The 72,089-nt window shown below is 37.5% G+C and overlaps 1 protein-coding gene across 2 annotated transcripts; it reads left to right on the top strand.

Annotated features, from left to right (window-relative positions):
* The first annotated feature begins 18,933 nt into the window (after positions 1-18,933).
* Positions 18,934-71,845, top strand: TMEM144 (transmembrane protein 144). Of its 2 annotated transcripts, none has more exons than XM_064383788.1 (12): positions 18,934-18,951; positions 29,929-30,097; positions 31,559-31,681; positions 33,698-33,797; positions 35,290-35,370; positions 46,637-46,718; positions 49,178-49,245; positions 51,853-51,971; positions 54,304-54,423; positions 55,540-55,637; positions 60,886-60,939; positions 69,943-71,845. In XM_064383788.1, the coding sequence occupies exons 2-12, from the start codon at positions 29,989-29,991 to the stop codon at positions 70,024-70,026; spliced, it is 1,038 nt and encodes a 345-aa protein (XP_064239858.1). In that variant the 5' UTR covers positions 18,934-18,951; positions 29,929-29,988; the 3' UTR covers positions 70,027-71,845. The 2 variants fall into 2 exon arrangements, with proteins under 2 accessions (XP_064239858.1, XP_012303900.1); XM_012448477.3 differs by lacking the exon at positions 18,934-18,951 and adding an exon at positions 27,749-27,912.
* The last annotated feature ends 244 nt before the right edge of the window (positions 71,846-72,089 follow it).

Genomic DNA, 72,089 nt, shown 5'->3' with positions numbered 1-72,089 from the left:
CCATCTATATTCTGAAAATTGAAAATTATAAAACACGCTAAAAATAACAAAAGCAAATGACCAACATGAAGGGAAAAGGTGGGAAATTTAGAAATAAAAACAAAAAAGACCCAGGCTCCAACCTTCAGGAACTGGAGGAGGTAGGCGTGCAGCTGCTGTCATCAGAGCCTGAGCCTAAGCCTGACGCATCAGGTTACGTCACTTCCTGTGCCTGCGTGTGCACCTCAGCTGTGTCCCCGAATTTTGGGCTCTGTGCTACCGAAGTCTCTGGCTCTTGCAGTTCACGAGCCACCGCCTCTATCCAAAGGCTTTTTCGCTGTACTGTCTGCTCAAGCCGCCTTCTCCCTGCTTGCCCACCGAGCATGGCCAAGGTGGTTGGCTGCCAGTGGCCATCTTCATAAAGGCAACTGAGTTTTATACCGGAAGTTCTTTGGCTGGCACGCCCACAGTTCTATGAAATAAACTTACTTAAAGCCCTATGAAGTATGAAAGCTTTCCCCTGCTCTTTGACTTGCTCTTTAAACAAATTTTGTTTTTATCGTACAATAGAAGAGAGAAAAGGCTGGCTTGCGATCCCATTATTAACCAAGGGGGGCATTGCAGTTCTAACCAGGAAATGAGCTATGCTTAGAAGACTCAGACTTTTTAGAAAATCATTTCTCCACTTAAAAAAAATGAAGGAGGGAAAGAAATTTCACAACATAGTGATGAACAATCACCATGTCTATAGTATCCATATGACTATTTAAAAATAAATCATTTGTCCTAAGACCTATATGGCAAGTCGGTAGATAAGAGGTGTTTGCAAAGTGCTACTTATTAGTATGCTAATTTGTATGAATTAATCCTAATGACTAATGAGGGTTGACTAGTCTTGCTTGAAATTGTGCCTGTGAAAGTTATAGCAGTCTTATTTAAAGTGTATTACGGTGTTCACTCACTTAATTTAATCTTCAAACATTGTACTATGCGACAACTATAAAATATTAATGATATTGTTACCAAAACAAGAAAAAAATTATTATTTTATTATGTCAAAAGTTTAAATAAGATGTTCTACTGCCATTGTTCTAACTGTCCAGTGTATTAGCGCTTCTTTGATGTGCTTAGGAGGTGGATCCATGAATTCCTTAAACTTTCTGCCAGAATTTAAAAGTGTCTAATTAAATGATGAACAATAAGTAGAGTGAGGCAACTTTCCAGTGATGCTGTCATTTTTTCTGCTATGCCTTTAGCTTGATGATTACAACACCATTCTGTTCAAAAACAAATGTCATTAGTTCTTATCTATTCCCAAAATTGGAAATTTATTTTAGTAAATATTTCAAAGAAATATGAAGCCATAACAAAAGCTATCATTATTTTTGCTCTGAAGTGCAAAGAAGATAGAGAGATTTAGAACTGTTAGTCATTTAATGGTGTTTAATGATATTTATTTTCAGTATATTTAATATGGGTCATATTTTTTACCTCCTCTAAAGAGGAATAATGTTTATCGATTAAAGGTGAAAAATAATGATTTAGATACCAATTCTTTTTCAAGATCTTTGACTATATTATGCATTATACAATGGATTTCATTCTTCATGAGATTTTTTAGTTTCCCTAAAAATAGAGGTAACGACTTAGAGAGAGTTCTACAGGAGACTCAGACTTTAAAATACTTAGATTAATCGATAAAAGAAAGTAAAGCAAAAGATGAGGAGTGGGAGAATGTCAACAGAAAATTAGAAGCTATAAAAAATCAGGTGGTGCTGGGCGCAGTGGCTCACGCCTGTAATCACAGCACTTTAGGAGGCCGAAGTAGGATGAGGTCAGGAATTCGAGACCAGCCTGACCAACATGGTGAAACCCGGTCTCTACTAAAAATACAAAAATTAGCCAGGCATGGTGCCCGTAATCCCAGCTACTCAGAAGGCTGAGGCAGGAGAATTGCTTGAACCTGGGAGGCGGAGGTTGCAGTGAGCCGAGATCCCACCACTGCACTCCAACCTGGGTGACAGAGTAAGACTCTGTCTCAAAAAAAAAAATTATGTCGATATTCTTAGTCTGAAATTTTTTAGAAATCTGAAATTAAAAACTATTTATTTGATTTTAAAAGCAAATAGAACAAAGGAGAACACAAAGTTTGTGAAGTCAAAAACAAGTCCCTAGGAAATATTAAATATAAAAGCCAAGTATTAGAAAAATAAACAGAAAAAAATCAAGTATTTAAGACTTGTATTGGACACAGTTAAAAAACCAAACATGGGTGTAACTGAATGTCCCAAAGAAAAGAGAAAGACATTGTGGCAGAAATAATATTTTAAATGACAATGATAGAATTTTCGAACTCAAAAGCATATCAGTCCAAATATTAAGTAAAATCATTGAACTCAATACAAGATATGTATGATAAGATTATCAATAAACACCGCATAGTTCACTTATTAAAAAAAACGAAATACATGCAATTGAAAAGAGAATTTGTAAACTAAAAGGTAGGTCAGAAGAAAATACCCAAACTGACACACAGACAGTTAAGGGGATGGAGAATAAAGAAAGGGCATGAGAGATTTATCAGACACAATAAAAAGATTTACTCAATGTACCAAAAGAAAGGAGAAGAAAATGGGACTAAAACAATATTTGAAGAGAAAATAGCCAACAATTTTTCAGATTTAAGAAATGCTACAAACCTCCAGAGGGAGAAACACATTTCCATTTTATAAGGAAGCAATATAAAGTTTAGATAATTGAGTTTTCATCATATATTTGTGGAATACTAGAAATGGAAGAGGTCTGAGAGATAAACTAAATATAATCCATTCATTTTATAAAAGTAGCAGCTTGAGGGGTCTACCAATAAATAACTTGAGAGTAAAACAGAATAAGAACTCTTAAATTCAAATTAAGTGATATTTTCACTATACAAGACTTCCTCTCCTATTTAATTTTCTTAAATCAACATTATCAGAAGATATAGATATAGTCTATCATTTTAAATATAGATTTTCCTAAACTACTTTTTAAATCTTTCTTGTTGACTTTCATAATGTCAGGAATATTGATAGTGAAAAAAAGTAATATTATGTCAGTCACTATTGAAGATCACGTTAGAGGCAGATCAGGGACTAAATTTCAGGTCTCTGAACTTTCAAGAACAGAGTGTTTTTCACATCCAGGTTTGTTTTTTATGTTTGTGTTTGAGCACTGCAACCTCAACCAAAAACCACTGTTCGTTCACCTTCATTTTTAGCCTTAGCGATTATTTGTTATGTGATCCATACACTTTCTAATCTAATTCTCTATATTATGTGAAAGCGAGGTGGAGGAGTACAGAAACACAGGTGGAGAAAGGAAATATGATTTGTTGTTAGCAGACATCTACCTTTTGTCTACCTTTTTTTCCTCATTTCTTATAGTGATAGACCCCTCCACTCTCATGGATGTAAGAATGGATACATGGCTAAGCTATGGCAAAAACAGTACATCTCCCTGTTAGGACAGCAATTGGTCCAGGGTTGAGAACTTTACTCAAGCTTGGAATATTAACCTTCTTCCAAGACTTTTAAATTGAGAACATCTACTCTCTAGTCATGAAGTGATGAGTTTATGATCCCAGGAACTGGGATAGTGCATAGCATTTCAGCCAGCTTGAGAAAATGAAGCCACTGTTTAGAAAGAAGCACAGGAGGAGAAGGAAGAGAATAATATAGATTAGAGCCTCTAGTTCTATGTTTCATCTTCCCTGTCCTTACCATAATTAATTTGCCAATGAATTTACCCTTTTGCCTAACAAGCTCAAATTGAGTTTCAATCACTTTCATTTCAAAGATTTTTGATTGATGCAGAGATTTGTATAGATGGTCCCCAAGTTTTGGCTCAACTTATAATTTTTCAGCTTTACAATGATGTGAAAGCTACATGCATTCAGTAGAAACCATACTTTGAATTTTTATGGATATGAGGTATGGATATGAGGCTATGGATATGAGGTAATAATCTCCTGTGATGCTGGGTAGCAGTAGTGAGCCACAGCTCCAAGTCATTTGATCATGAGGACTGGAAATGATACTGCACTGTATCGTATGCTATATTCAATAAATTACATGATATATTCAACACTTTATATTATATAATAGTCTTAGTATTAGATGATTTTGCCCAACCGTAGGCTAATGTAAGTGTTCTGAGCACATTTTAAATGGGGTGGGCTAAGCTATGATATTTGGTAGTCTAGGATACTATGAATATATAATGGATTTATCAGAAAGGTAAGTCTAGGAGTAGCTATACTTAGAATTGAAATCTTATCAATTACAGACTTTAAAACATGGAATTTGCTGAAACAAGATGGGATGGGGACAATGCATATCACTCCATCCCTATCTGGGAGTACGATATGCCTACTATGTAGTGTAGTAGTTTGAATGGCACTTCCAAAAATTCATATCCACCTGAAACCTCAGAATATGGCCTTAATTGGAAACGGGCCCTTTGTGATATAATTAAGTTGAGGTCATACTGAATTACACTGGGTACTAAATCGAATGACTGGTGTCCTTATCAGAAGAGGAAGGGCACACAGAGACACAAGGAAGAGGCATAAGAAGACGGAGGCAGAGACTGGAGTGATGCAGCTACAATCCAAGGAAGCCAAGGATTGCGAGAGCCACCAGAAGCTAAGAGGAGGCAAGGAGTATTACAGACTGCAGGAAGACAGGAAGATGCTGGAGAGAAATATGCTTTAGTTATAACCGACTCATCTGAAGAAGACTGAGAATAGCTGACTCATCAAACAGATGACAGATGTAGGTTTTGTGGATCTGACAATTACACAGTTTGGAGAGCCCTTTTAACTAAAAGAATACAAATTTAGATATTAAAGTAAATATTTACTTAGAAAACACACAAAAATAAGTTACAACATTTTAAAAGTTGATAAATACCACAAGCATCACGATTTCAAAAATTTAATAAATTACTCTTGTTATTAGTGTCATCATTAACTGCCTGATACAGCTTTATAATATTTATTCTACATTTTTTTGGCTGAATATTCTTCGAGAAGTTCTTTAAGGAGCAATGATTTTTTTAATACTTTCTCTAGGGAGGATAGAAAAATAACCTAGTCTTTAATATCATTTATTGAAATTTATTTTTCATTATTTAAATTTAGAAAATGTTTTTCCATTTCACATCTAGTTATTGAATTTTGCTGCTTCTAAATATCTCCAGTTTCTTGCTTACATGGCGTTTTGTCTGGGAACAAGCCCTCAGAGAATCCCAACCCTTTGATTTAGCCGAGTATGCCTGCCCCCACCATTTTAACACACACACACACACACAGACACACACACACACACAATTTCTGCAGCACCTGGTCTAACTTGTCCAGATTACACTTATTTCTTTTCACTCCTTCAAGTCTGGGATTTGTGATGTTAAATAGCTATGAAGCCTAATTCTTAGTTTCCAGGCAGAGATGAGAGCAAGGAGTAATTCAAGTTCTTCTCATTGGGGTTAAAGATAAGGTCCAGATACTTGATTAGGTTAACCAGTGGTTGTTCCTGGAGGCCAGGAGAATGTAGACATAGTGCTGATAGCCTGCTCTCAATCCATCTATAGTGTAAAAACACCACCAGGCCTAAGACTATGACCTTTAAGCTGGGGCAGCCCATTTGCTAATGTGCAGCCATGGCTGCTACTTCTTCCCCAAACGGATGGTATAAATAACAAGCACATGAGCTTAAGTTTCTTTAGCTTCATGATACATCCACCTCTGCATAGAGCTTGGCTTAGGATAGGCCCATTTGCCATTGATTGGCAATCCTAGATAGTTGAACAATCAGTAACTATGCTGATAGTAAAGCTGAATTTTCTACCTTCACAATATACGATGCTTCATGATCTTCTCTGCTCTTCTTTTTCCAAGATTAACTTCATTGTTACCTCTTCTTTCTCCCTCTGATTTATTCTCTCCCTGTACATCCAGTAATTATCACTGCTTATTTGCAATATTTCACTTATATCATGGCCTTGACATTTATTAGTTGCATGGTTGTTTTTTTTTTTATTTTCAGGTCACAAAAAAAAAAACACACAAAAACCCAACTCAAGCTTCCACAAAAAGAAATTTGGTGGGTTATTATCTCTGGAACATATAGAGGTAGGCATCATGCAGTTCAGTCAGGTCTGGCTGTGTTTCTCTGTGATTCTCCTGGCATTATCCTTGTCCAAGGGTTGGTTTCATCCTCAGGCTGATTTTCCCCCTAATCACAAGGTAGCTGCCTGAAGCAGCAGACCCTATATGCTCTCTCTTTCATGATTAAGTAAAAAAGATTATAAGCATCCCACAGCCACTCAACATTTCTGAGCTCTGTGCAGAAGTCACTCTTAATAAAAGAGTGTCATACAGGTTTATGCCTTGGTTGCATGCTCACTGCAGAACCAATAACTATACTAAATGATTTTGAATTGTCCCTGGACTTGGCTATGGAATCAATCCCACACAAATATTTAATCTCCTGGCTGCTACACAGTGGGGAATGCTTAGATGTTGGGGATGCAAACAAAATGTCCATTATAATCACAGTGTATTCACTTTTTATAAAACTGTGAGATCCTAGAAGATAAAACCATGAGATCCTGGAAGATAGAGACACTATTGATTCACCTCTGAATCTTAAGGTCTTAACCTATGGCTGGCATACAGTCAATATTAACAGCCAACTGAAAGAATGAACAAACAAAATAATGATTGATTCTCCTCAAAACTGTATTTGTCAGCAACCATTTCTGTAATTCTTAAAGAATATCACAATTGTAATAATACCATTCTCCATGGTTACAATTTTTATTAATTGCTTCTGGGTCTCTCATTTCATTTCAATACATTGCTGATTATTTTTAGAGCTGCCATTAACACAGATTTCAATCGCTGTCCTGTTTTCCCCTTGAGCAGTGAAGTGGTTGCCATGGAAACAGAATCCAGTGCCTCTTTCTAAAGCTTCACATCAATGCAATTTGATGAGAGGAACTAACACACTACCTCGTACCTGTATTTTATAAGTCTGAAGATCTATTGCCTGTGAAAGATGCAAGTCATTACTGGGATAAAGCATCCTTGATGAAGCATGGATTTGACAACTTGTCCAAAAAGATGTATCAGAGCTCTCATCTGGAAATAATGCCCTAATCAGTGTAGGAGAAAGGTTTTAATGCTTGAATTGACTAAAAATGTGAAGTCACAAGGTAGATTTTATTTAAAGGTGGGAGGAGGATTAATTCTAATTGGCACCACCCATACAGCACAAAGTCACAGACTAGTAGCTTTTCTCAGAGTCCCATATGGTGATTATGTGGGAAGAAGCCCGGTTTCCCTCAACTCCACCCTATACAAAAACTGGTTATGAAGTCTAATCCAGGTAGAATGGGGGTAGGGAGAGGGAGTAGCTTCCCAAGCATCTCTGGATGAGGTAGCTCTGTCAGCCAAGGGAGACTCTTTGGAGAACTTTGCTGGTCTAGACCTCCTGCTTCTGCACTCTGAGCAGCTGGGAGAAGTGTATACTGGTTACCTGGGCAACTCTGTGGCAAACCAACAGCATCAATTACATATACGTATAAAGGATTCATCACCAAATTTTTTTATCACCTTCATGAGGCCTTTATAGAAATGATTCACAGGAGGGTCTAGTTACAGGAAGGTCTAGGACCAGATCCTAAATTCTCAGCTAGGATAAATTTAAATAGACCAACTGTTGACCTTGTCAGCATGCTGGAATATTTTTTTTTGTGGCTGGATGTGCTGTGATGAAGTTTTCTATCATGTCATGAGATATTTGCATAGATTAGCCTGTATATCTCTGAGAGTAGCCTGGATTAACCCAAGAACATGGTCTAGGAGAAGCCAGGATAAGGCCGGTACAGGTGACACTGGCGCCTGGGGAGGCAGGATTGGAGAATGTTATAATACTAGGGCCAACTGTACCCACAGGGACCTAAAGCATAGGGACCCAAGCAGAGCAGATACAATGGGCAGAAGAGCTATAGCCAAGTAATCATAAAAGCAGTATTGAATCCTAGAAACAGGCAGGTAACGATGAGCTAATACGCCAGAAACAAAGCTGGAAAGGTACGTGTACAGACTGGAAAAGGATTAATAAACTGAGATCAGTATCAGACAAAGGGCCGAGGCAGATGATGAGACTGGGCTGTAAGACAACAGCTGGCATCCTATCCAGTAGATTTCATTGCAGTAGATTTTTTCCAGTACAATGTTTTAACAAAAGACCTCTTTCTCGTTTTGTTTCATTTTTTTGTTATCTGCTCGCTTGGTTTACAATCATGGCCCTATCAAGACTGTATTTTTAAAGATAACAATCAGTACGTCTACTCTTGGTCTATGTATTCTTGGTATCTGTATAAAAAGGAAGATTATCCATGAGCTAGATCACAGCTGATTCTCCCAGTTGTTCTGGCTGCCACGGTTTTTTTGCTTAACTTCATGTCAGCCGCATCCCAGCTATCCCCAAGGAAACATCAGCGATAGTTATAGGAGCCCTTTTCTAGGAGAGAATCAGGTCAGTGTTATTACAGGAGTTGGTTCCACATACCACCAGGTTTAGAAATATTTTTTTTTCTGTCAAAACATGCACAGCCTTCCTAACACTGAATACTGCTATAACAAAGCCAGACCACATTTGGCCTGATTTTAGGACTCAAGGGTATTCGAGGCTGGCAAGATCTTTGCCAGGCACTTGGAGCTGTTTTCTTGCCTTCTTCATACTAGGCCTATTTCCAAGTGGCTGGGTATAGATCTTGTTTTTACTTGTTTTGTTTTGGACAAAATTCTTGAACTGCTCCTACGCAGACTCTTACTTTTTGATCTGTACCACTGAAATCATACGCCCCACCCTGCACCACTTGCCCTCACTGTGCCCATGCCCGCTTTCTGGCTCATTCTTGTCTCAACACTCCTACAATTCTCCCCTCACTCACTCCATGGTAGAATTCCAAGAGGACTAGACCCGAGTGAGACAGTGTCATAAAAGATGATGTCAGAGGAAAGCTCAGAGCTGGGCCAAAGCCTTGTAAGCCTTTGGAAGGGCTGTGGCTATTACTTTTAGAGAAATAGGGAATCATTAGAGCAAGCGTGTCCAACCTGTGACCCACGGGCCACATGTGGCTTAGTACGTACTTCAGTGCAGCTCCACACAAATTAGTAAACTTTCTTTAAAACGTTATGAGATTTTTCTGCAACTTTTTAGCTCATCAGCTAACGTTAGTGTTAGTATATTTTATATGTGGTGCAAGACAATTCTTCTTCCACTGTGGCCCAGGGAAGCCAAAAGATCGGCTGCCCCTGCGTTAGAGGATTTTCAGCTGAGAAGTGGACATGGTCTAAAAATAATCAAAAAGGATCAGTCTGGATGTTATGTTAGAAGCAAACAGCAGAGGGAGCAAGAGTGAAAGTCGGAACTCCAGCACAATAATCCAGATTGACATGTTGGAGGCTTGAGCCAAGCTGTCACAGTAAAAGTAGCAAGATGAGGTCAGATCCAGATATATATTTTGAAAGTCGAGGGAAAAGGATTTTCTGACATATTGGATACGGGGTATGAGAGAAATTATGGAGGCAAAGCTGACTCCAAAGGTTTGGGCCTGAGCAATTATTTAAAAACTGACATAATACTTTAGGAAATCACGATTGTGCCAGACATAATTCTAAGCACTTTACCAATCACAACCCATTAAATCCTCAAAACAGCCTATGAGATAGATGCTCTTAGCATGCCCAAACGTGATACACAGATTGCTTAAATGACTTGTGCAATTTCCCAGTGAATGTTGTTGCCATTAATTGAGATGAATCAGTACAGGAGTAGAAGAGATTTGGAGCACAACTAAGAGCTTAATTTTAGACTTTTTAAGGTCTAGAGACTACTGACAACCCACCTGTCCAGGCTCAGTCTACTTTTGCTTTCAGCTGGTATTAGTCCATGGTGTAGACTTCTTACCTGCAGTGGTTATATCAGGTACTCTAAGCTGGCACCAGGGGTCCCACAGCTTGGTCTTCCACTGAAGCTAGTGATACGCTGGTAAATGTTTAACAACCAGCCCTAGCATTTGCTTAGTTTTTGCTAATTTTTGTGTGTAAATATTCACACCATAGCCAATTTTACACAATCACCACGATGTGATTGAACAAGGACATTGGAAGAGATGCATGCTCTCTGCCCTCTACTGTAATGTGCCCATGACTGGAGCCACTACAATAATGTTAAAGTCCTAGTGAACATCTAGAAATGGTACGTCAGGGCTCCCAAGTGAGAAGGAGAATTTATGATTGTAGACATAGCCAAAGTAGCTGGGAAAAATGAGTTAGGCTTGAACTATAGTTAATTATGTATAATAAAGGAAGAATAGACAGAATAAAGTCAAAGGGATGGAATAATGGAGGGGCTGCATAACTATAGGAGAGTGAAATGGTTGAAATAGCCTATTCTGCATTAATGTCATGAGAGTCGGGAGCAGAGATGACTATTGATGGAATCTGAAGAGAAATTAAAGTCAGGTCAGCCAATCAGAAGTCTCAGAAGTAGATAAAGGAAGAAATCCCGTCAGTGAGGAAAAGAAGCATCTGAGAACTCCAATATCAGGCAGTAGCAGAGACACTCAAATGTTTGCTAAATGACTGCTTCTACAAAACACCTGATCCAGGAGGAGACTTTTTAAATGTTTCCAATGCAGTGTGTCCAGGTTACGTCGAGGAAAGGCTCCATAAGTGATTTATGTATAATACAAGGCTTGAAAACCTGGTAAATAACAAAGGCAGAGGGACTCAAGATATCAAGGAGTCCCAAGATCAAATAAAGGACACTGAATGATGAGAGTAGAGTTTAGGGTCATAACAGCACTGACTGAAAAGCACAGGACAAAGATGACACAGCAGTGACATACACAGGTGGGATACATAGGTGAGAATTGATGCTGAGACCTAAACACCAAGAGACAAGTTAAGCATCCTTAGCAAAATTCACAAAGGGTCCTGTACACATCACCAAGAAATTTTTTAAGGTTATTCTAAAGGTAATGGGTGCCAAGAGAAAATACCATTCAGGGAAATGACATGGTGATTTACTTTTACAGTAGGATGGAAGATAGAATGCAAATAAGCAAGACTGAAAGGAAGTGAACTAATTAAGGAGGCATGTCATGCAAGAGATGATGAGGGTATGAACAATGGCTGTGACAATAGGAATGAAATAGTGAGGCTGATTATACAGCTATTTTAGAGGTAGAACTGACAGCAGGATACCCCATTGGATATAGATATCTATTGAACATAGAAGGAATAGGCAGAAATTAAGAATAATTTCACATTTTTCACTATGGAGAGGGAAGGATAGAGAAAACTTGAAGAGGATTCCCACATTTTTAACTAGAATGATTCAGTAAGCAGTGTCATTCAGGGAGATCGGAATCTAAGAAGAAAAAGCGAGATGGGAAAATGTGTGTTCATCAGGACTCTTGATTGCAAATGAGAGAAAACTCAGCTGCCTTAGGCAAAAAATGACTTTTATTGCTGCACTGAATCCAAGAAAGAAGTAAACCAACAAACAATGGTATAGTGGACTGTGGTGGTTATAGTGCTGTCTTCTCAGAATGTATTATAATATCCTTTATTGTAGCTGTACCCTCCAATTCCCATGTTTTCTGTGAAGCTCTGTCTGACTCTGACCTATCCACAGACATAGAAGTATCATATGAGCCGGGTCTAGCCAGAGCAATTGGTTCAAATGTGGTCTTGAGACCTGAGCTACACCAATCAGGAGTCTTCATTAGACTTTTCCCCTAAGCCTTTGTCTTTGAGGTTACTGTTTAGGAAGGAGAAAGACACTGGAGCAGCTTGCAGCCATCTTCCTCAGTGCCTTAGGAAAAGCATGACTGCATGAAGTCCAGTTGAGACTAATTCAAAAGCTAAAATAAGCAGAAATGGGAGATGTATAAAAAGAGAAAACTAGCAGTCCTGAAGTGCCAGAAGCATAAATAGAGGCCTGGTCACTGCAGCCATTTGGTTATGTTAGCTACTTTGATGTCCTTCCCAATTATATAAGAAAATGAATTCTTTTTTTCCTTCTTAGGATAGTTAGCAAGGATATGCATAATGTAAAGTACAAGATTCTTCATTAATACATGTTGAAAGGATAGCCTACTGGGCCCCAGGAAAAACTAGATCCAGCCACCGGAATATCACCAGAATCTAGTTCACTACCTTTTATCTGTGCCTCTCTCTGGATGTCAGTTTTATCCTTTCTCACTGCAGACTGTTTTCCTTCTTAAAGTTGGAAATGTGACATAAACAGCTCTCAGATTTTACTTCTGATAGGTTTTATCTCTGAAGGAAAGTGCCTTTTATCTTCTGTGCTTCCAAGTTCAAATATTCTAAGGGAGGATTGTAACTGACCCACCTTGTGTCACATAATGAATCAACCAAATGTATCTAGAGTCTTAAAATACTATGATTGGCTTAGCTTGGGCCAAGTTGACATCCCTGAACCAATCAAATTGGAGTCAGGGTGGTGGGTTCATGTAAGAAAATGGCAATGCTCAAGGAAGCTGTAAAATTAGACCAGGGAGAGAAACAAATCTAAGAAGAGAGATTCTATTTCCAGAAGAAGGACAAATATAGCTGTAAGTGCCTCTCGTAGGAAAGATGGTATTTTAAACATGTTGAATTTGAGACCCATGCAGAGCCAAAAGGAGGTCAAGGAAATGTGGCCAGTTGAAATTATTACTCAAGCCTGCGAGAGACAATTTATGCATTTAGCTGATTTTGATGAAACAAGTTATTTCAGATTATAGATTTCAAATTTGATATATGGTTTTACTCCAAATTTACCTAGGTCTCTAGTTTTCAAAACAACTTTGCACACTTAAAATGATTATGCACTGTAATATAGTGGACATTGTGAATTAAGAGAAAGAGTTGTGAATCACAGAGGCAAGACCTTAGGAGAAAAAAATCCTGATCTATGTTTCTCCCTATGAGGCAAGAGACAAAGATATGGACTAGCAGAGCCTCAGGACGCCAAGATTTTTGGTCTAAGCAACTGAAATATTGCAACTGAGAAGGGAAAGGTTTGTCTAAGGCAGGTTTGGGGTAAGTTTGAGTTGTCTCTTAGACATCCAAGTAGAGATACTGAGTAAAGTATTAAGCATGTGGGATTGGATTTCAGAAGAGTGATCTGGGAACTCTAAAATTAAGGGTTTAGGAATAAAAGGAAGAACTATCCAAGGAGATTGATGAAGAAGCTTTGAGAGTAAGAGAGAATAACCAAGACAGTGTGGTGTTCTAGCAGCCATGTGAATGCAAAACGTGAAAGAGGAGGGGAAAATCAATTGTGACAGATGCTACTGAAGAGTGACATAAATAACAACAGAAAGTTAACCATTGGATTTAGCAAACCGGCTGCCATTGGTGATTGTGACAGTTTCTATGCAGTCATGACAGCAAAAGGCAAGGGTTACACTTTAGCCACGAACGCCAGCAGACAAGGCAGAAATTAGTTGGGTCATTGTCCTGGAAACTAGAGGATTTATGAGACATAATCTAACATCTTAGGACTCTGACTCATATATGTTTATAATGTCCTGTGAGCCCCAGCCCTTCCCTCAGACACAGCGACACCACCTGAGAGAGATAACTGAAAGATTAAAGGGCTGTGTAATAAACTGAGCATTGTTTGCATTTTACTCTTTGCCAAGGCAGACTATCGATAAAGCTTCTGCCTAAATTAACAGATCAAATTAAGCTTTAAATCAAAGTTAGTGCTTTTTCTTCTTACCAACAGGTGTGGAGAAAGAAGGAATCAACTATGACAAAACTAATAAAATTACATTTTATCCTCATGTTGGATGTGTTACTTGTGTTAAATCCTTGACCCTCATGTGGGCTGAATTTTTATTATGTTTTTACTAGTAAACTTCTCAAATCAATTCATAACTTATGCTTAATAATTTTTTCAAGCTTATCTGATTTTTTCTTGCAATTATTACTATTTGGCAACTGTTAAGCTGTATCTTACTGGTGATTTTGGTTCACGAAATTGAATAATAGCAAGGTAAAATTCTAAAGGTAACAATCAAGACAAGTTTGAAAATGGGACATCCACCTAAAGTAGAAGAATAGGGGGAGAGGATCAAAATGAGAGGACTCAGAAGTTAGAAACAAAAAAGAGAGAAGGGGTAGTGGGTGAAGCAGGCTTAGAGAATTCTTGAAAGTGCATGTAAAAAGACACGTAGACACATTACAGTTTTTCACCTTCTGTGAATACTTACTTGCATGTGTATTTCAGGTCTATTTAAAAATTTCAGAAAAAGGTGGATACTTTGGAAATCATATTAAGAACTAATAACACAAGCACTGAAATCAGAGAAAATCACACACTGGGGTCTGTCAGGGGAAATAGGGGAGGGACAGCAGGGGGCGGGGAGTTGGGGAGAGATAACATGGGGAGAAATGCCAGATATAGGTGATGGGGAGGAAGGCAGCAAATCACACTGCCATGTGTGTACCTATGCAACAATCTTGCATGTTCTTCACATGTACCCCAAAACCTAAAATGCAATAAAAAGAAGAAAAAAGAAGAATATTCAGTGCAGTATTAATTATAATTTCAAAAATTAGAAAAAAAACCCTAAATGTCTCTAGATAGTACAATAGTTAAATTTGTGATATATTCATATCATACTGTATTATACAGCCATACAAGGCATGAGGTTGGCATTCATATACTGACATAAAAAATGTCACTGGTATATTAAATTTAAAAGAGAAACTACATATCAATATGTAATATGGAAGAATTTAAATAGTTTAGAAAAATTGAAATATATATATATCTTTTAGGAAAAGAAATGGAGTATGCATATTAGAAATACTGTAGTAGGAACCATTCATCTGTCAGCAGTAGTTTCATCTGGTATGGGACAGTGGAAAGAAGCCTTTATTATTAAAGTCTATAAATTTCAAAAAAAAAAAAAAAAGAACTAGCACTACCACTTATTAGCCACAAGGATTTGAGCAAATTACTCTTTGAGCCTCAGAATCCTTATTCACAAAATGGACAAAATAATAGTATATAACTCACTAAGCTGTTGTAAGAATTGAGCAGGAAAATGCAGATAAGGGTCTTCTTGCAGTGCCTACCCAAATAAAGGCTGATAGTTATTAGTTATGATTAGTGTTATTATATATCATTGAGAAGCCTTTCTTTAGAAGACTTTTCCATCAGTACCTTTTTTTTCTCACTTATTTCTCCAGCACTCTTAGGGCCCTTGATGAATATCATCAAAGATACTCTCATCAGCACCTTCAATGACCTTTCTCCTCTGTGTTTCCACCACAGGTATTAGCTAACTCTCACCCTGTGAATCCACTGACTGGGGAACTTTGTTTAAGAAAATCACGTGGCTGTGTCAACAAGCAAGGTAGAAATGACCACGTACATTCACTGAGGTAAAAGGGAAGGCATTTGTAAGATGACTTACGCAAAAGGATATCCTGGCTAAGATTGGACTTGAGAGTTTTAAAATTGTTGATGAGTAAAATCAAGTAGACACTTTTATTTAAATGTAACTCTAGGAGCAGTTTTTGGTCTCTAAGATAGAGACTTTAAATTACCCGGAAAGGCTCTTTCCTGATTTCTTTTTAAGAAAATCAACAGATGAGGTCTTTAACTATACAATCTTAAGGCACTTTTGTTTTCGACAAAATTGTGGTGACCTGTGGCTGAAGTTAAGTGTCGTGGTTTAATCATTCTGTAAGGTAGAATCAGAGCTGGATCTCACAGAATGTTGACTTCATTTCTTCTTCTTCTTTTTTTTTTTCATTAGTTGATTTGTTTGGTTTATTTATTTATTTATATTTTGTTGGCTTTGGGTTTTGGTTTGTTTTAAGTTTTGGGAATTCTTTGCAGGAGACACAGCACAGAAGACAGAAGCAGAAGCAGCTTTACTGAAAAACAGAGCATGAATAGAATGACTTCAAGTCCCTTAGGGCACCATAGTGAGAAGTGACTTTCTCTGAGCTTCTTAGAGAATTCAACAATGTCCTGCTCCCTTAGGGAGCTGCAGCCATTGGCACGTGGAAATAGGGCTTCCACCAAGAGTCCCACCAGTCACAGCAACAGGAAGTCTTCAGACAACTTTGATGATATTGTTAGCCAGAGCAAGCTAGAAAAAGAAAGAAAAACTATAAAGATGCCACAGTGGGAGCATGAGCACCTTGAGGCATCCTGTTGGAAACTGACAAACCTAATTGTGGGACTTGGATGCTGAGTTCAGATACACATGCTGTGGGAGGCACTATAATTCAGTCATTAACGTTGAAAACGGTCCAATTCTATATACATACTCTGTTGAAGACTTCTTCCAACCGCCTTATATTATAAATTTAAAATATGAAATACAAATACAAGTATGAAATATAAATTTAAAATGTGAAATACACACTGAGTCTGTGTCTTGACTCAGATTACCTAGGAAGGGACAGTAACTTATTCATCAATGTTTAGAATAATAGTAAGTTACAGAATACAATCTGAGAAAATTACTTGGACCGAGAAAGCAATGTCCTTGACATTCATCAGTCCAGAATCAGAACTGCAGATAAAACTAGGTGCAAATTTATCAGAAAACAATATTTTTCTGAAATACATATTGTAGCCATAGAATCCTTTAAAAACTTAGTTCTTAGAGGGACTAATGCTTACTTGCTGAGAAATTTTATTCTCTGAAATCATAGAATATCAGATGCATTGCTGTTGAAAATTATTGCAATAGGAATGAAACATCTCACTCTTATCTGGAGGAGTTAAGTCATTGTGATCAGTGAAGCCTTGATTTACAGCCCCTGTGCAGAGCTTCAGAGAATGGGTCTCAGGACACAACATTTGACATCTATTTTGACTTCATTTCCAAGAAAACAGGACTGCTATGGTTTGAATGTTTGTCTCCTCCAAACCAATGTGTTGGAGCTGTAGCCTAATGGGAGGTGTTTCGGTTATCAGGATGGATCCCTCATTAATAGATTAATGCCCTCCCTGGGGTAGGGAGCAGTGAGTGAGTTCTTGCTCTATTTGTTCTCAAGAGAGCTAGTTGTTAAATAGAGCCTGGCACGTCACTCCTCCCTCCTTGCCTTCTCTCTCACCATATGATCTCTGCACACAACACCTTCCCTCACCTTCCGCCATGAGTGGAAGCAGCCTGAGCCTCTCACCAGTTCCAGATGCTGATGCCATGCTTCCTGTGCAGCCTGCAGAACAGTGAGCCAAATAAACCTCTTTTTCTTATAGATTGACCAACCTCAAATATTCCTTTATAGCAACACAAAATGGACTGAGACAAGGACCATAGGTCCATTTCACAGTACAGAGCTGAAGCTGACGTCTTTTATACACCACCACACTTTGCTTAGCGCCCATAAAGCATCACTTCATTTACACTGCACCTAAATTCCACCCTTCAGCAAAATCCTGTGTTAACTCTACATTTTCCTTTGTTTGATGAGACATCTCACAATTCCTCTGTTGTGCAGTCACCACACTGCAATGAGTCAGTAAACTTGACTTCATTGGTCTGTTTACAGGTTGTCCCTGGTGGTTTTAGGCTGATTAGGCTAGGACAAACCATACCTTTTTTTTTTTTTTTTTTTGAGACAGTTTTGCTCTTGTTACCCAGGCTGGAGTGCAATGGCATGATCTCGGCTCACCACAACCTCCACCTCCTGTGTTCAGGCAATTCTCCTGCCTCAGCCTCCTGAGTAGCTGGGATTACAGACACACACCACTATTCCCAGCTAATTTTTTGTATTTTTAGTAGAGATGGGGTTTCACCATGTTGACCAGGATGGTCTCGATCTCTTGACCTCGTGATCCACCCTCCTCGGCCTCCCAAAGTGCTGGGATTACAGGCGTGAGCCACCGCGCCCGGCCATAACTTATTTTTTAAATGTCTTCTTTAAGCAAATGTTATTTGTATCTTACTCTATTCCATAAGCTAAAGTAACAAAGTAGTCTAATTGCACCAAAAGATGCTTATAGCATAAAACTTTCTATGCTATAAACAAAAGTTCTTGAAATTAAAAAGAAAAAATACTGTCCTTAAAATGAAATATATATATATATATATATATATATATATATATATATACACACACACACATACACAGAGTTGGGTTTTTTCACTTTGCTAAAGCTCAGGCTGTGCTTCTTACAATAGAACAATGATCAAAAATAGACCTTTTTCCTCCCTTTATAATATGACCAAACAAGGGTTAGGGGCAATGACCACTGCATCACTTAAAAGATAGTGAAAAACTTGGAATACTGGATGAAACTCTAACAAACACGTTCTTCCCGAACCTCACTCTTGACCTATGATCTTGTTTCCTATTTCACTGAGAAACAGGGAAAAAATTAGATGAGAATGTGCAACAGCCCCCAGCATGAGATCTTCCTACCTTCCTCTAACTGCACCTATATACTGTTACTATCAAAGACTCCTCTGTGTCGCTAACAAAGGCTATTTCCTCTCCTTTTGCACTAAATTCCGTATACTCGTGCCTATGGAGGGACATTGTCCCAGTAATTATCTCCTTTATTCTGCCTGGGTCAGCCTCTAGGATGGCCCCCAGTGATCCCCACCTCCTGGTATTCACGCCATGATACAATCTACTTTCACAGTAAATCAGGGATGAACCCTGTGACTAATAGAACACTGCAGGAGGAATGATGTGTGACTTCAGACGCCAGGTCATAGAGGACAAGGACACTGCCACCCTCTTGGATCTCTCACTCTGTGGAAAGCCAGCAACATTCTGTGAGACAAGCAGTGCTGTGGTGAGGCCCGTGTCAAGAAGGCCTGAGGTCTCGCACCATGAGCTACAGCCAATTTGTCAGTCATGTGAGTAAGCCCCCCGGGGGGTGGACTCCCCTAGACCTAACCACCTCTCCAGGTGGCCAGAGCCCTAGCCCACCTCTGACTGCAACCTGATGAGAAACCCGAGTAGGAAGCCCTGCTGGAGCTGCTCCCAAGTTATTGATCCACAGAAACTGTGAGAGATAATACTTGTTTAGTGTTCTCTTAAGCCACTACATTTTGGGTGGCTGTATTTGTTACGCAGTACCAGATGACTAATACACCTTCTGTGATCAAAACACTTCAGAGGTTCCCCATTTCTCTCAGAGACATATTCAAAGTCCATAAGGCCCATGAGGACCCTCACATTCTTTCCACCCCCCATTACCTCTAACTCTATTTTCTACCACTAGCCTTCTTACCACCTCAACTCCAGCTAGAGTGACTTCTTTGCCCTTCCTCAAATCTGCCTCAGGGCCTCTGTACTGGCAACTCTGTTCCCACTCCCACCCCATCCTCCAGGCCTTCTCTCAAATGTCTTCCTCTCAGTGAGGACTTCCTTTCTTAAAATGGAATACCCACAAACCCAACACACACACACACACACACACACACACACACACGTCTCTAGTCTTATCTCCTTAATTTTTTTTTCCTTAGCACGTATCACTATTTCATATACCATATATGTTGTCTATTATCTGGTTTCCCTTACTTGGATGTATGCTAAGTTGGTGCAAGGGTTTTTGTCTGTTCCCAGTGTCTAAAAGAGCATCTGATTTTCAGTAGGCACTCCATAAAATTTGTCAAATGAATACACCAGTGTTAAGAGTATGAAAGTGTAATAGTACCTTTAAAAATGCCTCAAAGATAAATCTTTTGATTTATCTTTATCTTTAGAACTACCCCCACTTTAGCCACTTCTAAAATTTACTATTAGAAAAACCTTTTCTTTCCTGAAGAACTGTCTCACAAAAATAGCAGTTAAATAGGAAGCTATCCTAACCCACTGTCTGCCCTTTTTCCTTGTGAAACTCAGACCAAATTTGAAAGTCACCTATAGTAACTATAGGTGCTCTTGGCGTCTAAACTCTGTTTTGTTTCATCTTGACTTTCTTAAGTTCCTAGGTTTTTCCTTTGTTCCTATTATTTTATTGTTTTGATTGTATATTGCCTCAAAGACTTTATGAAATTAAGTAGATTACAAATAGAAATATAAGTAAGTGATGTTAGTGTTTTCTTAAGTTCATAATAGATTATTAAAAGTATCTTTGATTCAGTTTTTTATAGTTACAGAATTATAAACTTTTTAAGGAACAAAGCTTTAATTTTTGTGAACTCTCCTTTTAAAATCAACAAAAGGTAATGTTTTTATTATTTTTTAGGGTTTTTTTTTTTTTTTTTTTGAGATAAGAGTCTCACTCTGTCACCCAGGCTGGAGTGCAGTGGCACAATCTCAGCTCACCTCCCAGGTTCAAGCAATTCTCCTGCCTCAGCCTCCTGAGTAGCTGGGATTACAGGTGCCACCACAACACTCAGCTAATTTTTTGTATTTTTAGTAGACACGGAGTTTCACCATGTTAGTCAGGCTGGTCTTGAACTCCTGACCTCCAGTAATCCATCCACCTCGGTTTCCCAAAGTTCTGGGATTACAGGCATGAGCCACTGTGCCAGACCTGGGTTATTCTTATTGTAAAACATTTTACATGAAAAATAGGCTTTGGATCAGGAGAGGAACATTTATTTCAATACAGCATCATTATTTCTCAGTAAAATGACATATTTTTCCTAATTTCAGATTATTCTTGAAAATTTTTTTTTGCTTCTATGATATAATAAAACTCTACTTGAATATTATGTATTAAATTGATTTCTTCTCCTTTTTCAAAAAACAGAGGAAGGGTTCTCAATGAATCAGCAGGTTTTTTTCTGCCTTCACCAGTCATCATTTCTCATTATACACAGAGATCCTCAAAATGAGGACCAGATACACTCAGCCTGTAGGATCATTTAGTAACTGGGGGAAGGAGGAGAAGTAGCCTAGATTTTTTAAAGTTCCCACACCCAAACATCCCAAAAGATTATAAAAAGGTAAACAGGTTTTCAGAGATTAAATATGGAAAATATTGGTATTGGTTTTGATTCTATAGACCTGAATAAAATACCACTTGACAGTAGATTTCTTTATATTTGGTGAACGCTTAAAAAGATAGTCAAATGAATTAAATATACATTTAAATAAAGGAGCAAATATATATTAATTATCAATTATCAACCTCAACAATTATTTCATAATATCTAAATATACATAATATATAATAAATATATATTGAATATATATTTTATATTTCTCAGCCTGGTGAATTAAACCAACCCCATCAATAATCTCATTGTATTTAAATATATATTTAATATATATTCTACATTAATATATTTAATATTTAATATGTCGATCTATAATTAAATACATATTTAATAAATGCATTTGTGTATTTAACAAATAATAAATATATTTATATTACATATTAATATATGCAATAATAAATATATAAATATATATGTAAATATGATGAGATCATTTAGGGGGCTGAGAAAATAGTTTAACTGCCATAAAATAATCACAAATTTAAAATAATAACATTTTCAGAGCAGTGTTAGATTTATGAAAAAAATCGAGCAGTTAGGAGCAGGGTTCCCATATAACCCCTATCTCTCACAGTTTCCCTATTAGTAACATCTGCATCTGTACATTTCTTACAATTGATGAACCAATATTGGTACATTATTATGAACTAAAGTCCATTGTTTACATTAGAGTGCACTCTGTATGTTGCATAGCTCTACGGGTTCTGACACATGTAAAAGACCCCAAATGTAGTATATCTAGGTCAATGTTCTATACGAGCTTGAGAAGAATGTGCATTTTGCTGCGGTTGGATGAGATATAACTCAGTTAAACCCAGGTGATGATGGAACTGTTCACTTCTATTATATTCTTATTTATTTTCTGCCTGTTCGATTTGGCAATTACTGATAGAGAAATGTTGAAGACCCCAACTGCAATAGTCTATTTGTGTCTATTTCTCTTTGCAGTTTTTCCAGTTTTTGTCTCATGTATTTTGACACTCTGTTGTGAGGTGCACACACAGGATTGTTAGGTCTTATTGGAGAGTTGGCCCCTCTATCATTATGTAATGGCCTTCTTTATTCCTAGTAATTTCCTTGTCTGAAGTTTGCTTTGTCTGAAATTAAAATATTTATTCTAGCTTTCCTTCGATTAATGTTAGAAAAGTGTATCTTGCTGGGCATGGTGGCTCATGCTGTAATCTCAGCACTTTGGGATACTGAAGCAGGAGGATTTCTTGAGTTCAGGAGTTCAAGACCAGCCCGGGCAACATAGCAAGACCTCCTCTCTACAAAAAATTAAAAATTAGCTTGTTGTGGTGACGCATACCTGCAGTCCCACCTACTCAAGAGATTAAGGTGGGAGGATCATTTGAGCTGAGGAGTTCGAGACTGCAGTGAGCCATGATTGTCCCACTGCACTCCTGCCTGTGTGATAGAGTGAGACCCTATTTCAAAGGTTAAAGAAAAGAAAAATATATCTTTCTCCCTTCCTTTTAATATGTGTCTTTATAAATAACATGGATTTCTTGTAAACAACATAGAGTTGATGCCTGTATTTTATTCATTTTGTCAGTCTTTGTCTTTTAATTGGTATGTTCAGACCACTTATATTTAAAGTGATTCTTGATAGAGTTGAATTACTGTCTCCCATATATTAATTGTTTCCTGTTTGTTGCCCTTGTAATTGTTTCCCTTTTTTGTCCTCCCTTCTTGATATGGTTTGGCTCTGTGCCCCCATCCAAATCTCACCTGGAACTGTAATCCCCATGATCCCCACCTGTTGAGGGAGGGACTTGGTGGGAGGTGCTTGTGTCATGGCGGGTGGTTTCCCACATGCTGTTCTCATGATAGTGAGTGAGTTCTCAAGAGATCTTATGGTTTTATAAGGGGCTCTTCCCCTTTCTCTTCCTCTCGCCTGCTGCCATGTATGACGTGCCTTTGCTTCTCCTTTGCTCTCTGCCATGATTGTAAGTTTCCTGAGGCCTCCCTAGCCATGCAGAACCATGAGTCAATTAAACCTCTTTCCTTTATAAATTGCCCAGCCTCAGGTAATATCTTTAGAGCAGTGTGAAAATAGACTAATACACCTCTTTTGCTACCTTTTCTAGTTTTAATTCAGCATTTTATATAATTCTATTTTCTCTCCTCTCTGAGGGTATCAATTATACTTAAAAACATATTTTTAGAAATTACCCTAGAGTTTGCAGTATACATTTACAACTAAGTCCACTTTTCAATAACACGATACCATTTCACATGTAGTGCAGTTACTGTACAAAACATTATTCCTAGTGCCTCTCTCCTGTTCCTTAAAGCATTGCTATTATGTATTCCATTTATTGATAAATTAAAATCACCCAATATATTACTGATATTATTACTTTGAACAATTATCCATTAGATCAATTAACAATAAGAAAAAATAAAAGATTTAAGTTTTACCTTCATTTATTGCACTTCTAATGTTCTTCCTTCATGTTAATTCAAATTTCTGATATGTATCGTTTTTTGCTCTCTAAATAATTTATTTTAACATTTCTTCCAAGGTGAGTCTACTGGTAACAAATTTCCTCAGTTTTTGCTTATCTGAGGAAGTTTTTATTTTCCTCTCATTTTTAAAGGATAGACTAGGTACAGAATTCTAGGTTAGTGGATTTTTCTTTCAACACTCTAAATAGTTCACTCCTACTCTCTTCTTGCTTGCATGGTTTCTGAGAAGTCAGATGTAATTCTCATCCTTGTTCCTCTGTAAGTAAAGTGATAGTTTTTCCTGACTCCTTTCAACTTTTTTCTCTTTATCTAATATCCCAAAATTTGTATACAATATGCCTACATGTCGTTTTTTTGTTGTTTTTTTTTTATCATCTTGCTTGGTGTCATCCGATCTTCCCACATCTATGGTTTGATGTCTGTTATGAATTTTAGAAAGTTGTCCACAATTATTAGATCCCTAGATATCTATTTAAATTTCCAGCCCCGGCCATATCTGAATCTGATTCTGATGCTTGCTTTATCTTTTCAGACTGTGTTTTTTCTTGCCTTTTAGCATGCCTTATAATTGTTTGTTGAAAGCTAGGCATGTCGTATCAGATAATAGAAAACAAAGTAAGTAGGCCTTTAGGTTTTATGTGTTTATCTCTCCAGAAGCTAGACTGTATTTAATGGTTGTTGTAGGTGTAGGTATAAGAGGCTTCTATTTTCTCTAATATCTCCTTTATGCCTTCCCTATTTGTTGTCTTTGTGTTTTCTTAGAGACTCATTCTTAAGCGGAGTTGTGTCTTGCAACTCTCTCTAGTCGTGATCCACAGTTATTATACCAGAGCACGGTTTATATGGTCATAAGATATTGAAGCATTGATACATTCTATAATGTTAAGATAAAAATCTCTATTTTTTATTCTTATTCATTTTTAAAAAATTTTAGATTCAGGAGGCACATGTGCAAGCTTCCTACATAGATATATTCTGTAATGGTGAGATTTGGGCTTCTAGTGAATCCATCACCCAAACAGTAAACATTGCAGCCAGTAGATAATTTTTCAACCTGCACTATTCTCCCACCTTTCTTTGTTTTGGAGTCTATTATTTCATCTTTATGTCCATGTGTACCCACTGTTTAGCTCCCACTTATAAGTGAGAACATGCAGTATTTGATTTTCTGTCTCTGAGTTATTTCACTTAGGATAATCGCTTCCAGCTCAATTCATGTTGCTGCAAAGGACATGATTTAACTCCTTTTTATAGCTGCATAATATTCCATGGTTTATATATACCACATTTTCTTTATTCAATCAACTATTGATGGACACTTAGGATTACTCCATGACTTTGCTATTCTGAATAGTGTCCCAATAAATATACAAGTGCAAGTGTCATTTGATATAACAATTTCTTTTCCATCAAGTAGATAACCAATAGTGGGATTGCTGGGTAGAATGGTAGTTCTATCATTAGTTATTTGAGAAATCCTCATACTGTTTTCCATAGGGGTTGTACTAGTTTACATTACCACCAACAGTGTATAAGCATTCCCTTTTCTCTCTATCTTCTCCAACATCTAAAACTCTATTTTTCAGTAGTCCAGAATCCCTGGGTTGTGAACTTGTAAGAGCTTCTTCTTTTATTTTTCTCCTTACATGAGAAAGAAAGTGTAGAAGGTGTTCAAATTGTCTAGTTGCCTTTTCTGTAATTCAGATAAACCTCTCAGGCAAAGTTTACCTTGAGGGCAGGCTTTTGTTTCTGAGTATATTTCAAATAGTTATTTTTTCCTCCTTCATGCCAAAGAAAAGAGGAAATTTTTCTCCTATCTTCTGAAAGTAAAATTCATGAATGTGTGGATGCTCCCATACGAATGGCTCCCACTCTCTCTCAGTTTTCAACTCTCAAGTTACCCCACACTCAGCCTTCAGCAGTATGCCAAATACTGTATAAGTGCCCCCAACCCTTTACTGGCTCCAGTGGCTTTTGCTGTCCTGGTAAGCTGTAATTCTTTGTATTCACCTATGTCTTCAGTTTGCAAAGAGGTGGCATGTCCTATGACCTCAATTCTCTGGCAGATCTAAAAAGAGTTGTTGATTTTTTATTTGCTCAGTTTTTTTTCTTGTTGTGATGATGGGAGTGGAGACTTAAATGTCAGAGCAGAAACCAGAAGTCCTAGTAATAATGTTTTATTATATATATATATATATCTTTTGACCACATAAAAGAGAAATGTGCACAGGTCTTATTATTATCATTTTTCCATATAAGTAAACTGAGGTTTAAAGAAATTAAATGACTTTCCGAGAGAAATATTGCTAATAGATGAAGCTAAAGTCAGAAACTGGATCTTCTAGTGTCTGCCGGGACTCTTCCAATACAAACCATCATGTTTAGGCAATCACATATATGAAACAATATGAAAGAAAAATTTTAGTTTAAGAACAGAGTCATCCATGTTTGGGTTTGCTCTGTGGCATAATGTAAAAAGCAAGGGCCTGGCATATCCCATAATGAATGTTCTCAGGCCTAATTCAGCCCCCAACTCACTTTTAGACTTTAGGGAATTCTCAACAAATGCTGACACAAGCTTCAGCTTCTCCATGTGAGTCTGAAGCAAGAATAAACCACATGATCATGTGACCATGAAGTGAAACAATTCTAGGTTGGATTTAGGACCTATATTTTTGGAAGAGAGTTTGTGGACATGTGTGTCTTAAGTGTGCATGTGTGGAAACGGGAACTGATTTCTTCAAAACCTTTCTGAACTGCTAAATTAATCCTCTTCCTTAAGTGAAAAAGTTTTGCTGCTTTAATTCTTTAAATGAAATGATATTTTGCCTTCCCATCTGCTCATCTGACATAATAGTCTATGAATGTGATTAATGTTTAAGGAAGAACTTCCTTCTAGGAAATGTCGTCAGTTAATAGTCCTTGTGTTTTCTCCTTCTTGTGAATGTCACACCCATTACCAACCACTGGATGGTCTTGAGTTAAATATCACTTCCTCAGAGAGGCCTTTCTTGAACTCACACTAGCACAGAACCTACACTTCCCCTTTCCGACTTAAAGTTTGCATCCTTTGGTATATGGGAACCCACATGAAGAGATGATTTCATCTAGGTCACCACTGTATTTCCAAGGCTAACAGTCTAGAGCAGTGTTTTCCAGAACTTTCTGCAGTGACAGAAATCTTCTATAACCTGCACATCTGGCTACTGAGCACTTGAAAAGTGTCCAGTGCAAGTGAACTACTAAATATTTTCTTGCGATTTAATTTTAAATAACCCCATGCTGCTAGTGGCTACATATCGGACAGTAGAGGACTAGAACAACGTTCCTCAAAATCTAAATAAAGATGTCAAGAGCCTGCATTTTTAACCCATTCCTCAGGTGATTCTTATAGGCAGTAACATTGGACAAATATTGATTAGAATATGATTCTCAAGCCCAGCTTCACAGTAGAGTCACCCAGGGAAGGCTTTTGAAAGAAAATGATTCCTGAGTCACATACTCAGAGATTCTATTTTAATTGCTTTAGTATTGGGTCCAGATATCAGTTTAGTTTTGTTTTGCATTTTAAAGCCACCACCTTGGGCCATTGTTAGTGCAGCCAAGCTTGAGAATCCTGGAATGTATATTCTCATGTGACACATTACATATTAGATAAAAATACAGATAAGTGACTTGTACAAATAAATGGCTTGCGTGCGTCTATAAAGAATTAGTGATTACAAGTGAAATCTTGTGATGTCACAAGAGACGTTAATGACATCAGTGGTACAGATGAATTTCTAATACTAAGTGGAAAAATTCACTTCAGGTAATCTTTTACAATGGTGTGAAATTTCTCAGCCTTTTGTTTTATACATAAACAATAATAAAAAATAATACCTCCTTCTGTGACACTTAGAGAGGGTGACATGCTGAGAGTTCCCTGAATAATCACCTACAAATACACAAAACTCTTCTAGTTTCCTGGTTGACCAACTCAGAGCTTGAGGACTCCTCACGAGCCACCTGACAATTCACTCCAGCACAGAAACTGAAGGAAGGCGTTCCCCAACCTGCTGTCCTAGGAAGGCCTCTGAGTCGCCGGTGCTAAAGCCCTCCCCTCTCCACCCTCCTGAGCTGGAGGTAAACGTCCCAGCAGGAAGTCAGGGCTGGATTGGCGCTCTGCGCGAGCATCCTGGGAAGGGCACTCTGGGTCACGGGTGCTAGAGCCCTCCCCTCTCCTCCCGGCCGGTGTGTGGGAGATTGTCCCCGCAGACAGTAAAGGCTGGCCAGGCCGCCCCGGCACGTAGAGGGAATGAGTCAGGCTCTGGCTCCATACCCGCACGTAGTGGGCGGATCACGCCAGCGCTGAGTAGGAAGGAGTTTCAGCCGCCAGACCGGAACGCAGTGAGTACAGCCACTCAAAGGAAAGCCAAGTTGCTTTGCAGGGGAGCGTCTCATGATTTTTCAAAAACATGCTCATGGTTAAAAAGAAAAATCAAGGCTCAGAATAAATACTTTCAAGCACTGTTAATTTTAGCCCAAAGACAGGCGTACTTGCCGGGAGATTTGGGGAAATTAACATGAAACTAAAAATGACATTTTAGTTGGAGTGGAACAATCAGAATATACCAAATAGGAATTTTTTAAAAGTCTGCGTAGAAGTTTAAATTACTAGGAAAAACGTAAAGGAGAAGTATTTACTAATAAATTAAACAAAAGTAATAAAATGAAAATAATATAGTTTGAGAAAATATCAGTGGACACTGAGAAAAACATTAAAATAATGTTTGAGATTAAACTGTTTAGGTTTTGTGCAGAAAGAATTGGGAAAATGTGCTGGATGGAGTGATACTGCTTTTCTTTTCCACAAAAATTTCATTGTTTTAGAGAGAGAGCCTTTTTAAAGACAGTAAGTTATTGCCAATTCACAATGAAATAAGATCACTTGCTTTCTAAAATGTTCAAGAGCTGCATGCAATAAACTTCATTTATCTATAGGAAATAACTGGTGTTCATTCGGTAGTCAAAATGCAGCTCCTGGGCTCTAGCACGTCAAATTATTCTCTCCATTTCAGAGATTTAGGGCCTTTGTGGAGTCTTCGTTTCAGTAAAATAATTTGCCACTTTTGAAGGTTAGACATTCTCTTCTTATCACTGTACACATGAAGGTTTTGTTTTGCTTTGCTTGTTGTTAATTAAAATTAGGAAAAAATGATGTGTTAGCTATCGCCCAATCACGTGTCTTTTTAGTCATAGGTTAGTTAGCTTTTCAAGGTATTTTCTGCATCTCTAACCTGTTGCAGCTCTGTTATCTTAGTACGTCTGTTATCTTAGCAGCAAGCACCTGCTTCAGCTGACCCTTGAGCCGTAACCCATGTAAGCCACTGCAGTGCTGGACCTCTCTTTGAGGCTAACAGTAGAACTATTATTTTTTCTTCTTCAATAGTGTTACTGTGCCAATGTTGAAATGTACCTCAGTGTCTCTTTCTCAGCTACATCCCTATGAAGTATGTTTTCTTACTAGCAGTGTGTTTTTAAGAAAGTCCACACAATTTCAAATACACATTTTCTTTACTAAAGTTTATTGACCAGTTTTGAAGTGATCCTTGTTTTCAGTTAAACTGTCCTTAATAATGCTAAATAACATATTTTGTAGGTTGTTGTATATTTAATATTCTCTGCAAGAACACATAAGGAACAATACATGGACCTTATATATTTGTCACTGTGAAATAAAATTACAAGAAAAGGTGATTTCAGGTGTACTTTATTCAATACATATATACAAGAAGTTATCACTATGAAAAAGAAACCGCTGGATTATTCTGAATTCTATTCCAGAGAGCTTATTCCAAAGGGCCAGTGTGCAACATATGAATCCAAGGTGGTATTGTGGAAAGACTCTGTTTACCTCTTGTGATAAAATTACTTTGGTGGTGTTTTTTTCTCATGTAACTCGGGCAACTAAAAATCTAAATTGTATAAGTGGCCTTTCACAAACGATAACTTTATGAAAAAATGTCTAATTCTTGGTTATTTGTAGTTTTAGTCCTTTTCCTCATAGAGAAGCTAGCGCTGTTATATAAGTTTAGGAGTGTTGTCCACTAAAACTTTCTGCAGTGATGGAACCTACGCAGGAGAATATTTTTTGTAATGTACTAACATTGTCCTCAGATCTTAGAAGAAGTTAGACCAGCCCTGACGACAAAGTTGTTCTTTTTAAATTATAGGCTAATGATCAAAAATATTTGTTGATAAAATAAATGAACATGAAGCACAAACATAATATATAGTTGTGTGATGTCCTAACTACCCACAAAAAGGAGTCTTGGCACAGTTTTGAAAAATTCGATAAATACATTAATCACAATTTGTACACGGATTCACGTCTCAGGTGTTTCGTTTTTTCTTTTATTTCAGAAGCTCCTGAAAAGTACATCAAGTCTAAAGTGAGCCAGCGAACTCAGCAAGGCTGGAACCATGAGCAGTAATGGAGCAGATCTAACCTTTGGTTACACCTCCTGTTTTGTAGCTATCCTTTTGTTTGGCTCAAATTTTGTGCCACTGAAAAAATTTGACACTGGTGATGGTAATTATTTTTCCTTCATTGTCAACCTTACATTATTTTTAAAGATGAAGTTCCTTTTTTGGTCTTTTAAAATTATAGCTACAAAAGTTAATCATGTTGATCTTGATACCTAATGAATAGAGCTTAAAATTAATCATTTGATAGAGGATCAAATGATAGAGGATCTAGCTTTTGGTCTTCCACAATTAGCTTTCTGATCTTTCAGTTTCTTATTTGTAAAGTGAAGAACTTATAAAATGAAGTTTATTTTCATTTCTGTGATTCTACTCCTTTTGTTTTTTATTTTTATTTTTATTTTTATTTTTATTTTTTTTGGAGACAGAGTCTCACTTTCTCACTGAGGATGGAGTGAAGTATCACAGTCTTGGCTCGCTGCAACCTCTGCCTTTAGGGTTCAAGTGATTCTCGTTCCTCAGCCTTCCAAGTAGCTGAGACTGCAGGCATACACTATCACACCTGGCTAATTTTTTGTATTTTTAGGAGAGACGGGGTCTCGCCGTGTTGTGCAGACTGGTCTCAAATTCCTGAGCTCAGGCAATCTGCCCACTTTGGCCTCCCAGAGTGCTGGGATTATAGGGGTGAGCCACTGTGCCTGGCTGATTCTACTCTTTTGTCATAGAGATTAGCAGCCATTTTTTCTCTCTCCTCTACCATGAGATTGAATCAAAGTAGAGCAACAGTCTTCCAAAGTTAGTGCCAGAAGTAATACATTGAGTTTTAACAGCCTTAGTGTTTCTTTCAGTGTCAACTATTTCCTCATCCTTCTAATCTCTAAATCCTTAATGATGCAGAAGCCTCAAAATGTGCAGATACACCTCATAACACCAGGTTATCTTCAGATAACTGGCAAATGGCAACTCGAAGTATAGAAAGTAGGGCAACCTTGACCTAGAAAGCTAATTCTCAGGTTTATAATGCCTGACTCATCATATGCATTGAACTCTAACTGTATGAGGCCTATGTGTAGCCATAAATTACTTTATTTTTCTCCCAGAGGTGGCATAAATGGCCCCCCTGAAGGTTTAAATTCTGTTGTGCTGTTCTGAAGTACTTAATACCATATTTTGGGCGAGCAAGAGTACTCAGTGTGGCCTCTGAATGAGGATATAGACTTGGTCTTGCCATCGCTCTTTGGCAGAAAATTCTTTATTTGTCTAATAGGAGAAAAAAGAATGTTAAGCAGGAGCCCACTGTGTATAAGCCTTGGAGTCAACCTGGGTTTAAATTCCAGCTCAACAAACCACAGCTGTTTGGACAGGTTGCTTCATTGCAGATTCTCTATCTTTGAGCTAGGGTTGATTATGATACAGAGTAATCATAAGAATGAAATGTGCAAAGTCCATGGCATATCGGCATTCAGTAAATTGTGGCCATTCCTATAATTCCTCCTCATTGATATTCCTGAGCACAAATTTACTCAATTCAATTCGTGCCACTAACGCTGAGTTTGTTTATTTCTAGGAATGTTTCTCCAGTGGGTCCTTTGTGCTGCCATATGGTTGGTTGCCTTGGTGGTCAATCTGATACTACATTGCCCAAAGTTTTGGCCTTTTGCAATGCTAGGGGGCTGCATTTGGGCAACAGGTAATGTCTGATATAACTTATACTTTTATCATGTAATGTGATGATCAAAATAATTCTCATTCACAATAGAAGGAAATAGCACAAACGGTGATTCTGAATAACCCTTTGTCATTGATACTAGAAATTAACTAGTTTCTTGCCTTCACATGCTCTATGAATATTTTTGGTGCCTCACCTGATTTGTTCCACCTGATTTGTTCCTCTTAATGATTTATTTTTAAGTTCCTGGTAGAAAATTATTATAGCAAAAACATTTTAATTATTCTTCATCTATTCAAGCATAACTCATATGTTATTTTAATTATTCTCCATCTATTCAAGCATAAGTCATATTTTAATGTGTTCTGGCCCTTTTTTCTAGCATGTTTATCAGAAAATATTTATTAAATAGTAATCTCAACTAATACCATTTTTAGGACTTACCCTAAGTAGGCCTGTGTGAAGATACTATCATCTCAAAAGGGCTGGTTAACAAAAAAGCAAAGCCAACAAAAATCTCTCTGCTGCCTTATCAGTACCTGAAATTATATAATTAGCATTCATACCTTGGCTCGGTCAATCAAGAAATGTTTTTTTTTTTCTTCAACAAAGAGAATTCCAACTATCTTTAGAAATAATTTCGTTAAAAGCAAATAAATTTTAAAATGTTAAACATTGATTTTAAAAAATTAGCATGAAAAATGTATTTGTTACCCACTTAATTTGAATCTCTGAGGAGTTAAATTATTTAGTGATGTTCATACATTTGATGACAAAAGAGTTAGCTTTTAAATTTCCACCAGGATTTAAATTATTATACCTCACTTATACCTCGGTAAGATTGTTTGTCATATCTAATGGGGGAGAGGAACAGACTAAGCATCCATCTATCCTGCAGCTCTTTATAGCCATCATAGCATTTCTGTTCACCCAGCAGGTTCCACTGGATGTCAGTGAGGAAAGAGTCTAATTTGAGATATGTTGCAGATGTGGGTGCTATAGGTTGGAGCATCTGATAGCATATAGGACATAGCAGACTGGGAGGAGCCAATGATCATGTAGAGATCTGATTATAGGTGCTTAGGAGGGGGGTGGTATTGACACAAGTGAGGAAATAGGAAAGAGAACATGTTTGAAAGAGAAACTGATGGGTTCAGCTTGGCACTTTCTGAGCATGAGCATCCAGATATTTCCACCATAGAGAACATCTGGTTGGAGATTTCTTCTTGACAGTTTGGAAAATAAAACTCTAAAGTAGATCCAGGCTAGAACTGTAGCACTGGGAACATGGACCTTTAGCTAATAGCTAAAATCATGAAATTAGGTCAGGTACCCAGAAGGGACAATAAAGCAAGGAGACAAATATGTTCAAAGGAAAATCTTTAGGGGGTACCTTACTCCAGAAGGAGTGATGAGAAATAGCAGCCAGAGAAAGAGGTAGTGAGAAACAGGAGGAGAATCAAGAGATGAAGACATCCTGGAATCCTAAAGAAATAACCTTTTGAGATTGTAGGACTGAGACCAAAAAAATAAAAAATAAAAAAAATTATGGATTTGGCCCTCAGTGACCCTCAAAACATAAGAGAACGAATGTGAAAATCCAGAAATCCAGAAGAAAAATAAGCAATCATGGAAGAGGAAATTCTGGGGCTGTTTTAGGGCCAAAGACTTCTGCTAGTAATTGGCCCTAGTTCAAGTCTAAGAGGATGGTCACTGATCATTTATCACTGACAGCTTCCATGAAGAGTCACAGAATAGACAGCTATGTTAAGGGTGAGAAACCTCTGTACAGTTAGGAATGGAACTAATTCAACATTTTTCTTTGTAGAATTTTTCCCTAAGCCTAGTTCTTTTAACAATCATAATCATTAATGCCAAAAGTGTGGTTATTTTACTTAAAAAATAAGGAACTGTGCTTTACTAAATTTGTCCAAATCCCATGCAGTTCAGTTGAAGTTAGACTAAAAACTAATTCTATTTACAAATGTATTTTCTATATTGGAAATAACATGTTTCTTCTGTATATTACATCTACAGGGAACATTGCTGTTGTCCCAATTATCAAAACCATTGGTTTAGGCCTTGGAATCTTAATCTGGGGATCATTTAATGCCTTAACTGGCTGGGCAAGCTCAAGGTAATTCAAGTCAAACTAGTTCAACTAAGATTTCCTGCCCCATATTCTATGTAAGACAAGTGCTTACCAAGAGGAGTAACATGTGAATCTTATTCTTACCGAGTTTATAGCTGGTAAAATATATGCATCAAATATGCCACCTTCTATTGCTATTTGCCGTAAATCCTTAATAAGTTATCTAGGTATTTGATCTAGATATAGTATAGCATTAAATCTAGGAATCAGAGGTAGAGAGAGAAAAACAAAACTGATGTTTATTGTCCCTTTCTATTGTGTGACGATTTGTTGGACATGTTCTATGCATCATTCTCATCTTACTTTCACAAATACGTGAGGTAACCACTATCTTATAAGAGAGTAGATACACAAAGACATTAAGTAACTTACTGTAGGTCACAGAACTAGGACGCTAGGATTCAAACCCAGGTCTTCTGGTTCTAGAGCACATATTGTTCCCTCTAGAGTAAGGTTGGCAAACCTCACCCAGTTTCCCAGCCACATCTATAAGTAAGGTTTTATCAGAACACAGCCAAACCCATCCGTTTAAGGATTGTCTATGGCTATTTTTATGCCACAGTGGCAGAGCTGAGCAGCAAGAGAATAACCAACCCTCAAAGCTTAAATTATTTATTGTCTGGTCTTATAGAAAAGTTTGCCAGCCCCAGCTCTAGCTTTGTGCTATCTAATAGAGTAGCCACAAGCCATGAGAAGCCATTTATATTTAAATTTAAATTAATTAAAAGTTGATAAAATTAAACCTCCAGTTTCCTGGTTGCACTAGCCACATTTCCTGTTCACAGTAGCTACCTATGGGGAGAGGCTGCACTTTTGTGCAGTAAAGATGGAGAACAGTCCCATCATTACACGAAATGCTATCGGACTGGTGACCTTGGTCAGCATTAAGATTAACATTCAAATCAATTTTGGGAAATGAGTGGAATGTGGGGTGTTATTCTCACCTTACCTTTTGGACTCCCTTTCCACTCAGAGCATGATAACCACCACAAAACAACAAAAACCAACTAACCTCCAATACATTCTCTCCCTTCCTTTCCCCATTCCCCACCCCCTGCTATTTTCTTTTTCATTTCCTTCTTTTCTCCTTTTCTCTTGCCTCTGGATGGTTCTCAGCGATTCTTGGTAATGATCATGACAATGTCAAGGCAGGAAAAAAAATTTATGGTGATGACAGAGTAGGGATATTTAACCTGAAAGTTTTTTAAAAGTCACTGTACTACAGCCTGGGTGACAGAGCAAGCCTCCATCTCAAAAAAATAAAATAAAATAAAATAAAATAAAATAAAATAAAATTTAAATTTAAAGAATTGAAAATTAAGGCACAGTGAAGATAAATAACTTATCCAAAGTCACAGCTAATAAGTGAGAGAGCTAAGATTTGAACCTAGGAATCTGGCTCCAAGTCCATGCCCTTAACCATTATGATGAAACAGCTTAACGGTATTTAATTTGATGTGACTTTCTGGATTTTCAGGTTTGGCTGGTTTGGATTGGATGCAGAAGAAGTATCAAATCCACTGCTAAATTACATTGGAGCTGGGCTATCCGTAGTAAGGTGCGCAGTCATTTCTAGTGATTTCGCTATTCTTCAAAACATGGAGAGTGCTTTTTTAAGGATCCTGATATGCTTACATTTTTGTTTGCATTTTTTTAGACCTACATTTCATAAAATCCACATGCTTGTTCCTCAGATTCTTTATTTACAATGATTGGTTTTAGAGGACAAAAAAGTGCCAGATTTGGGGGCAGGAGCCCCAGCTTTAGCTCTCCAAAACTCTGAGAGCCTGGAAAGTCATTTAACTGCCCTGAAGCTTAGTTTTATCATTTATAATATGTAGAAATTGTAACACATAGCTTATAAATGAGAATCAAATATTTTGCAAACTAAAACATGGTATGCCAAAAAAAAGCATTCTGCTGGCTTCTTGATGCCCCTGGAGTATCCACTGATTCTCTCTTCTCCCACTACTCACTTCTTGTCCCACCTAGTTTCCACTTCCAATCTCCTCACTCACTCTTCTCAACCTAGCTAGACAGCCACTCTTTCACCTGTGAGAACACTTACTCTTTTGAATGCCCATTTTTGGTTGCATCTGTGTCTAGCTGTATACACTCTATGAATAGGGATGAAAAGACTTTGAATCTCTATATGGTAGTGTTCAGTCAATAAAACTCTAACAGGAACTAGGTCACCTTAAATTCAGTCTTCTTTCCCCTCTAGATTCCATTTATATTCCTTGTCAGTTCTTCACATAATGGATAGCACTGCCTAGAAAGATTTTAGTACTTTTTTATTCTTCAAGGGAAGAACAGTGTATGTCCCTACCTTCAGCAATGATGGCTTTTCCCCAGTCACATTCAGAAACAATCTCTTTGTCATTGAAGTGTTACCTTAGAGAGTAGTCCCAGGACAATTGGAGAAAAAATAACATAAATTGCTATAAAATTGGAGATTCCTGAGATTTTTTGATTACCTGCAATTTTATGTATTTTGTACAATTCACACAGAATTTTAGCTTTGAATAGCTCTTTCAAAAACAATTCCTTTACACACTAAAATTGTAACATAGCATGGCTTAGTTTTGACTTAATGACAATTGAAGGCCACTTTACCCAGTCTATCAGGCTTTGTTTTTCTCCATATTTCTTCTTTATTTACAAATCAATTATTTATGTTCTACCACTTCTACCTATGTGGCCATGGGCAAATATCTTCAGTTCTCCAAGCCTTGGTTTCTTCATTTGTAAAGAGGGATGATAATAGCAACAACCTCATAAGATACTTTGAGGATTAAATGAAACAGAATATGTTTAGTGCTTCATACAATGCTAAGTACATGGTTAATGCTCTCTATATTAGAGAGTTGTCATTGCAGTTATTCTCGAAACTTACAAATCAATTATTTATGTTCTACCACTTCTACCTATGTGGCCATGGGCAAATATCTTCAGTTCTCCAAGCCTTGGTTTCTTCATTTGTAAAGAGGGATGATAATAGCAACAACCTCATAAGATACTTTGAGGATTAAATGAAACAGAATATGTTTAGTGCTTCATACAATGCTAAGTACATGGTTAATGCTCTCTATATTAGAGAGTTGTCATTGCAGTTATTTTGTTAATAACATTTATGTTCAGTTGCTGTTTCCCTGATGGGTAATTGTGGCCCAACTTTATGTTATACTAGGCAGTACACCTGAGGAATCTTGCAGCTCAATTTGAGTTTGGTCTGTAGCAGGGAAATTCAATGAACTCCTCCTGTAGTGCATCTAGGCCCCCTTCTGTGTTTCTCTGCTAAGAGGAATTTCTGGAATATGTCATTTCATTATTTTAACTCAGTTAAATCAGTTTGTTCTGAAGGTTCTTCACTGAACAACCTTGGAGCTTCATGGGCCATGTAAAGACACTTGGAATATGGCTGCATTAGTTTAGGATCTTGCTTTTCCTTTTAAAATTATTGCTCTTATCTTCTGTATAGTCTAATTTTTAAAGGGTAGGTTAATTTCTAGCCTTACATTTTCATTATATGATATATAAAGTGTCTATCAGTCCATATACTAAAACCACTCCAGGTATTTTAAACAGGAGAGGATTTAACGCAGGGAATTGTTTACAAGACCCAGTGGAGCAAAAGAAGAAAGGTGGTGTCACCCATAACCCTGGAGCCCACACAATACTTCTGAGTTACCTCTGCCTCACCAATTGCTTCTGCTGAAACTACTGGAGCCACCAACAAAACATAATGGCTTCTCCCATCTTCTCAAATTATGCAAGTGCCTCCCACTGGCAGAGCATAGCTGCCAATAGAGTTTGGGAAATGTAATTTTCAGTCTTCTGGGCTCCACAGTTGAGGAGAGAGTATGTAAGGATGGGAGCAGAGCTGACACCAAGAAACAATATTCAGGACCCTCTTAAACATTTGCTTTCTTGAAGATCCAGGAGTCAGAGGTCTATAAAAAGACCGATGTTCTTTTCAATTCGAATAATAACGTGATTTGGATCCTCTTTAAGGGTCTACTCTCCATTCTTTTGTCTTCTCATTAACCTGCCTTCCCTGGAAGGTTATATTGACTCCACAGCTTCATCTATTATTTTACATTGTGTGGAAAACCAAACCAAATCTTTGTTTCTAGCTGTCACCTTTCCTCAAGCCACAGTCCCAACTATGGACCAGGCTATACATCTCTACACACACTCCACAGGTATCACCTTTCAGTCTTATCTGAGATAACACGCAGAAGGGAACCATGCTGATCAGCACTTCATAAACACTAAATCATTTGTTCCTTTATCTTTGCCTTCAATGTTTCCCAATAAGAATTACTTTTCTTCCTGGACCCTTCCCTGCAAACTGGTTCCTCTTCCTGAGTTCTCTCTCTCCATAGAAGGGCACAGTCATTCAGATTAAAAATCTGTTGTCTTTATGTTTTTTCCCTTGATATGCTATACCTAATTTTTTTAAAAATTTTTGAATGTTTCATAAGTTCTTCTTCTCCTTTCCCTAGGTCCCATCTTACCTACCTACTTGTATACATATGATTATAAAAAAATCTCACCTCTAGTTTCCCCGGTTCCATTCTTTCCTTTTGCCAGTATGGATAGCTTATATCTGCCCTACATCAGAGCATGTCACTCTCCTGTTTAAAACACTTTGAATGTTCCCCACTGAATTCAGAATACACCTGTCTCCTTAATCTGGCTTGTCCTTTGCAGTACATCTATCCAGCCAGTATTTCTCTACGTTTCCCCTTTCTCCCTGTACTGTGCGATCAGTGACCCAGGATTACACCATACTCCCGACACTTCCCTCAGCCTTGAAGGCCTTTTCCTCAGCCTTCTTGGCCATCATTTAATATCATTTGAGATTGTTCCATCCCACGTGACATCTTCTTGATTTTCTTCTCTCTAGTTAGACTCTTCCCCTAAACTACCAACTTTTTATGCTTCTTCCATTATTGAAACTATCAGAGTCTACTTTGTATTATTCATACAGTCTTCTTTATTCTTGAACTATGATTTCCTAAAGGACAAGACCCATTATTTTCTATATACACCATTCCTTCCACCATCACCATCAGACTTTCATATATAGTGTTTTACACATAACTGATGCTTAGTAAATGTTTGCTGACTTCAATTGTCGACGTAACTGCACATGCACACACACAGGTTTTTTTCTTTTTTTAATTATACTTTAAGTTCTGGGGTACATGTGCAGAATGTGCAGGTTTGTTACATAGGTATACACGTGCCATGATGGTTTGCTGCATCCATCACCCTGTCATCTACATTAGGTATTTCTCCTAATGCTATCCCTCCCCTGTTTCCCCACCCCCTGCTATCCCTCCCCTAGCCTCCTACCCTCGACAGGCCCCAGTGTGTGATGTTCCCTTCCCTGTGTCCATGTGTTCTCATTGTTCAGCACCCACTTATGAGTGAGAACATGCAGTGTTTGGTTTTCTGTTCTTGTATCAGTTTACTGAGGATGATGGTTTCCAGCTTTATCCATGTCCCTGCAAAGGACATAACCTCATTCCTTTTTTATGTCTGCATAGTATTCCATGGTGTATATGTGACACATTTTCTTTATCCAGTCTATCATTGAGGGGCATTTGGGTTGGTTCCAAGTCTTTGCTTTTGTGAACAGTGCCACAATAAATGTACATGTGCATGTGTCTTTATAATATAATGATTTATAATTCTTTGGGTATATACCCAGTAATGGGATTGCTGGGTCAAATGGTATTTCTATTGTAGATCCTTGAGGAATCACCACACTGTATTCCACAATGGTTGAACTAATTTACACTCCCACCAACAGTGTAAAACTGTTCCTATTTCTCTCCGTCCTCTCCAGCATCTGTTGTCTCCTGATTTTTTAATGATCACCATTCTAACTGGCATGAGATGGTATCTCAATGTGGTTTTGATTTGCATTTCTCTAATGCAAATTGTTTGAAATAGTTTCAGAAGTATTGGTACCAGCTCCTCTTTGTATCTTGAGTAGAATTTGGCTTTGAATCTGTCTGGTCCTGAGATTTTTTTTTAGTTGATAGGCTATTAATTACTGCCGCAATTTCAGAAGTTGTTATTGGTGTTTCAGGGATTCAATTTCCTGGTTTAGTCTTGGGAGGGTGTATGTGTCCAGGAATTTATTGATTTCTTCTAGATTTTCTAGTTTTTTATGTAGAGGTGTTTTTTGTTTTGTTTTTTGAAACAGAGTCTTGCTCTGTTACACGGGCTGGAGTGCAGTGCCACAATCTCCGCTCACTGCAACCCTCTACCTCCTGGGTTCAAGGGATTCTCCTGCCTTGGCCTCCTGAGTAGCTGAGATTACAGGCACCTGCAACCACACCCAGCTAATTTTTGTGTTTTTAGTAGAGATGGGGTTTCACCATGTTGGCCAGGCTGGTCTCGAACTCCTGACCTCAAAAGATCCACCCACCTCAGCCTTGCAAAGTGCAGCCTCCGTGACCAGCCTGCATAGAGGTGTTTATAGTATCCTCTGATGGTAGTTTCTATTTCTGTGGAGTCAATGGTGATATCCCCTTTATCATTTTTAATTGTGTCTATTTGATTCTTCTCTCTTCTTTATTAGTCTAGCTAACAGTCTATTTTGTTATTTTTTCAAAAACTGCTCCTGGATTCGTTGATTTTTTTGGAGGGTTTTTTTGGTGTCTCTATCTCCTTCAGTTCTGCTCTGATCATAGTTATTTCTTGCCTTCTGCTATCTTTTGGATTAGTTTTCTCTTGCCTCTCTTTTAATTGCGATGTTAGGGTGTCAGTTTGAGATATTTCTAGCTTTCTGATGTGGGCTTTTAGTACTATAAATTTCCCTCTTAACACTGTTTTAGCTATGTCCCAGAGACTCTGGTACATTGTCTCTTTGTTCTCATTGGATTCAAAGAACTTCTTTATTTCTGCCTTAATTCATTATGTGCCCAGGAGTCATTCAGGGGCAGGTTGTGCAATTTCCATGTAATCTTGTGGTTTTGAGTGAATTTCTTAATCCTGAGTTCTAATTGATTGCACTGTGGTCTGAGAGACTGTTTGTCATGATTTCACTTATTTTGCATTTGCTGAGGAGTGTTTTACTGCCAATTATGTGGTCAATTTTAGAATGAATGTCATGTGGCACTGAGAAGAATGTATATTCTGTTGATTTGGGGTTAGAGTTCTGTAGATGTCTAGTAGGTCCACTTAATTCAGAATTCAGTTCAGAGCTGAGTTCAAGTCCTGAATAACCCTGTTAATTTTCTGTCTCATTGACCTGTCTTATATTGACAGTGGGGTGTTAAAGTCTCCCACTATGGCCGGGCATGGTGGCTCACTCCTGTAATCCTAGCACTTTGGGAGGCCAGGGCAGATGGATCACGAGTTTGAGACCAGACTGGCCAAGATGGTGAAACCCCATCTCTACTAAAAATACAAAAATTAACCTCCCATGGTGGCGGGTGCCTGTAATTCCAGCTACTCAGGAGGCTGAGGCAGTTGAATTGCTTGAACTCAGGTGGCGGAGGTTGCAGTGAGCTGAGATCGTGCCACTGCACTCTAGCCTGTGTGACAGAGCAAGACTCCATCTCAAAGAAAAAAAAAAGTCTCCCACTATGATTGTATGGGAGTTTAAGTCTCTTTCTAGGTCTCTAATAACTTGTTTTATGAATCTGGGTGCTCCTGTACTGGGTGCATGTATATTTAGAATAGTTAGCTGTTCTTGTTGAATTGTTCCCTTTACCATATGTAACTCCCTTGTTGAATTGTTCCCTTTACCTTTATGTAATGTCTTTTCAGATCTTTGTTGGTTTAAAGTCTATTTTGTCAGAGACTAGAATTGCAATCCCTGCTGTTTTTGGTTTTCTATTTGCTTGGTAAATTTTTCACCATCCCTTTATTTTGAGCCTATGTGTGTCTTTGCATGTGAAATGGGTCCCCTGATACAGCACACTGATGGGTCTTGACTGTATCCAGTTTGCCAGTCTGTATCTTTTAATTGGGGCATTTAAGGTTAATATCGTTATGTGTGAATTTGATTCTGTCATCATGAGGCTATGTGGTTATTTTTCACACTTGTTGATGTAGTTTCTTCATAGTGTCATTGGTCTTTATATTTTGGTGTGTTTTTGCAGCGACTGGTACCAATTTTTCCTTTCCATATATAGGGCTTCTTTCAGAATGTCTTTCAAGGCAGGCCTGGTGGTAACGAAATCCCTCAGCATTTGCTTGTCTGGAAAGGACTTTATTTCTCCTTTGCTTTGAAGCTTAATTTGGCTGGATATGAAATTCTGGGTTAAAAATCCTTAAGAATGTTGCATATTGGTTCCCAATCTCTTCTGGCTTATAGCGTTTCTTCTAAGAGGTCCACTGTTACTCTGATGGGCTTCCCTTTGTAGGTGACCTGACCTTTCTCTCTGGCTGTCCATAACGTTGTTTCCTTCATTTTGACCTTGGAGAATCTGATGATTATGTGTTTTGGGGTTGATCTTCTCATGGAATATCTTAGTGGTGTGCTCTGTATTTTCTGAATTTGCATGTTGGCCTGTCTTGCTAGCTTGGGGAAGTTCTCCTGGATAATATCCTGAAGTATATTTTCCAGCTTGTTTCCATTCTCTCTGTCTCCTTCAGGTACTCCAATCAATCGTAGGCTCGATCTTTTTCCATAGTGTTATATTTCTTAGAGACTTTGTTCATTCCTTTTCATTCTTTTTTCCTCCAATATTGTCGCATGCCTTATTTCAGCAAGGTGGTCTTCAAACTCTTCTATCCTTTCTTTCACTTGTTTGATTTGGCTATTGATATTTGTGTATGCTTCATGAAGTTCTTGTGCTATGCTTTTCAGCTCCATCAGGTCATTTATCTTTCTCTCTAAACTGGTTATTCTTCTTAGCAGCTCCTCTAACCTTATATCAAGGTTGTTAGCTTCTTTGCATTGGGTTAGAACATGTTCCTTTAGCTCAGCAGATTTTTTTGTTACCCATCTTCTGAAGCCTACTTCTGTCATTTGTCCATCTCCCGTCCAATTCTGCACCCTTGCTGGAGAGGCATTGTGATCATTTGGAGGGGAAGAGGCACTCTGGCCTTTTGGGTTTTCAGCATTTTTTTGTCAACTGTTTCTCATCTTCATGAGTTTGTCTAGTTTTGATCTTTGGGACTGCTGACCCTTGCATGGGGTTTTTGTGGGGACATTTTTTGTTGTTGATGCTGTTGTTGCTTTGTGTTTGCTTTTCTTTCAATAATAAGGTCCCTCTTCTGTAGGGCTGTGCTTTGCTGGGGGTTCACTTCAGGATGGGTTCCCTCTCCTTCTGGAATCTCTGACCTCGAGGGGTGCCAACCTGATGCCAGTAGGATCATTCCTGTGTAGGGTGTCTGACAACCTCTGTCAGAGGATCTCACCCAGTTTGGTGGCATGGGGAACAGGACCCATTTAACAAAGCACTTTTACTGTCCCTTTTGGAGGGAGTGGGCTTTGCTGGGGGGAAACCCACTCATCTGAGCTGTCCAGATTCCTCAGAACTACCAGAGGAAAGGCTAACTCTGCTGGTCCACAGTGACTATGACCAACATTCCCCCTAGAGGAGGCCCAGGGAGGCCCAGGTTCTGTCCCTGAGCCTCTGACTAGAATTGTTGGAGTTCCTACAGGGAGGCCTCACCCAGTAAGGAAGGATGGGTCAGGTTGAGGCCTGAAGAGGTGGTCTGGCTGCAGTGTGCCACAGCTGCTGTGTTCGGCTGCAAGGAGCACTTCTTGGGGACCAAGCTATCCAGCATCCCTGGCTTCAGCAGTGGAAAAGCATGGCCTGGAGCTATAGAGCTGGGTGTCGCCCTTCCCCGACCCAGGGAGCTTAGCGTGTTAGGCAGTTATTAGTCCCAGTGCTGGCTACTGCCCCTTCCTCAAGAAGCACAAACAGCTTAGGCAGCAGGCAGCCACACCTGTGGTGCTGATCACCCCTCCCCTAGGGAGCTCAGCAGGTTTAGGCAGATTCCAGCTGAGAGGCTGTTGAGAATCTGCATGGCTCCAGGGTTGGAACCCTAGGCCCCAATGGTGTAGGTTTGCAAGTGGGATCTTCCAATCTGTGGGTCGCACAATTCCGTGGAAAAAGCATGGCTTCTCTGTCTGGGTAGCATGCTCGCTCACCACCTCCCTTGGCTGGGGACGGGTAGGAGCTCCCCTGCCCTGTGTGGCTCTCAGGTGGGCCGCCACACCGCTCTTCCTTTCTCTCTGTGATCACATCAGCCATCTAGTCAGTTCTGATGAGAGAATCTGGATACCTGGGTTGCCAGTGAAGGATTCACATGCTAATTATGGTTCTTTCTGATGTGACCCTTTGATTGCTGCTGTTTCTAGTTGGCCATCTTTGTCCTGCCCATCCTATCTGTAGCTTTCAAGTATTTTCTAACATATCATTCTGCATTGTTTATTAGAAAAACACACAGGTCTTTACAAAGTAGAGGATTTTCATTGTATAATTTTGAAAACAAAATGACAATTAAGGTCTAATATTAGCCTTACAAATATATATATGCACACACAAATACACACATATTTACACAAATATATGTATGTAGGTAAATATACATATGTATAAAACACACACATACATAACTCATTTAAATATACTCATATACTTAGGCTTTATGCATTCAATTTTACCAAGTGTTAAATATCTTGAGGACCCTGAAGGAGATATAAGATGTGGTTTCTACTGTAGGGACAGAAAGGTGTGATACCTTTCTTCCTTATAAGGGTCATGGCTGACACTCCTATAACAAAAGACAGTTAACAAGAAAAAAAATAACAAAATTAATCAAAGTTTTGCCTGACATGGGAACCTGAAGACCCAAAGACCCAGGGGAAAAAGTCTGTTTTTCTGCTTAGATTTGAAGATTTGGAAGCCGTGTGGAAATGTGATTACACAAAGGATGTGGTCTAATTAATAGACTGAGGTTAGAAATACAGTAAAACCCACCTGTTCAGATTCTTCTTGGTCTCTTTGTATAGCATTTCTTCCTCCTCGATATACAACAGGACTCCTCTGGAATGAGGGTGTTATGATCTAGAGAAGGTAGATCAGAGAATTTCTTTATAGCCCGCTCCTACACAGAAAGTGGAGGGTCGGGGGTTGTTAGAGTAACTATTCTAGGTTTCATGACTGGCTTAGTGTCCATGACACATCTTGGAGAAGAGGAATTCCAATTTCTGTGGCCTGCCTTATGGGAGAAAGGTGAGCAGAAGCCATCAGGGCATGAGGAAGTCAGAGAGAGACTTTCCTTCTGAGGCTGCTTCTGAGGACTTCCCACCTCCTATAATTCAAAGTACTCAGCACACCAAAGTGCCGTTATTTGGGGTATCAGTTTCTAAGCCCAACACTGGGTTCTATTAAATTAGAAAATATTTAGAGAAGAAAAAAATTACCTGGAATTGTGGCAAATGGTCTAGATCATGTGGTAACTATTCTTAGTGTTGTGGGAATTTAAAGAGGAAGATTCAGTGAGGACTGACCCAAGGGGAAGTTGTTGTTTTTAAGCCACATTTAACACTTCAACTCTTCTTTAGTTCAGATAGAACAAAGAGTATGTAGGGTGTCCAGTTAGGGAAGAAAGAGAAGCAAGGGCAAGTCAATGTGAAAAAATGGGGCTGGGGGATAGTAGAGAGCTTGGAGCAGGGAGCGTCAGGCACAGAAGCCCATACAGGGATTAATGTTGAGACAAGGGTTGGGTGGAACATAATGCAGAGAGCCATAAAAATCCAAAAGGAGAGCTAACTCTCATATGGAAAGGAACATGAAACTATTCATGTTTTAAAGCAAGTAAGAGATTGAACAAAGGAAGCTAATTTTTCTTTACCTTCTCAAAGGAAGAACATTTTAATTTTTACACAAAAGATAGCATATGATAGACACTCTTCTGTACCTAGCTACCCACCCTATTTCAGCCTTATATATGCTTTGAAAGCTTCTTATTTTGTTTGAAATGTTGAACCATGCAAATGTATTTTAAAAGTATTTTAAAAGGGATGTTAAGAGTATCCCAGCGTTGTTCATTTTCTCAAGTTAATTTAATCTTTTGACACATTTTAACGTATTTGCATGGTTAAAAGCCAAGAATAAGTGAGGCATTTGTTGCAAAGATACTGGACATCCATAGTGTATTATGAGAGAGATGTTAAAAGGAAAAAGTCATTAGACTTAAATGTATGTTTTTATCTCTTGAATATATCCTGGAGATATTTTCATATCAGAGCATAGAGATCATCCTTATTCTATTTTCACAGCTGCATAGTGTTCCATGGCATGACCATGTAGGCCACCTCACCTGAGTATGAGTGCACCTGTGTTAGTGGGCCTGGAGAAGGATTGGTAAGGTCAGGAGTGGACACACCAGGGGCCTCAGTAGATCGCCCCAGATTCTCCTCTGTGAGAGTCACACAGTTCTGCACTTTTTCAGCAGTATCTAAGAGTATCTGTCCCCTAGCATTTGTTGGAGGATGTTCAACTTTTGAAGTTGGTCAATATAATAGGTAAGCAGTGTTATTTCAAAGTAGTTTTCATTCGTGTTTCTTTTACAATGTGATTTCAAAGTTAAGGGAAAGATCTGGTATGGGAGGAAAGCTTATGAGTTTAGCCTTTAGCCTGTTGTAGTTAAGGAAAATGAGAGATCAAAGAGAGTGGGAGTTCTGGAGAAACTCCAGGACCACTGAAGGGGCAATTTGAAAGTAATCATGTATCATTAGGATCCGATTATTTCAGTTGTGTTTTTTCTTAAAAGTCAAGCACCTTGATATAAACCAGTATTATGACAAATCTCACTCAAATTTATTTTCCTTACAGTGCTTTCATATTTTTATTCATCAAAAGTGAAATACCAAATAACACGTGTTCCGTGGATACCACTCCATTAATAACAGAGCATGTGAGTATAATGAGAGACAACATGATTTGAAACATAAAATTAAGATAAAAGGAAAATACATAAATTTTAAAGATGAGAAAATGGTGTTTGCTCATCATTCATGGCTGTGTTACATATCTTAGCATATTTATTATGGCTAGGTCTATGTAGCAATCAGTATTTCCACAGTTAAGCTTCTCAGCAAGCACACAGGTTTATTTATTTTGATTAACAGATCTCTACTAGGAGATATATATATAACTCCATATTTTGTAATGATTTAAAGATTCCTACAATAGAGGAATCCTAAATACTTCAGAGGAATGTGAAAATAACTTTAGAAAGGGGGAGGAAGGAGGTTTTGAAATTGGCCTGAGGGAGAATAGAACATAGGCAGCCCATGAAAGGTAAGTGAGGTCATAGGCGAGTAGGAACTGGACTTGCTTTGCTTCTTATTTCTTTTTTCTGTCATATCCCATTCTACCCAAAGTTAAAAACAGAAACTATGTTGGGAGTCACTGTTTTGACCTTGAAGAACCCACATTAGTCTGGAATAGTAAATCTGAGTTAAATAGGAGCAACTTTTAAAAGGGACGTGATACAGCACAAGTGTCAGTAGCTACGTATACAAAAGTGACTTCAGGGCAAGGCCTCATTGCCATGAACCCAGGCCCTAGTCCTTCTCATCTCAAGAGTCTCTCCTGTCTGCCCGGGGCCAGTGCTACCCAGCTGCCCTCTGAATCTAGCGCCCCTCACCCCTAGTGAGGTATTGCCTCTTGGCAGGGTGCTACCTCTACCCCTTACTTCAAAATTAATCTTTTCTTTTTTCCTTCTTCCCCTATCAAAACTTTTATCAACTAAAACCTTAGTCAAATTGACACTAAAGTTGAATAGTAATTAACTTAAGTGTAAAGATAAGAGGTTTATGAATCCACAGGCATACCTAATCAGGGAAACGTTTCAAGGAGAAGGGAGGAGTTGGCTTTGGGAAAAGGTTACTTGCCTGCTTCAGGGATCCAGACACCTCCTGCCCAACCAGCCTCCAAAACAAAGGAACAAAATAATAAAATAAATGCAACTTGGTAAAAGACACACAGTAGGCTAACTGCCTGAGATTTTTCTAGGCAGTAAGTTTAAAGATCATAAACAGCATGATTGGTGGGTACGCAACCATGCATCATGAGCTCCTTATGATGAAAGAAAGCGTTATTGCAGAAGGAAAACTTGACTTAGCACATGACAAAGAATTCAGATCTACTTTCTTGTCTCTTACAAAAGTAGTAGGAGTATAACATCAAGAACACTTCAGTTGGCCGCAATCCCAGCACTGTGGGAGGCTAAGATGGGAGGATCACCTGAGGTCAGGAATTCGAGACCAACATGTCCAACATGGTGAAACTCTGTTCCTACTAAAAATACAAAAAAATTAGCTGAGTATGGTGGTGCTCACCTGTAATCCCAGCTACTCAAGGAGGCTGAGGCAGGAGAATCGCTGGAACCCAGGAGGCAGAGGAGGTTGCAGTGAGCTGAGATCACACCACTGCTCTTTAGCCTGGACAACAGGAGTGAAACTCCATTCAAAAAAAAAAAAACACTTCGGCTTAGAGACAGTATTATAATATAGCCCCCTTATCCTCAGGGGATATGTTCCAAGATGCCCAAGGAATGCCTGAAAACCACAGATAGTACCAAACCCTATATATAGTATATCTTTGTATCTGATCACTAAGACAGCAACTAAGTGACTCAGGGGCAGGTAGTGTATATAACATAGATAGGCTAGACGTAGGGATCCTTCACATTCCAGGCGAGATAGAGAGGGATGATGCGGGGTTTCACCACACTATGCACAACAGTGTGCAATTGAAAACTTATGAACTATTCATTTCCAGACTTTTTCATTTAATATCTTTGGACTACTGTTGACAGTGGTAACTGAAACCACAGAAAGTGAAACTATGGATAAGGGAGGAATACTATAATTCCATGTAGAAATAGGAATTTGCTCATTTTTCCTGACTTAGAATATTAGCCCAATTTTGAAACATGGCTGGGAATGTTTTATTAACTAATTTTTTTTAAATCAGTATAAGAAATGCTTATTGATCTTAAGCATTCCATAGGAGGACAGTCTGAGATTTTCTTGGTTCTAATTTCTTTACAGATTATGCAGAACATTAAGATATGCAAATGAAACATGAGTTAATAAGTTTGATTAGTTTTTATAGGTGTATCAAAATAGCCACATATTAAATGTGACAATTTAAAATGAGGACTCGCCAGCTGCCAAGCCATCCTAAGTGAAAGAGGAAAGAATTAGAAACAGTTGAGTTTAGAGATATCAGAATACATAGGTAACATGTTTATTAGATTTTGAAGCATGTTTGAAAGAGAAGAGAAAAGCACTAGAGATATTATCAGCAGTGTGATTATCGATTAAATGCTCTTTTTGTTTTAATTTGTGCCAATGTTTTCAATAGGTGATCAACAAAACTCAACACCCCTGTTCCTGGGTGGATAAACTCTCTACAGTACACCACCGCATAGTGTAAGGAGAGGTTACTTCTTTGCTGTATTATTCTGTTTCATATTTGGTTAAAGCAAGATTGCCAGCCTGAAATGATGTTCATCTAAGTTCAAGAAAAAAATAGTAATGCAAGCTTTGACTTCTATCTCCATGGGGAGAGGTTTTCTTTGTCCCCTGCTGAATTTTAAGTACAGATACCATTGAGTTCAACTGCTTCAAGTAATTACTAAATCATTGCCCTTATCTCTAAATGATAAGTAGAAAATTTTGCATGACTTGTGTAGCTAAAGTAAAAGAGGCAGTATTGTGACCAACCTGCTCTCAGCAGTCACAATCAGATTCGGCAATAGACTTGTCTACCACTGCACCACCCAGGATCCCAGCCCTGCTCTGGGAATCTCCACAGTCCTATGTTTAGACAGTTTTATAATTCCAGACACTCGTTGTCAAATATAGTGGAATATTCTGTGTCCTTGTGGTTCCTGCTCGCTCTGTCTCCATAAGGACTTAGAGATTTGAGCAGAACATCAGCCCCTCTAGTTTAGGGTGTTTGCTTTGTTTTGTTTTTTGGACTTCCAAATAAATAGGAAAATACATACTATTATATAGCTTGCATTTTACATTTGATGGCTGCTTTAAACTTATGTAGTGACATCTTTTGACTCAAGAATGTAAAGCCTTCTTTTTGATAGTGTGTATACTGTCTTTAGAGGGGGAAAGAGCAGCATCTGGCACATAGTAGATACTCAATAAATATTTGAATAATTTGAATGAATGAAAGAATAACAAACAACCTTTGGAAGAAATAAATATGTTACTGTTTTGCGTCAGAATAAAACCAATCTTTCAAACAAAAAATTTTTTTCAAATACTTCTTCACAAAGCCTCCCCTTCATTGAGATACTTGTTAAAAAAAATATTGTTACTTGTCTTGTAATTAACTAGGCCTAGTCTAATAGTCTGGTCTGCGTTTGGGACGCTCCATGGCTATGAAGTCCAGACTTCACGTGACTTAGGGATTTTCAGCATGAGTAGACACATTGCCAAGGTGGTCTTGTGAGTTTCTACAGTCTCATGTTACATACAGTACTATTTAAATTGACTAAGTTAGTTTTTACATTTTGGAGCAAATTTTTTTTGCCTACAATTGTTTTCTGTTTGGAGGTTTGTGTGATTTTTTTTTTCCTTTTTCTTTTTTCTTTCTTTTTTTTTTTTTTTTTTTTTTTTGAGACGGAGTTTTGCTCTTGTTGCCCAGGCTGGAGTGCAATGGCATGATCTCGGCTCACCCCAACCTCCGCCTCCTGGATTCAAGCAATTCTCCTGCCTCAGTCTCCCGAGTAGCTGGGATTACAAGCATGTGCCACCACGTCTGGCTAATTTTTTTTTTTATTTTTAGTAGAGACGGGGTTTCTCCATGTTGGTCAGGCTGGTCTGGAACTCCTGACCTCAGGTGATCCACCTGCCTCGGTCTCCCAAAGTGATGGGATTATAGGCATGAGCCACCGAACCTGGCCAAGGTCTCACTCTGATGCCCAGGGCCGAGTGCAGTGGCAAAGTGCTGGGATTATAAATAAAAGCCACCACGCCTGGCCTGTTTTCTGTTTTATGTCATTGTCCTTTGTGTTAACTTCAAGGAACTGTTCCAAAATATTAATCACCTCCTTCTACAACCGTTGCAAATGCTTGCTTTATGCAGATATGGCCCAAGTCTGGGGAGTCCACATTACACCAGTGCTGAAAATGAAACATTTCCTTTTTATGAAAAGGAATGCTTTGCCTGAAATACCCAGATTATTTAATTAAATCAGCACTTCCTCTTGACTATGGCATTGTCAACTAACCCATAGGCAAGTTCGTAGATCTCAATAGTTGTTTTCAACAAATATGCATTTGGTACTCAGTCTATCCTAGTTCCGTGCTGGAGAGCATAGGCTGTTTAAAAAAAAAAAAAAAAGGCCAGGCGCAGTGGCTCACGCCTGTAATCCCAGCACTTTGGGAGGCTGAGGCAGGCAGATCATGAGGTCAGGAGATCGAGACCATCCTGGCTAACACGGTGAAACCCAGTCTCTACTAAAAATACAAAATATTAGCCAGGCGTGGTGGCATGCACCTGTAGTCCCAGCCACTCAGGAGGCTGAGGCAGGAGAATCTCTTGAACCCAGGAAGTGGAGGTTGCAGTGAGGCAAGATCGTGCCACTGCACTCCATCCTGGGTGACAGAGAGAGACGACATCTCAAAAAAATAAAAAATAAAAAAAATAAAGCATTGTGTCAGTATATAGATATCTCAATTTAATTAGAGTGCCAAGTTTATGTAAACTGTACAATATAACTGTCGCAATATTTTCATCTATGTAATGACAACTTTAATTATAATCCATTTTAATTTCTATAAATCATGTACTTCTAAAATTAGACAGTGGAGGACTGAAGCTGTCCTCCTAGCCCTGATGCCACTTTAATACTGCAGGGTATTCCTCTGACTTCTGCCAGTCACAGAGCTTGAGATAAATGAGTGCTTTTGCTTGTTTGTGATTTGCATTTTAAAGCATGTTTATGATTCCATTTGTGTGCTTGTCAGAAATATTGCTTTGGGCCAAGATTAATAGTGATTTATTTGTTTTGTAAGGGGCTGCAGTCTTGCCGTGATATCTGGAGTACTCTATGGATCTACATTTGTGCCAATCATCTACATCAAGGACCACAGCAAAAGAAATGAGAGTATATATGCAGGGGCAAGCCAATATGGTGAGAATGAAAAGTTATCTTACTATGTTAATATCTGTTTTTTGTGAATATAAAAAGAATTGTGATAATAGTAAATATTATGTGTCGATTCGATCTTTCCTTTTCATTGTAAGTGGTGAATTAGGAAGACATTGAAGACCGAAAATAATAAACGATTATTTGCATATGATCTTTAACATACAAATGCAACTAACTTTAGTCAGATTCACTTCAACTACTTGGATCTTAGAACATGGTTTCTGACTTTCTAGTAAGATTTGGAAATTTTTTCCAGTTAGATGATCTTTGGGAAAAATATGTATACTTCTGCTCTTTTAAAAAGGCTAAAGTGTAATACATAGTACTTTAAAATCTGGTAAAGGTTAAAGTATAGCCTATTTGGTCAGAAGATATTATTTTTCTAGCACAGAGTTGTGCACTGGAAGGCCCAAGGTAATGCTTCCTGTTAATATCTCAGTTTCCATTGATAGAATTAGTCTCCTAGGAGTAAACACAATACTATATGCAATAGCATTGTACAGGTTCAAAAGGAGATGAAAGAGCGTTTACTTTGGGGATCCTCTAATTACGTTGAAGCATGTCTTATACCCATGAATGATAAGAGAACAAGATCATTCATAAAATAAAGTTCTAAGTCAGATGGCACAGAAAATTAATGTGTCCTGTATTCAGATAAAGGAGAATTTGGAGGGCAAAAGACATGAGGGAAAGATTGACAAAGAAGTTGACATTTGAGCTCAATTGTAACAGAACGGATAGACTGAGTAGAAGCCATCGTTTCCATCCTCCTTTTTATAGTTAGCCCCATGTATATTACTCAAACCTTTTATTGGCTTCTGTCTTTTTTTAGTTAAAATTTTATACAAATACTTTTTTGCATTTTTACAAAAAGATAAAAACTAATAAAAATAGAATAACACAGGATAAATTAAAACAGAAAGAAAAACAAGAGTGGGGATATAAAAGGAACCAGAAACGAGTCTAAAAACTTTGTAGTACATTGGTATACTTGCTAGAAAGGAGCCTAAATTTGACTCTTAGAGTCCTTGTAGGCACAAGGGAAGTCAGATCAGTCTCATGATTCAATGAGCACAAGATAAAAACAACTAATTGTTCAGGAGCACAGATGTTCTTGGTACAAGGACATAATAAACAATGTCCTCAACAATCTCTACACAAAGAGAACAATGGCTTCTTAGGGATCTTGCTTGTGACAACTCTAAATGTAATGTGATGGGAACACTTTATTCTGGTTTATTCAAAAATAATTGGTGGGGGGCATTATTTTTTATTTCATTTACTTAATCACATATATGTGGTATATGCTCTGTCCTAAGTATTTTACAAATACCCAGTTAATCTTCACAGCAACTAATACCATTATTATCTTTGTTTTACAATTGAGAAAATTAACATGAGATGATTTGCCCAAGTCCCAAATTTAGTGAGTACTGGAATGAGGATTTGCACCCAAGTGGTCCATGCTTTTAAATCACTCTATTTTCCTTTCTTTTGTGGTGGTTCATATACAGATGTATTGCCCTTACATGATCCGGAGATAGGATTTAAGACTTAGAGCAATAGACAAACTCTCTGTCCATTAAGCTTTTCTCCCTAAACATGGCCATTCATCTTTGTCAAAATTTTAGGGGACAGAAACTTTGAGTCCAACATAGCTTTCCCAGCCAAGAACCTGTAGTGCACCCATCTGTGTGGCCACAGTACCATCTGCTTAAACAGTCAGTGGAGTTGGGATTTTGCTGAGATCGAGCCACCATCATGGGATTTAACTCCCCCAGGTACTTAGGTTTATAATCAACAACTGAGTAAAACGCTCTCTGGATTAACTTCCTGAATAGCCTTCTGTACAGCTGTCATCTGCAACAGAGATGCTGGTCTCCAGACTGATCAATGAATCATATAAAATTAGCACCCCTAATTTTTTTCACCCACATCCCCACTGTAGTCAACCTGAAGATTTGCTATAATTGCTATTGTTATTAGTAAAATTAGGCCTGAATGCCTATTCTTAAAAGGGAGGTATTAACATCACGGTCACATAATTCATTGTTTCTTATTTAGCTTTACCACGTTGTCATAAAAACTAGCCTTTAGTTTTGATTATAGTAACTAATCTAATACTTAATGTATCCAGATTTTAAATGTATTAATTAAAATTCTATATGAACACCATGTAGAAAACTAGGATGATTAAATATAATTAACGGTTTCTTTACTTTTAAGGTTAATTTTGGTGAGTTTATTTTGAGAAATCTAAATATATCTGGAATGATTGGAATGGCGTTTGAGACTTTTTAATCTCTATTTTCAGATTTAGACTATGTTTTTGCACACTTCAGTGGCATCTTTCTTACAAGTACTGTCTACTTTCTGGCCTACTGCATAGCCATGAAAAATAGTCCTAAACTATATCCTGAAGCAGTCCTACCAGGTAAGAATATGTACTACAGAAGATCTTCTTACTATATGAAAGTATCATCTACAACTCATTGAGCTTGAATAAGTTTCTTCTGGAAACCAAGCCATCCTCTGTTTGGTGGGGGGATGTGTGTGTGTGTGTGTGTGTGTGTGTGTGTGTGTGTGTGTGTGTGTGTTCATTCCCCCTAATTACTTTGGTCCAGTTCACCACTAAATATGAAGTATTTTAAATCCATGAAACTGAATATGAAATGTTGGCCATTATTACAGAACCTAAAACTTAAACAATAAATCTATTAATAGATCTTTTCCTGTGCCAAACATCTTCTGTATTGATCATCAGTCTTTACTATTTCTTTTTCACTATCTAAGTGTTCATATATCAGCAAATAGGAATATGCAGTAACAGTAACTTGGATCAACAGTTTCTACAAAATGCAAGAAGAGAATGTGATGAATTCAAAAAAGACGTATGTTAAACATACATGTTTTTGGACTTAATTCATTAGGCATTGATTTTTTTTTTAATCTCATTTAGGAGTTTCTTATAATTCAGTTTGGAATATAGGTCCACAAGTAAAATTTTTTAAAGGCAAAAATAAGGCATAAGTCAGAGTCCCGTTCTAAATGCCTAACAGACTCATGCTAAAGAATGTCACCATATAGAAAATGCTAGAATACTTAATGAATGCCTAGGTAAAGTACTGTGAAAGTTTTAGCTGGTATTTTTACTTAGATCCTACAGATTTTTTTTTTCTCAGCAGTACCATCACTCTGATCCACTTTATTAATATTTATGGTTTACAGTAAATGGTATTTGCAGAGAATGTTCATGTTCTGTTTGTCCCCTAGGCCCCTCTTCACCACCCAATCTCTACCTCTTTTACTACTCTGGGTACTTTAATGCCGATAATGTGAAAGCATTTATCATTCTACCCATAGCAGCCAAGAGCAGAGAAATTACCTGGTTCTAAAATAACAATAAAACACAGCTCAAAAATCCATATTGGCCAACAACATTGATCGGAATGCATTTATGTGTGCACCTTGGTATTCCTGTTGTAGCTAAAGTGTGAGTTCTTCAAGAGAGGAACACAGTCTGCAAATGTGTGTTGTCTTTGTATTTCAGGATTCCTCTCAGGAGTACTTTGGGCAATAGCTACCTGCTGTTGGTTCATAGCGAATCACTCTCTGAGTGCTGTGGTCAGTTTTCCTATAATCACTGCTGTAAGTAGCTGAACTGTTTTTCCAAATTTTCATTTTATAAATGTCAATCCAATTTTTCTGAAGCACTCTTAGGGCATCACTAAAGACTGTGATGGAGTTTGATTTTTTAGGAGTACAATTAAATGGACTCAGATAGATAAACTGACCCTCTTGAATCTTCATGTGCTTGATTGCTAAGGAACATTTCTCACCTCATTTTAGCAGGGCTATTAATCCTTAATCTCTAATATCCTTGCAGTTTTTGTTTGATTAGTTTATCTGATGTCATTTTAGAGGCACTGAAATTTGCTATTTATAACTATTGATCTCTACTTATATAAAAGTCTGTAAGTATAAAAAATGATTTTATGTGTATTACCACATCAATGTCATGACCATTTTGTGAGACTGAAAGTACTTCAGACACCTCTTCCTATGGTACTTCACTGTTTTTAAGCAAAACTTTCTGAAAGTGCTAAAGCAAGGTGTTATCTCTGGGTGTTACCACTCTGTACGTAATACAATTTGCTTCATCCAATTTTCTAGGTGCTAATGATGTAAAACATAGATAATAGAAAAACATTTTTTTACATAGGCAAAATAAGTATTCATAAGATTATTCCCATTTTGAAGATAAGAAAATTGAGGCAATAGCTAAGAACATGATCTGAAGTCTCATAGTTAAGGAAAAGCTGAAGACGTTTAAGTACGGGGTTTCCAGTACACAGTGCTACTTTCTGCCATCATAATGGGATCTTATTAAGAATTTGTTTTAGGTTCACTGTGGTACTAGGACTGATATATACATACAGGAACTGCTTTCGTGTTGGGCTGTTAGTCCTGCCCTAGATATTGTAGATTGCTAACCAGCATTCAACTGCATCCCGTGCTTCCAAAATCATCATCACTAACAAACTTTATCTAAAACATTTTAGTGTTTGCATACCTGTGTAAAGCTAGAAAACTGATTTTTTAGAAACATTGTCTAATCTATAAACCACTGATATAATTTGATATAAATTCTGGGCACCAAACAGTGTATTTTGACAGTTCTACTCTGTAAAATAGCTTTCAAATACAACTAAATTCAAATAATAAAGGGCTTTTTTAAAAATTTACAGAATCCGCATTTTAACATTCTTAATCCTGCTGAGGGAAAATCTAGCAAGTTATGAAGAATTTCTGTAGGTCTAAAGTCTTCATAATAGAAATGGCAAAGGACCCAAATTCTTTCCAACAAGAGATTTGTTCTTCCTTATTTCAAGGACACTTAATGTTAGGAGTGACAGGCAGTGGGTATAAAGCTTACCTATTAGATGCATAAAAGCAAATTTGCAGAGAAAAGTATACAGTATGATATGCCCCTTGGCTATAGATGCAAATGTTATTTGACAATATGAAATCCCTTATGTAGATAAGGGGGAATAATATTTATTAAAATAGGACAGCCACTATTTATATCAAATGTAAACTTTTATCTTTATCATATGATAGTGATTTTTTTTCTTTTACTCAAATTATATTCTTGCACAGATGTGTGTTCTCCAAAAAGGTTTTGAGGCAATTTTTTCTAAAATACACAGATACAATCAAGTTACACAGACAAAGAGAAATACAAACACAAATAAAAAATCAAAACAGTGGCAAAGACGAGAAAGGGAGCAAATAGTTGCTGTGATTAAACATTAAAACACTAAACTTTACCTGGTGATTTCAAAAGGATAATGCAATGGGGTAGTAATTCTTACTATTAGCAGCATATTATTCCCTCAGAACGGACCAATTTTTTTTTTTGCATTGAATTTTTAATAGAATTTATCATATGGGACCTCTTAAAGGGAAGGTTGAAAAACAGACAACATCCTTTACAAAATTTTCTGGTAGACAGAGTTAGTTTTGCTACCAACATTTCTTGTTTTGGGTTAGAATAAAGATTGAGGACAAAATGAAAGCCTAATTCAGAGGAAATAAACCACTGAGGTGGGGGGTGTGGGCAGAGAGAGGGTCAGTGGGAATGGTCACTGTGGCTTTTGACAACCTGCCCATCAAAGAGATTGCTCTTGAAAAACTGTAATGTAAGCAGAGCCTTCTCACTCACCAGGTGTGACTTTCTTACCTGGTACATGTGGTGCTTGTTATCTGGGAGGGACAGGTATTTGGAGTTGGTGAGGGAGGAGGTCCCTATTGCTACTAGGCCCTTGTTTGGTTTTACTTTAGTCACTTTATCCAAGGACAACCCTATCTACACACAGAAAAGATTCTGTTCCTACCCTCAACAATCTTACATTCTTAATTAATTATATAATTAATTATACTGTATAATAATTATATATATATAATTATTATATTATATAATATTTATATATAATATAATAATTATTATATATAATATTTATATATAATTATTATATATATATAATTATTGTACATAATAATTAATTATATAATTAATTAAGAATGTAAGATTGTTGAGGGTAGGAACTGAATCTTTTCTGTGTGTAGATATAGATATAATATATAATAATTAATTTAAATAAATTTATATTAAAATTTATAATATAAATAAATTTATATTAAATATATATATTTATTAAACAAATTATAAAAATAATTTGATAAATTAATGAATTATATATTATATAATATATATTACATTCTTACAATCTTACATTCTTAATTATTATATATATTATACATATAAAAATTAAGAATGTAAGATTGTGTATATATATATTACATATGTAAGATGACATATATAATTAATATATATATATTTTGGTAGGGCTAGATTTTCGAAACTTTTTGAAACTTATTTATTTTTTTGAGATGGAGTTTCCCTCTTGTTGCCCAGGCTGCAGTGCAATGGAGCAATCTTGCCTCACTGCAACCTCCACCTCCTGGGTTCAAGCGATTCTCCTGCCACAGCCTCCTGAGTAGCTGAGATTACAGGCATGCACCATCACGGCCAGCTAATTTTGTATTTTTAGTAGAGACGAGGTTTCTCTACGTTGGTCAGTGTGTTCTCAAACTCCTGACCTCAGGTGATCTGCCAGCTTTGGCCTCACTAAGTGCTGGGATTACAGGCCTGAGCCCCCATGCTCGGCCCGATTTCTTAAACTTTTTAAATGTAAAATGTCAAACAAACCTATCACCAACCTTCAACAATTATGAATATGGTCAATCAATTTTATCAGAATACATTTTTAATATCCCAGCAGTGCTGTTCTTCCCAGGTATACCTATTCCCATAATTATATATCCAGTGGTAACTAGCCTGAGTTCTTTGAAAGTAACGTCCATTTTGTTTATTGGCAAATAAAAAGCCAAAAGAAAGAAAGCCATTAAAAAGAAAAAAGTCAAAAGAAAAAAGAAAGAAAGAAAGAAGTCACATAGTAAGCACTGTTACCTCTGCTCCAAGTCTTCCTTGATAATTCTAAACTGAATCAGCTTATTCTCAAGACAGGTGCAAGTTCACTTTGTTTGCAAAGGCCGATTTACACCTAATTTGCATTAGTTTACAAAAGGAAAATATACAGTCCAAATTACCAAAACTGTTGTATCTCTTTTTTTTTTTTTTTTTTTTTTTTTTTGAGACAGTCTCAGTCTGTTACCAGGCACCAGGCTGGAGTGCAGTGGCGTGACCTCAGCTCACTGCAACCTCCGCCTCCCGGGTTCAAGCAATTCTCCTGCCTCAGCCTCCCTAGTAGCTGGGACTACAGGCGCACGCCACCACACCCAGCTAATTTTTTTGTATTTTTAGTAGAGACGGGGTTTCACCATGTTGGCCAGGATGGTCTCGATCTCTTGACCTCGTGATCCGCCCGCCTCAGCCTCCCAAAGTGCTGGGATTACAGGCGTGAGCCACCGTGTATCTCCTATTAAGATGCCCGTCCTATGTGGCTTTCCTTGGCCTAAATCAAAGAGTCAGTACATACTTGGACGTATGCTTGCATTACTTTTAGCAAAGCACCCCTCTTATAACCACTACTCTCACAATAATGCTTAGGCCATGCCTAAACTCAGAAAACAATCAGACAAGAATCTTCAAAGGTCAATGATACCTTGTGGTATTGTCCTGTACCATGTTCTCTGAAGGGAAATGGATTTTCAGATTAAAAATTCTTGAGCATAACATTAGTGTGGTATCCTCTGTTCTACTATTTCCTCCCACTCTGTAGAAAGTCAGTGTGGGGTTGCTTAAAAGACCCATATACTTCTTGTTTGATTTGGATTTTGAGGCTTAGGAACTTACATCATTGATAAAAGGCAGTTCTTTGACCTATTTCTCTGACTCTTTTGATGTTGACTTTCCAGATACTGATAAACAGAGAGGAGTGTATCTTTTCGCTTCACTTACATACCAGGAGTGGAATCAAACTTTGTTGACTCAGTCTTTTAGACAGTTGGAGTAGTGGTGGGGGGAAAACATTTTGGAATCTATTTGAAGCTCTTCCAGAGTTTTTTGGGGTTTGAAGAGCAATGATAAAAGTGCTGATACAATATACCTTCTCTACAAAGACCACAATTAACCCAAATTCCAGTTTTCTTCCTTCTCAGCTAAACCAAACTTGAATATCTTAAAGTTCATAAATTGCAGAATCATTCCTTTTCTTCACCTATTTCTTCTCGTTTCCTCCGTCCTATATTATTTCATTCTTTTCTTTGTCTCCTGCCCAGAAACCCCTGTTGTTTTCCTTTACGTGTTTATTTTAATCTTCCCATAAACCTCTTTTTAGCATTCATTGGTGTTTAATGCTAGCCACACTTGATTGCTCTGCAGTAATATCAAAGATGTTTTTAAAGCATGAGCTATTTCCACGTGTACATTATTTGTTAAGCCAAAAAGAACATGCCAAAATTTCTTCAGTTATGAGATCATCTCATGCCAAAGAAAGTTAGAAGCTTGTGCACACTTTTCTTACTGATCCCGTTTCTAGTATCTTAAGGAACTAGGCCAATGGAAAAAATAAGCTATGTGCTTATAAAAATAATTTATGATAAATATATTAAAGAAAAATATTATGTAGCACAAAATATTATAGCATCATCAAAATAATAAAAATGAAGACTATGAAGAAAAGAAAATGAAAAAAAGTCTTCAACTTTTCCTTAGTATCACTTAATGTTTAGCTTAGTATGGAGTTAGGGTTGATATTATGGGTAGTTTTCCCTGAAAATATTTTTATATTATCTCCTACTTACTATATTTATATAGAACCTAGTTGTGAATAAATATCCAATTTAATTAAAGTTTATATTTTTATTTAAGGGTCCAGGATTTATAGCTGCGATGTGGGGTGTCTTCATGTTTAAGGAAATAAAGGTATGTATAAGAAAGGGTGAACTTAGAAAATGGGAATGGGGAAGGCCGGGCATGGTGGCTCACACCTGTAATCCCAGCACTTTGGAAGGCTGAGGCAGGTGGATCATGAGATCAGGAGTTCAAGACCAGCCTGGCCAAGATAGTGAAACCCCACCTCTACCAACCTCTACCAAAAATACAAAAAATTAGCTGGGCGTGGTGGCTGGCACCTATAATCCCAGATACTCAGGAGGCTGAGGCAGAGAATTGCTTGAACCCGGAAGGTGGAGGTTGCAGTGAGCCAAGCCACTGCATTCCAGCCTAGGTGACAGAGCAAGACTGCATCTCAAAAAAAAAAAAAAAGAAAGAAAATGGAAATGGGCCCAGGTGAGTATTTAATATTATGTTTGCATTATTTTCTGAGAACTGCCTGTGGTGCCTAGGTTCAGGGCAAACAACCGATGAGTGGATTTGACAGATAAAATGTTCAGAATGTGATAATACCTAATTAGAAAAGAAAATACTAGAGCTATGATCATTATAATGTAACATCGTGTCTCTCTCCACCCCCTCTCCAGTGGAAAAATGCTGTCATTGACTTACGTTTCCCTGAAGTGATTCTAGTTAAATAACCCAATGAAATATGAAAGAGGGAAACCTGTTGGAAAGAGGGAAATTTGTTTAAAATATGGTAGATAAACAAGATGAATTTTTTTTATCCTACAGGTTAAAATATCCCCTGAGGTAAATGGGCTTTGGGAATAGATGTTTATATTGGTTCCTATGTCTCCCAAAGGCCTCCATGTCAAACCAGCAATTTTGTAGGAAAACAACATGGTAACAGGCGGCTATTGCCATTTCCTTTTCAAATGTAAATGATGGGAATTTAAAATTGCATTCATCAAATAGTTCTAGTGAGAGAGAGAGAGAGAGAGAGAGAGAGAGAGTGTGTGTGTGTGTGTGTGTGTGTGTGTGTGTGTGTTTTCTTTAAAAATCACTTTGCCAGGCATGATGGCATGCATCTATAGTCCCAGCTACTGGGACATGAAGCAGGAGCATCACTTGAGCCCAGGAATTTGAGGCCAGCCTGGGCAATAACAACAACAACAAAAGGTATAGTCTCAAGAACCCAACTGGGTTCAAATCCTGACTCTGTCACGAACTAGCTGTGTGACCTTGGTCAAGTTTCTTAACCTCTCTGTGCATATAGTCCTTATCTGAAACTGGGGATAACCTACCAAGAGAGCTGTAAGAATGTGACTAAAGTGCTAAGAACAGTACTAAGAATGCAGTAAATGCTCAGTTAATTTTGGGGATGAGTGTCATATAACCTAGCCCAAACTGTAGATAGAAAAATAGAACAGGTTGGGAGTAGTGGCTCACACCTGTAATCCCAGCACTTTGGGAGGCCAGTGAGGGAGGATTGCTTGAGTGCAGGAGTTTGAGACCAGCCTAGGCAACATAGTGAGACCCCTATCTCTACAAAAACAATTTAAAATTAGCCAGGTGTGGTGGTGTACACTTGTAGTCACAACCACTCAGGAGGTTGAGGAGGGAGGGTTGCTTGGGTTCAGGAGGTTAAGGTTACAGCAAGCCATGATCATACCACTGCACTTGAAATCCTGTCTCTTCAAAAGCGGAAAAGAAAGAAAGAAAGAATAAGAAAGCTCACAAAATCGGAGAATTTCTCCTCTTTCAGCCAGGCATGGTCACATCCACCTGTAGTCCAACTATGCAGGAGGATCGCTTGAGCCTAGGAGTTCAAGTCTAGCCTGGGCACCAGTTTTAATTAAAAGATTTTAAAATTTTAATCGTTTTTAAAAAATTGCTTTAGAACTTTCCCCAGTTACCTTTACTTGTAGAAAAAGTCTTCAGTTGAGGAATATATGCAAATACCCTTTTCCAATAATTTTTATTAAAGACAGTGTTGATCCAAAGACCCCTCCCCCCGTCAAGGCATGGTAAACTTGTCGTAATATGCAGTTGTAGTAGCAGATAATTCCTGGCTCTAAGAAGATTGAGGTTGCTCATCTCTGAGAGCCATAAAAGTGAATGACCTTCTACCTGATCTTTAAAATGAGTATTTAATTTTAGATTTAAAACATCATTTCAATTATAAACAAAATACTTTGATTTTAAAATCATTATTTGATAATACAATTAAGATTCTCAAATTTTAAAAATATATTTGTTTTGAAAATACATGGACTATGATCAGAATTTTAATTTTTTTAAATACACGAGAATAACTTGAAATATGTATAAACTTGTAAGTTACTTTCATGAAAGATTCTCATTTATTGTAGTCGGAGTTCCTTTCTACAAAAAGTAATTCTGTGCCAAAAATATATCGTAAATCTCTCTGCATATATTTCATCTACCTCACAAAAGATGATTTATTTATATTGAAGAATTGGTTATTATCTCATGTAAGATGCTGAAGCCTTAGAAAATCACAGTTTATTAGTCATTATAGGTATAAATAAGCATAAACTAAGTATAGATTTATATTAAAGCATTTGAAAATTATTTTGGTCATGACTACAATAATAATACTGAATTGAAAATCCTTTTAACTACATATAAGAAACCTGTTCACAGAGAGAATCCCTAACCAAAAAGCCTAGTATTAATTCTTTAGAGTTCTTTATTTGAAGGGGTACTGAAAAACAGCAAGGAATGTTTTGTTTTATTTTGTTTTGTTTTGTTTTTGGTAAAGACATATTTAAAAAGATGGCTCAGACCAAATAGAAAAGTAACTTTTAAGATTAATATACTATGACCCAATAGGGTTTAATTCAGGAATGCACGGATCATTCATAATATGTAAATTAATTAATCTCATTTACTCTACCATGTGAAATAGGGAAAGGATGTGATAATACTATACTAACCTCTTAGTAAGCTAGAAATAAAAGGAAGCTTTAGTGGTGCAGTATGTCTGTCAAAACAAAATAGCAATTATATACCTTAATTTCATGAAACCTTAGAGTTCTCTGTATGTTAGAAGTCAAAGATTTCTCCATACTATTATTCAATATTTTCTGTAAATCTAGCTAGTTTGGAAAGACAAGAATAAGAAATGAAGTGAATAAATATAGGAAAAGAAATGAGAAAACTTTTATTTGCAGATTACATTTTAAAAAATGTAAGCATTGTGATTTCAATTTATTGGTGACAAAAATTATAAATTAAAATAAAAATTTAAAAGAATCAGCTGAAAAATTTAAGATCCAATAAGATCATTTAGTAAGGCTTGAGATATAAAATAAATAGAAAATCAATTGCCTTCCAGTATATCACTAACAACCAGTTGAAAAGAGGAAAGTAAATGCTATTAATAATAACCACAAAAATTACATACATCTAAGAAAAGTATTAACAAGTAACGTGCCAGATTTTTTAAATACTGTGTTTTACTTTGCTACATTTACTGGAGGACATAGGAGATCAGAACAAACGTGGGAGGCTGGCCACATTTCTGATGGAACACCTCACCGTTATAATTAGGCAATTCTCGCCAATTACCTTGAGTATAACTCCTGTAACATCCCAGTGAAGCTTTTTCTAGAATTTTTAGAGTAGGTTCTAAAGTTTGGCTAATTATTTAAGTAATAATAGGCAAAAAAAAAAAAAAAAAAGCATGACAGCACACGTACCATATTTCTGGAATGTGCAATTTAGATTAGCTAGGCCAGTTTTCTTATAAAATAAAGATTTCTAAGCCTAAGAAAATGACTGATTGCTCTTTTTCTATTTTAAAAAATGACTAAGATAAGATTATAAGTATTAAAAGAAGAGAGAGGGCCAAGCTGAAAGCAAAGGGTTATTTGTTTGTTTGTTTTTTAAAGAAAAACCTGGGGCCAGGCATGGTGGCTTAGCTGTAGTCCCAGCACTTTGGGAGGCTGAGGCAGCCAGATCACTTGAGCTCAGGAGTTCAAGAGCAGCCGGGGCAACATGGCAAAACCCTGTCTCTACAAAAATACAAAAATTAACAGGCTGTGGTGGTGTGTGCCTGTAGTCCCAGCTGTTTAGGAGGCTGAGGTGGGAAGATGGCTTGAACCTGGGAAGTGGAGATTGCAGTAAACCAAGATTGCACACTGCACTCCAGCCTGGGTGACAGAGCTAGACTCTGTCTCAAAATAACTAAGTAAATAAATAAATGATCTTATATGTCTGTCTACAAACAAAACTTAAAGGATGTCCAGTGGTAACTTATTTAATGCAGACACCTAATTGCCTCTTGACAGCTGATTTAAAGAAAAAAATTAAATACTTATATCCCAATCAGTTTAGAAAAGCATCATGAATAAACACTAAAACCTAAATCTCATACGAATAATTTGTTAAGTATTTGTGTAGAAACAAGACAAAAACTCCTAAACTCTAAAGAAGAAAACAAAAGCAAAACTGTTATCTGTAGGACTCATAGCTATTGTCAGTTCTATATCTTAAAGCAGTCCTTGAAGACACGTATTTAACAGTTTACAACCTACAGCTGCAAGGAATAAGGCTGAGTGCCAAGCACCTTTTGTGTGTGGACTTTAATGATTTCATTTAGTTTTAATGCCGTAAGGCATCAGTTGGATGTTTTCTTCCGATACTCTTTGATATCTGTTACTCATTGGGAAGTTCATTTTAGATTATTATATCTTTAAGCTATATATAAATTATACTTCTACCAACACACTTTAGTCAGCATGTCTACAGCAATGCCAACACAGGCAGTTATCACCTCAACAATGTATCGGTCAGTAAGCTACTCTCTGATGAAGAATACGATGATCTATTATCTTAGTAGCTGCTTCAGAAATCCAAGTTAGAAAAACTTTCTGCTTTGGGAAGGATGTTAGCGTGCTCTCTCCAAGAGTTAGCATCCACCTTTGATGAAGGAAAACTATTGCTGTTGCCCAACTATAATCAGTCTTTTTCTCTAGGAGACTCGGCATTTTTGGCAAATTCTTAACATTGAAGGGGAAAAAATTTTTCATTCCCTGAGAACATTATTCTTCTGTCTATGTAGGTAATAAAATATTACTTAGTGGTGTATTCATGTAATTAGATTGTAGAGAGCTTGTAATTGAAGACCCATTTTTAAATTTGATTGTATCAATTTCAAATTCACAATGTATATGTGAAAATCACTTTAGTGTATTCATTGTTTGAGCAAATATTTATGGAATACTTATACTGCATTAGTATCAGTATCTAGGTGAGCACTGCAGTCTCAAAAATTAAGAAAAAGATGCAGGGAAATCCAAAGCCTACTGCCGTGTGTGTGTGTGTGTGTGTGTGTGTGTGTGTGTGTGTGTGTAGTTAAATAAGCCATTCTGCACTTGGCAAGTTTTGGGTACTTTTACTTGTAGAATTTGGGATTTGAGTGGCTTCTGTTAGTGCTGAGGGTCACACTGAACCAGACAATTCAACTGGCCCCAACCTAACTTACAAAGACCTGTCTCTGGTCATTGAACAGAGGCAAATTAATCCTCTCTCTTTATTAAGTTGAAGAAAGTGAATATATGTATGTATATATGTATAATTAACATATATATATTCCTGTTATATATTTATATAATTAATTTATAATTTTTATATATTTATATAAAATTTAGTTAGTAACATAATTATTTAATTTTGTTAGTTAATACATAACATATATGTTATTTATACATAGGTATACATGACCATATGTATTTGTATACGTATATGTAATTGTATACAAAGTATGTATATTCACATTATGTATACATAAGTATATAGGCATTAATCTTATAATAGTATGTTCTATGTTATGTATACATAACATATATATATTCTATATTAGTTAGCATTAATCTTAAGAACTAATAATACAAAAGAACTTTCCTTGACAATTTTCACATTCCCTCCATCCTGGACTTTGTTTCTGTTCTGTTCAGATTTATTACACAAATTTGCCTCTGATCTCTACATTCTTCCAGTAAACTGGAAACACAAGACCTTTAAGGAAATGTGAGGAAAGCAGGCAAAATGAAACCAGACAAAAGACTACGCTTTGCAGTGAGAATTTCATTGTGGAGCCAGGAGAGCCATGTGTTCCTATTGTCAACCTGCCTATCCTGCCCCAACCCTGTTTCCTGGGCGAGCCCAGTTAGAACTTCCCTTTCTGGGTTTCCTTCAAAGCTGACCTGGCTGCAAGGCAGCAAAGACAGAAGCACCCCCCACCCTCCGACCCCTTGCATCTGTGTTGGGGGAAATGAGTTTCCCTAAGCCCACCCTTTGCATGGCCTGGCTGTAGGAACCCAAGTTTTGGTGCATGTTCTCCACTGAGTCCTTGGGTGAGAATTAGGGGAGATACTCTTGAGTCCAGATTAGCCCTGAGGATTAATTAGCCTCTAACAGAGCCCAAGGTCCTGCTTTTACGAACCCACTTCCCCCAACAAGTCAGTCAACTCTTGCCTCAGAGACACAGCATTCTATTCCCACTACCTTCCTTGAAGTTTTGCTCCAAATTTGGGTAGTTTGGGGCTATTAATCTGTCAGACCTGAATGGCCAGAATTTTCACCAGAGAGGGAGGCTACCAGCCCAGTTCCTGCAGATATGAAGCAGGCAGGATGCCAACTGCTTCCTAGGGCTGCCTCCTCTCCATTCTTTTTTTCTTTTCCCAGAAACTTTATGTGTCTTCTCAATGACTTATCAATAAACCATTGTTATTTTTCCTTTTAAAAAGAATCTAATAATATTATTAAATAGAATTATTAAATTACAAAATCTGATTGTAACCTTAGATATCTCTAAAATTAGAGAAGTACTAGTCTTATTATACTTTGTGATGTTCAAACCTTCCCTTAAAATAGTGGGGTCTTCTGCCTTGGATTTAGACTCTCCTGATAACCCACCCTTGGGATCCTTAGACCAGATAGCCAGAGATTACCATGCCCTCACTACGCAGAGCCAATGCCCTTAATCAGTGGGAAGCAGATACAGAAGACTGACTTCCTCCCACATCAAGCCTTAAGGGTAAGGGATGGAAATCTTTAAGCTGCGGGGATGAGACAGGAATAATACAGGATGATCACAGATGATTAGGAAAATTCCGGTCAGCAGTTTCACATGACTAGCAAAAGGAAACTGTTGAAATAGCTGCAGAACCCATGGGCTGATAAGACCCTGAAAAACAGGGTGTGTATCAAGCTGGCTAAGACCAACTGAACCAAACGGTTTGGTTCTGGATTTGCCCTAGGTTTCACCTAGGACCTCATTATACACCCATTAACATACAAATCACACACCCATCAGTGCCATGGCAGTTCTGGGCACACCCATATTTGGTGTAAAAATGAGTGACACCACAGTTCTGAGAAACCTTTACCTTTTTCCAGGAATCTTCATGAATATTCCACCCCTTGGTTAAAGAAACCATGAAGATAGGAACCCCAACCCCCTTGCATGATTCTCCCTTGAGTACATCCCCACTCCCCTTTCTTGAGTGTGTACTTTTGCTTTGCAACAAGAACAAGTCTCTGTACTTTCACTTTAAAAAAAAGATTATGGGGCTCTATAAACATAAAGAAGGATTTAGACAAACTGGCAGTCATTCAGAGGGGAAAAGCCAGACAGAAAGGAAGCTTGAAACCATTCCATATGAAAAATAGTCAAAGAGTTAAAATATTGACCAGGAAAAGAGAGGCCTCCGGGGATATAAGAGAGTTATTTTTTCAGTGTTTGAGGATTTATCTTGTGGGAGAAATATTAAAATCAATCTATCTGTACTCCTAGTGATGGAACTTACAGGAAATGAAATATTTCTACTTAACACAGGAAGATACTTCTTTGTTAATTCAAAGATGGACTGGGCAACACAGGGAAGTGGTTCTCAGTAGTTCCCATCTTTAAGACCAGTGACCCCATACATAACTGGGCAAGGCCAGCTGAGTCATTCTTCACACCATCTCTGCATTTCTTCTTCACCCTTGAGATCCATCTCCATCTCTCCATCTCCCCTTCGTCATCTTTTCCCTGGAAGACTACAGTCACCTCCTGACTGGTCTCCTTGAATCCATTCTGGCCCCTCCAATCTGTCTGCCATCCTGCAAAAGAAGTGTGAGCTTTACACAATGCAAATCTGATATTTTAACACAGCCAGCTGCATGTTTCTTTAATGTCTTCCTCTTTGCTTTGAAAAATAGGACCCAAATTTGGGAGGCGGAGGCGGGCAGATCACTTGAGGTCAGGAGTTCAAGACCAGGCTGGCCAACATATAGAAATGCTGTCTCTACTAAAAATACAAAAATTAGTTTGGTGTGGTGGTACGCTTCTGTAATCCAAGCTATTTGGGAGACTGAGACAGGAGAATCTCTTGAACCTGAGAGCTGAGATGGCACCACTGCATTCCAGCCAGGTGACAGAGTGAGACTCCATCTCAAAAAAAAAGAAAAAAAAATAGGACCCAAAGCATAACAAGTGCTCAGGTCCATGGTCTTCCAACCTCATCTTACTCCACTTAACTTTCATTGCTCCAGCCACACTGACCTCCTTTCAGTCCCTGGGAAATATCTTGCTTTTTCTTACAACAGGACTGTGCACACAAAATTCCTTCTACCTGGAATCTGTAGTCGCTGCCCTATTCCCCTGGCCAATTCACTGATACTTGTAGTTAGAAGCTCCACTCCCCACCCTCCAATCCAGCATGATTAAGATTCCTGTAACACACTCTCAAACAACCATGGTGGTCTGCTTATTAACGCCCCTCTCAGGTGATATTCTTTTCTGTGATTACTTCCTGTCTCCCATATTATATGATTGGCTGCATGAAGACACATGTTGAAGCTTGGTGGGTGCCCACATTTATTTACCGAATGGGTGAATTCATAAGGCTTTGCAGGGTTTCGTGAGAACCTGATTACTTGGACGGGAGAGCAAAAAAGCATACAAGTGGCTACAGCGACGGTTTGTCAGGTCCCTAGCAATCTTGAGAGTTTGTCCATTTGGTGCATTTGACTCAGGCTTTTTTCATCGTTGTTATTCTTTTTTTTCTTATTCAGGGCCTACAAAACTACCTATTAATGATACTTGCATTTTGCATCATCTTGACTGGAGCCTTATGCACTGCTTTTTCTAAAATCTAACAATAACAAGACCAGCAGATGGCAGCAGTGGTTAAGAGACTACGTCTATCGGACAAGAGGGATTATGCTGAGAACAGAGTGCATTTTCACAAAGCAAATGGATCTCAGCCACTGTTAGAGTGGGTAAATGACTTTTTCCCCAAAAATGTGAGAATGAAGGAAAACTGAGTTTCATTCAAGTATAAAATGAAAATTTCTTCTGATGAACTGTTTATGAAGGTAGGACTTTACTTGGTGACTAAAATGTCTACATTATTATAGCATTACATGCAAGGACGCTCTTTTTACCACAATATGTACCTAGTGTTGCATAATCTAGATCACAGCATGAAGTCCATATACAAAGAAGTTACAGTGCAGATTTCTCACCTATTATCCCAATGAAGTGAGGCAGAAATACCTTGGGCAAGGAGGGAGAGCCTTACCTTATAATGAAATTAGATTCCAAAGATATTTGGATCCTTTGTTTCATAAAGTAAATGTCATAGTTGGTAACTAAAGTGTTAAAAAGCCCATTTTATTATTTTTGGCCAAAACTTATGTTTATTTCAAGTTAATATTGCCCAACTCTACATCATCTACCCATTTTATCTCATAATGCTTTTGATTACCTCCAGATAAAATCCATTCTCAGAGAACAAAAATTTTTCACCATTGAGAATATGTACGTAACATAATATGTACATACACAAGTACATGCACATACATAAATACACAAAGATTTTGCTAGAGTGAGATTCTAGGTTATCAGTAACAATTTACAGGAACCAACCACTCTTTTGAATGTACAATTATTTTTTTCTGAAATACACTTTTCTAAAACCCTCTTAACTGGAGGTTTTCCTGTTTTCTTCTTGTTTTAACTGGTGGTTTCCAGTAGACAAGATAAAATTACAGGTATGCTAGTTGTATTTTTTTAAGAAAACTGAAATTAAGTCAGTCAGAGTGGCACACACCCGTAATCCCAGCTCCTGGGGAGGCTGAAGCAGGAGGATCTCTTAGCCCAAGAGTGTGAATTCGCCAGCTGGGTGACATAGCAGGGTCTAATCTCTAAAAAAGAAATTTGATTTAAATTTATAAGAAAAAAGAAAATTGAAACTGAACTGCTAGTACAAATGTTTATTGCAATTGTTTCCAAAACCTGGAAATAATATAACCCCTATTCAAATGTACATTTTACCCATTCCCACCTGATAGGACTGTATATTACTTTGCTATGCAAGACAAACAAAGCAACATTCTATTTGTGTGTATACTCTGAAGTCAGTGTGCCTGGGTTTAAACCCCATCTCTGTTTCATTTTATTTGTGTGGCTTTGGACAAGCTCCTAAGGCCCCTATATTAGACCCCTCATTTACAAAATGGAGTTTATGATGGCACCTACCTCACGTGGTTATTATGTGATTGAAATTAGTTAAAATCAGTAAAGTATGCTGATGAGTATCTGGTACTAGGCAAACACTATGTAATTGTTAGCTTTTATTATTCTGTGTTTGAAGGGGAAAAAAGGCTTTTGTAGATTGGAGAATACTATGTAAGAGCTACTGAGCTCACCACCTTCCAATCCAAACAATTATTACTCTCCAAATGAATACTACTTAAAAGTGATACAGCTTCTGTTAATTTATTGAATTGCTAATAACTGCAAATATTCTGTTTGTTTATTGAATTGCTAATATTGCAAATATTGTTTGTTTATTGAATTGCTAATAATTGCAAATAAATATTTGATTATAACTTCTTATACTCATTTTAATTGTAACCTGAAATGTCATTAAATTATGCTGATAACTTTGAATAAATTGTGATACAAAAGCTATTTTTCTCATTTAAATATATTTTAGAATTTTATATTTGATAACATTTAATTATTCTTTGGTTGAGATTTCCAGTTTATATGCAAAATTTTACATGTGAAGTAAAGCAATTGCATAAGAAAAATGAAAAATCAATCTTACTACTTCTGTATAGTTTCTGGTACCAGACAAGCTTTTTCAAAATAGTTACCAAAAAAGCAACTTATTAGTTAGCGGCTAGTCTAAATGGGCAATTGCCAAAAATGC

Source organism: Aotus nancymaae, unplaced genomic scaffold (assembly GCF_030222135.1).
Source record: "Aotus nancymaae isolate 86718 unplaced genomic scaffold, 86718_ANA_hifiasm-v0.15.2.pri h1tg000033l, whole genome shotgun sequence".
Taxonomy (NCBI): domain Eukaryota; kingdom Metazoa; phylum Chordata; class Mammalia; order Primates; family Aotidae; genus Aotus; species Aotus nancymaae.
Note: the sequence above shows the minus strand (reverse complement) of the source record. Positions and strands in the feature narration are given on the sequence as shown.

What these genes read in the sequence shown, in the direction of transcription:
- TMEM144 (XM_064383788.1), top strand. Translation starts at nt 29,989, where the DNA reads ATGAGCAGTAATGGAGCAGATCTAACCTTTGGTTACACCTCCTGTTTT. An exon ending in GGGCTGCATTTGGGCAACAG is followed by an intron (nt 31,682 to 33,697) that starts GTAATGTCTGAT and finishes TTACATCTACAG; the next exon opens with GGAACATTGCTGTTGTCCCA. An exon ending in TCATGTTTAAGGAAATAAAG is followed by an intron (nt 60,940 to 69,942) that starts GTATGTATAAGA and finishes TTTCTTATTCAG; the next exon opens with GGCCTACAAAACTACCTATT.